General features: G+C 44.3%; 1 protein-coding gene across 4 annotated transcripts; it reads right to left on the bottom strand.

The window, feature by feature from the left end:
• Positions 1–14,003: 14,003 nt before the first annotated feature.
• On the bottom strand, positions 14,004–32,995 carry Wsb1 (WD repeat and SOCS box containing 1). 4 transcript variants are annotated; one of them, XM_013016510.1, is made up of 9 exons: positions 32,638–32,995; positions 26,337–26,505; positions 24,914–25,182; positions 22,646–22,777; positions 20,112–20,212; positions 17,728–17,900; positions 16,768–16,881; positions 15,372–15,479; positions 14,004–15,097 (listed from the first exon to the last, which is right to left on the bottom strand). In XM_013016510.1, exons 1-9 carry the CDS (start codon positions 32,675–32,677, stop codon positions 14,938–14,940), a joined length of 1,266 nt encoding a protein of 421 aa, XP_012871964.1. In that variant the 5' UTR covers positions 32,678–32,995; the 3' UTR covers positions 14,004–14,937. The 4 variants fall into 4 exon arrangements, with proteins under 4 accessions (XP_012871964.1, XP_012871965.1, XP_012871967.1 ...); XM_013016511.1 differs by lacking the exons at positions 20,112–20,212; positions 22,646–22,777; positions 24,914–25,182; positions 26,337–26,505; positions 32,638–32,995 and adding an exon at positions 19,055–19,204; XM_013016513.1 differs by lacking the exons at positions 20,112–20,212; positions 22,646–22,777; positions 24,914–25,182; positions 26,337–26,505; positions 32,638–32,995 and adding an exon at positions 19,067–19,204.
• Between the last annotated feature and the right edge of the window lie 27,956 nt (positions 32,996–60,951).

The following is a 60,951-nucleotide window of genomic DNA, read 5'->3' as shown; positions in this document are numbered from 1 at the left end:
CCCACGACCGACAAAAAAAAAAAAAAGCCGGAAGTGGCACTGTGGCTCAAGTGTTAGAGCGCTAGCCTTGAGCTGAAGAGCTGAGGGACAGCGCCCAGGCCCAGAGTTTAAGCCCCACAACTGGACCCAAAAAAAATTTTTTTTTTAAAAAACAACCAACAAGGTTCCAGGCTTGGAGAGGCTCATGGAAAAGAGACTTGTGAGTCTGGAACAGTTCTGGGAAGCCTCCAGGTTCTGGAACAAATGGCTTTGGGATGTGTCTGGACTGGACTGTGTGGGGGCTGGGAACCAGGAAATGGAAGGGGCCTTGGCACAGGACCAGAACAGCCCCAGAGACAAAGATTTGGAGGCACAAGTTCTGCCCCGTTTGAGAGAACCAAGGAAGCAGTGTATGGCCAGTGGGTATCTGGCACTGGGAGCTGGCACACTGTGCTGCCTGCATCTGAGGTCCTGAGCCAATCCTTCAGGCCTCCACATCTGTCTGCCATTTGCTTCCAGCTTTGGTTTCCTTGGGAGAGATCGGGCCACATTTCTGCAGCGCTGTTGATCACTTCCTCTAGGCAGATGAGCTTCCTGCAGGTACTGATCCTGGTGATGGGAGAGGATGGGAAAGCTGATCTGGAGATCAGAGTCCTGGACCCTCAGCCCAGCCCTCATCAAGGAGATGTGGCCTGACCCAAGGCTTGGCAAAGCAGCTTCCAAGGAGAGGCACTCACACATGGTAAAAAGCAGGAACTGTTTTTTAGGCCTGCTGTTCTCTAGGCTGATTTTCAAGGCCAGCAGAACTTGGGCCTAAGGCTCCTGGAGCAGAGCTGACTTACTGTGTCCTGGGCAGATAGGCAGACACTTCCTTCCTACTAAGTGTGAGTGAGCATGTACACACATGTGCATATGGATGGCTTGTGTACATGAATATATGTGAGTATATATGATATATACACGGTCTATGTGTATATGTGGCATGTGTGTATGTGGACTAAATTTTCAGGAAACACCAAGTTCAGATCTTCATACCTTACATCAAAATCAATTCCAGATGGGTTTAAATGTTAAATGGAGGAGGAAGAGGGGAAAGAAGGGGAGAGAGGAAGGCAAAAAGAGGAGGCAGAGAAAAGAAAAAGAAATGGAGATCTAGAAGGAACAACAATCCTTAACCTGAAAGCAGAGTGCGTGTGGTATATGATAGGGGGTACATGGTGTGGTGTAGGTGTGTTATGTAGGTGTGTTTGGTTTTGCATATGTGGTGTGTGGTGTCTGTCCTAGGAAAGAGATTCTCCCTAGACCTGTGCAGCCAGTAGGACATTTAGCAATTCTAGAAATGTAACTACACCTTCTGAGGCTATTGAAACCCAGGCCAAAGGTTCCATGACCTGCCTGAGGTCATATCACTGAAGAGAGGAAGCGGTCTAGAAATCTGAAATGGCCTCAGAGCCCCCACTGTCACCCTCCCAATCCAGGCCCCTCTTGCCGGGTCATTCTCTCCTGACAGCAAGCCAGTCTAACACTGGTCCCCATTCTGGCCAGGGCTCATGCTTTGTACCTGGCACATGTCATGGCAGCTCGTGGACATTTTAGTCCCCATATCACAGAAGACAAATCAGAAGCCAACATTTAGTATGTTTATGGAGTGATGGTTAGCATTTTCCAGCATTTCTATAGCTAGACCGTGTGTGTGTGTGTGTGTGTGTGTGTGTGTGTGTGTGTGTGCTGTCACTTAAACTCAGGGTTAGGCCCTATTTGCTTTGTTTTGTTTTGCCCAAAGCTGGCACTTTTTGTGCCCTCTTAAATGAACTACTCCCTACCCAGTTCTCACATACCGACACTTCACTCCAAACTGCTTTTCTGAATGTGAATAAATGTCAGGAATGGGCTCAGGAGAGTGCTTGTTTAGTTTGTAGGGGACTAGGTTCTGTCCCCAGTGCCACACACACAATAAGAAATCCACAGCCTTTTGACTGGGTGGGTAAGGGCAGGCGCCTAGCCAAAAACAGGCTCAAGCATTTAGACTGTGACCAAAGGTGTTAGCTATTTCAAACCAATGAGGAAATCCTCTGCTAAACAAAAATGAATGAATTACAGGGTAGTGAGTCATCTCTACCATCAGGTTCCATGGACAGGAAGCATCCACACACAAACCCATTCTGCATGCAACAAATAGCAACTTTTGTCATGATTCTCTGCACAATACAGTGTGGCAGCGCCTTACTCAGCATTTCCATTGTACCGGGTATTATAAATCCTCTAAAGATGAGTTGAAGTATTGGGGCGGGGGTGGGGGGTATGACTAGCTTCTCTGCAAGCACTAAAAAAGTTTTCTAGACAGGATTTGAGCTTTCTTTTGATTCTGGGAGCCACCCAGATTCTGGAACCAATCTCTCTAGGATACTGAGGGAAGATCCCATTTGGGAAATGACAACTATTCAGGAAACACTGAGTTCAGATCTTCATACCTTACATCAAAATCAATTCCAGGTGTATTTAAATGTTAAATGGAGGAAGAAGAGGGGAAAGAAGGGGAGAAAGGAAGGCAAAAAGAGGAGGCATAGAAAGGAAAAAGAAATAATGGAGCTCTAGAAGGAAAGTGGAGGATTGTCTAATACCCATATGAGAACAGTCCTTAACCTGAAAGCAGAGAAGCCACACATCAGTGGCTCACACCTAGCTACTTAGGAGGCTGAGATCTGAGGATAGACGTTTAAGATAGTTGTTGTTTTTGTCAGTCATGGGGTTCGAACTCTGGGCCTGGGCACTGTCCCTCAGCAATTCAGCTCAAGGCAAGTGCTCTACCACTACTCAAGTCTCAGCCTCCTGAGTAGCTAGGATTACAGGCGTGAGCCACGGGTGCCTGGCTGGAAGTTTGAATTTTTTTTTTTGAAGTTTGAATTTTGAAGTCAGCCTGGGTAGATAAATCCAAGACACCTTTATCTTCAATTAAGCAACAAGAAAATACATAAAGCCCTGGCTCTTATTGTAGAGCACTGGCCTTTAGCAAAAAAAGCGAAGGATGGTGCTCAAGCTCTGAGTTCAAGCCTTCAGACCAACACACACGTACACACGTGCACCAAAAAGCAAAAAAATCAAAACTGGAAGTGTGGTTCAAGTGGTAGAGTGCCAACCTTGAGGAATTCCTGAGTTCAAGCCCTATTATCAGCACACAGGCAGAAAGAAATGTATTTGTGACCCATATGAGGTATTTTAAGGGCTTCTATAAATCAGTAAGAGAAAACTAGAAGCTAGAAAAGCAGCAAGAAGATATTAAGCAGCTCATAGATGAAGGATAGATATGATTTCTTTTCCTTTTCTTTCTTTCCTTCTTTCTTTCTTTATTTTATCTATTTTTTATTTGTTGATGTTATGGGGCTTGAACTTGGGGCCTGGGTGCTGTCCATGAGTGTTTTTACTCAAGGCTAGTACTCTACCACTTTTTTTTGTTGTTGTTCCGGTCGTGGGGCCTGAACTCTGGGCCTGGGCGCTGTCCTTCAGCTCTTCAGCTCAAGGCTAGCACTCTACCACTTGAGCCACAGCGCCACTTCCAGCTTTTTTCTTTTTGCTTATGTGGTGCTGAGGAATCGAACCCAGGGCCTCAGGCATGCAAGGCAAGCTCTCTACCACTGAGCCACCTTCCCAGCCCCAGCACTCTACCACTTTGAGCCACAGTATCACTTCTGGTTTTCCGGTGGTTAATTGGAGATCAGAGTCTCACAGACTCTCCTGCCCAGGCTAGCTTTGAACTGCAATCCTCAGATCTCAGCCTCCTGAATAGCCAGGATTACAGATGTGAGCCATAGGCACCCAGCTATTTGCATCTATTTTTAAAGGCAGCACACATGGCCTTGAGGCTGCTGAAGCAGAAGGGTAAAACAAGCTTCCCATAGCCAAGGCTGCAGGGCTAGGGTGGGGAGCAGGGTTCTGGGATGCCTGCATTTGTCCTTTCACACCTTTGAGGGAATGGCAGGGAGGGACTGTCTCGTCCTTTGTCAGTGATTCACCCTGGCAGAATGTCTTAGTCCCTCTAGAAAGTGGAAATTTTGGGTTTCTCAGGCAGGACCCTGGGCTCCAGAGAGCTGCTGCTTTGAGTCATATAGCTAGCTAGCTGTAGGTTGAACGTTGGGGTGCTGTTTCTGGACTGGCTCTCTGAGCTAGCTCTTGGCCAGTGGGGGGCAGTACTGCCCCAAGATGCTAGCTTGGTCCACCCTACCAAGACCCCTTTCTTCTCTACCCCCAGAAGCATCCGGAAAGGGCCAAGCTCCAAGGTGCTGCAGAGAAGCGCCTGAGTCACCCTGATCTGGCCCCTGGACTAGCTGCTTCTCCTGGGGCTTGGCAGGCTCTGCAGGAAAATCTGGGTCAAATACGTGGCCTAGTTTTCTCGTTCACAGCACAGGCCAATGGCAGGCGGTAAGTGGTAAAGGGCACCTTGATTTACAAACTGGCTCCCTCATGTGACAAATACCAGAGGAATCCCTACTAAGTGCCGGGCAGGGGGCCAGGTACTGAGCAGGTGAAGGGACATGCTAACAGCCAGGTTCATGTGAACGCCCAGAGCCTGGGTTATGTGAGTCCAGTCATTTACAAACCTAGGACTGGGCTTGCCTGGGCAGGCTCCCAAGTCATTAGTCTCCCTGTCATGTCTCCAATTCAGCCGCCTAAATTGGAGCACTTCATTCTGGCGCTGGAGTTGTTGCTCAACTGCTGAGACAAATCTCAGTTCTTTAACACTCCATAGCAGCGTCAATAATCACATCAGAGGAAGGATGTTGGAGCAAAAAGACAAGACTTCATTCAGTGGCCAGTGAAGGGTAGGAACCAAGATCTCACATCAGTCCCGCCTGAACCCACACACACAGGTGAACATGGGGCAGGGTTGATCAGGGAAAATGAGGCAAGGGATACAGTAGCCAAGGATTTAGAGATATTTTATTAATGAATTGCTTGGTTAAAAGAACATAAGCATCAGGAGGCAAAGATCTGAGATCATAGATAGTTCAAAGCCAGCATAGGCAAGAAAGTCTGTGATACTCTGATCTCCAATGAACCAGCAAAAGACTGGAAATGGAGCTGTGGCTCAGGTGGTAGAGCACTAGCGTTGAGCAAAAAAAAAAGTTCAGGGATAGAGGCCTGGGCACTGAGTTTAAGCCCCTGACCAGCACATATGCACACATGTTTACTAGCGCTCTCTCTCTCTCTCTCTCTCTCTCTCTCTCACACACACACACACACACACACACACATACACGTGCACACGCACATAAACACTATGTTTTGTTTTAGAGAAAGGAGAGCTTTCATCTTAAGGCGAATTTGAGCCAAATCCCAATTTACCTTTTCTTTTCTTTACCTTTTCGTTTCTTTCTTTTCTTTGTTTTTCTTTTTCTTTCTTTCTTCCTCCCTCCCTTCCTTTCTTTCTTTCTTTCTTTCTTTCTTTCTTTCTTTCTTTCTTTCTTTCTTTCTTTCTTTCTTTCTTTCTTTCTTCTTTTCTTGTCCTGGGGCTTGAACTCAGGGCCTAGGCATTGTCCCTGAGCTTCTTTTTTTGCTCAAGGGTAAGACTCTACCACTTGAGCCACAGCACCATTTCCAGCCTTTTCTGTGTCTGTGGTGCTGAGGAATTGAATCCAGGGTTTCCTGCATGCTAGGCAAGCACTCTACCACCAAGCCACATTCCTAGCTCCCAATATACCTTTTCAATGTAAGTATGGTGATGTTAGATCAGTTATTGCACCTGTTATCAGATGTGTCTACACCCACCTACATCACCTCCAGGTGGTGTACTGTCTAACTTTCCTTTGCTTTATGTCTCTAATGAACTTGAGACAACACTAGCTTGGTACTCAAGAGCCAGAAAGATTCCTCCTCCCTTTTGAATGACAGTGATCACTGATGTGGTAAACAGTGCTCTGGTGACTCTACCAGACAGAGTTCATGGGTTCTGGTAACGAGTGAGGTAATATACTTTCTTAGAATGGGGAGGGCCATATGGATTTATAAATTGGAGAAGTATTTAGGACTTTTCCAGGAATGCACCACAGTCTCCAAGAATTCTGTTTATACAAGACACTATGTTGAAAATGAACTTTATAACTTTGGGGGGGGTAGGAAAGGGATGGTAGGGGAAAAACAAAGGAGGGGGTAACAATGCTCAATAGGAAATTTACTCATTACCTTACTCATGTAACTGTAACCCCTCTGTATAGTATTTTTACAATAAAAACATTATACACACACACACAAACACACACAGAATTAGGGGTATTTGGCCAGTCCTGGGGGATTGTCGTGGAAATTGTAAGCTGCCTTGGTGTAGGTAGGAAATTTACTCTGGAGATACATTACAACAGCTGCCTGGGGTACTTTGTCCACGCAACTTTCAAATAGGCAAAGGGTGGCTTCCTGAGTTGGCAGTACCTAGCCCTTGAGGGCTAAGGGCTCATGAACTAGACTAACAGACCCAGAGGCTTCTTAAACTTACAGCTTCAAACCCTAGAAGTTGGACCCTGGCAGCTGTAAAGTCAGAGGCTTGTTGCTGTGGCCCTGGCTCTAGGGGCCTTCCCTCATGGGCTTGTCACAGCATCTAGCATGGGCAGCAACGGACAATGGCCTGTGTTGTGGCTCTCAGGCTCCGGGTATTGAGAAGCCTTGGCTCTTAATAGCAGCTCCCTAGCTGTGGGTGTCAGGATCCTCTGCTCTCAGGCTTTGGCAGGTCTCCCAAACTCCTTCAGTGACTGGGGCCTGCTATTTCCACAGAATTCTATCTCTTCTTCCACATCTGGTCATTTTCATGCAAGGCTGCTGTGATGGCCACTGCGGCCACCACTTCCTGTTATCTGCTCAGCTCTCGCTTCCTTCCCAGGATAAGTACCGCATGCAAGTAAAGGAAAGCCAGAAGCCTTTGTTCAGGCCCAATATTGCACAGGAGGGTGTCACTGAGCTGGCTCAAAAAGTGAACTGATCAGCAGAAACCACAATTCTGGAAAGGCTGACCTGGCTAGACAAGACTTTCCTGATCATGTGCAGCTTTCATTTGTAGGGCTGAGCTCATGGGAAGTTGAAGTTCAATATCTTCTATGGTGTTTTTGTTTTTGTTTTCCTAACAAACCTGAAAAACACTTCTCTGGGAGTGGGGGACACTAACCAGCTGTCTGGCTTGGTTAGCATCATTCATTCACAGAACATTAAGGGGTGTCTGAAGAATAAAAGCTTCATAGAGAGCTAGGTGCTGGTGACTCATTCCTGTAATCCTAGCTACTCAGGAGGCTGAGATCTGAGGATTATTGTTCCATGCCAGTTAAGACAGGAAAGTTCAGGAGACTTTTATCTTCAAATGGAAGTGGCACTATGGCTCAAAGTGATAGAGCACTAGCTTTGGAAAACCTCAAGGAAAGTGCTCAGACCCCATGATCAAAATAACAACAACAACAAAAAACACCTTATGGAAGGCTTAGCTTTCATTCTCAGTAACTTTAACAGTGTTCATCAGTGCTTAGCTGTGCTTAACCCCGGCCCCAGTACTCCGGGAAGAGCCGGGTCTCTTCATTCAGTCTCAGTAATAAAACAGAACAACCAGCAGTCAGGACAGTGACCACGTTGGTTTGAACTGGCCTGGCCCTGCTGGGTCTAATATCTTGTTTTTCACAGAAACTCACTATCGTGAAGTAACCAGGCATTTTCAGGGCATGTGCTGACCATGCAGGGTGCTTGGTCAGGAAGGCAGGCAAGGGAAAATGGGAGAATGGTGAAAAGAAAAGAAGATTACCCAGTAATCGAACCCTGTGTCAGACCTGTGATGGGCTCTTTTCTCGTGGTCTTCACTCTGTCAGCACCTGCTGCCCCCCCCCCGCTCCCCATTCTGCTGTTTTGTGCCCAGGGTCAGTGTTCCTGGCCAGCCTGGAAAGGTCACCTGCCAGCTGTGCCTGCCCAAACCTACTCTGTCTCCGCTCAGCTTCTACCTCTGTTCTAAAAATGTCTAAGGCTCTATCCTCAAAGTCTCACTTTTTCTAACAAAGAGGCTATTTTTGTCATCTGGCCCAAAGGTGTTGATGAGGCAGGCTAGCTAGATTGAGGGGACAGGGAAATTATATCATTTCTAATGAATATCAAAGGTGTCTATCTTGGGCCTGGGAAGGTGGCTCAGTGGTAGAGTGCTTGTCTTGCATGCCTGAGGCCCTGGGTTTGATTCCTCAGCACCACATAAGCAGAAAAAACCGGAAGTGGTGCTGTGGCTCAAGTAGTAGAGTGCTTAGCCTTGAGCTGAAGAGCTGAGGGACAGCACCCAGGCTCAGAGTTCAGACCCCATGACTAACCAAAAAAAAAAAAAAGAACTTCTATCTTGAGTCTTTAGCTCCCATTGCCTACAAAGGGAAGGGGGGGGGAGGGGCGGGGGAGAGGGAGGGAAGGAGGGAAGGGGAACAACATAAAATGTTTCTCTTTCCCTATTTTGACCCTGTTATCCTAACATAAACCTTTGCGAAAACTTTTCCCCGATGAGGCTCTCCTTTCTGAGATACCTGAAATGATTTTCATGAATGGATCTCAGGAACCTGAGATTTTGCATGGAAGCTGAGAAAAGCTCTCATCTATCTTCCTGTGGCAATGTGCTAGGCCTCAGTGAAGCCCGGTGGGTGCAGCCTGCAGGCACCAGATGTGCACAGCTGGAGATGGCTGGAGAGACTAGGAAGGACCTGGTGGGAGGTGGGAGGTGGAAGAGAGGAATGGGTCCAGAAGAAACAGTCTTCTAAGCCATCTTTCCTGCCTCTTTTCTCCTCAGCTGCCCTTGTGAACTGGACGAGTATCAAAAGGATATTTTGGTGGTATGGAGTTGGATTGCCAGGGTTTCCTTGGGCTGCGTTCTGCTGGCTTTTCACTCTCCTTTCCTACACTTCTGAGAATCTGAAACAGCCTGCATTACAGATGAGCACACTGAGGCTCAGAAGAGCCAAGCATGTGCCAGGAAATATGGCCATCAGGACTCAGGCAGAGAGGTAGAATGGATCACATCTAGGGCCCCAGAGGATGCGGCCAGAACGGATGGGAAAGCAAGTGCTGTGTGTCTTTTCCATTAGAAGCCTCAATTTGTCTTCAGAATTTAAAAGTTTGGTTTTGCCAGGTGCTGGTGGTTCACGCCTGTAGTCCTAGTTACTCAGTTGAGATCTGGGGATCCCAGTTCAAAGCCAGCTGGGGCAGGAAAGTCTGTGAGACTCTTATCTCCAATTAACACTAGAAAACTGGAAGTGGTGTTGTAATTCAAAAAAAAGTTTGCTGCAAAATTTTTAAATAATCCGAGTTTAACTCACACAGCTAAGAGGTATAAATCCATACTGATATAATCACTTTGCAATTTGCTCTGTTCTTTCCCTATGGCTTTATCTTTATTTATTTATTTATTTTTTGTCAGTCATAGGGCTTGAACTCAGGGCCTGGGTTCTGTCCCTGAGCTCTTTTGCTCAAGGCACAGCACCATTACTGTTTCCAGCTTTCTGGTGGTTAATTGATGATAAGTATATCACAGACTTTCCTGCCTGGTCTGGCTTTGAACCACAACCCTCAGATCTCAGCTTCCTTGAGTAGCTAGGATTAAAGGTGTGAGCCAGTAACACCTGGCTTGTTGCTCAGTTGGAATACATTCTGCTTGGTTATCATTGTGGTTGTTTCCAGGAAGAGCTCATAAATGTCCTATCCACTTACCCCATCCTACCTTACAGTTCAATGCTTATTTTTGGCCTCTTTTACTTTTGATATTGAATGTGACCTTTTAGTTATAGGTAAATTTGCTGGTATCTCTCATTTATTAGTACCACTACAGATAATGTACAATCTTAGCCAGCACCACTGAAGAAAAAGATTTTTTTAAGGAGCTGGAGGTGTGGCTCAATGATATTTCACCAGCCTTGCAAGCATGAGACCTTGACCTCAAATCCTAGTACTGCCCAAAAAAGGTTTCTAAACCTTCATTATAAAACATATTCCAGTTTCAGAGATGATCACGTTAGTGAGATTAAAGTATAACTTTAATCAGTGAATATGACAAGAATGACTTGAGCTTTACCCTGCTATGGGCTCTAATATCCAGTCCTGTTAGCTTCTAGAACTTTGACCCAGTGCCAGCCATCCTGGCTGGTATTGTGGCCAGGTCAGCCCCAGTGAGACCAACCTTGTCCTCACAGCTGGAAGAAGGTACTCCATTGGCCAGTGATCCAACTTCTAGTTGAGTTTCAACCCCAGCTACAAAGCCAGCTGACTTGTCACACCTCCAAGGGACTGCTCTGCTACATCCTGCTACAGCTGGTTTGAGTTGGACTTGTCACAAGGGCAATTAAAATGATTTGTTTAAGAACAGTGTGGAGGAAAAGACTAACTTGCAGTGTAATTTTCCCAGGCAATGGGCAGAGAACAGGGCACAATAGTCATTTTGTCTGTGTGTTTTCCAATGATCAAATTATATTTAGAGTCACTCCTGTTAGTTTTTTTAATGAATCAGTGAGAAGTAGGCTGTGCTGGGCAAGAATTAGCCTAACAGCATGGCTGGCCTCAGGGCATTGGCAAAGACTGGCAGGGACTCATTTAGGAGTCTGAGGTTGATCAAGTATTTCCTTTGTAATCTCCAGTGCCCTATGGCCAAGATAGAGAGAAACCAGGGCCCCGAAGAGCCTCCTCTCTGCCTGGAGATTATCATCTTATACCTGTTCACCTACGGGAGTTGAGCTCTCTGTAATTGCCCCAACTACGAAGTGGCTTGTGCTACATCACCATTCCTCTGAAAACCACCAAGGACAGTGGGGAGCATATGGTCAACACTCCACAAATGGAATGACAAATGTCAAGTGCCTAATGCTGTACAGATATGAAGTAAAACCTAAACACTGGGCTTGGAAGAGACATTATGACATTTTTCTACCAAAGCTCCTAATGTTACAAGCCATTAAGCAGCCAAGCCAGCAATCGCCCAGGTCTTTCCTGGGAGTGCAGCCTCAGCTGACACCTCTGCAATGTCCTCTAGGCAGCACTTCCTGACTTGGATCCCAGCCACCTTACTATATGCACACCCACCTGCCTGATGAGAAGTCAGACAGCCAAGCCTAGGCTTGCCTGAGCCCTGTGACTTGGCCTAGGGGAACTGTGCTCTCTCTCTCTCTCCACCCAGTACAAACTGGGAAAGACTCAGCTCAGTGATACCCGCTCACCTGCAGGCCAGGGGCTGATGACCCAAATCCCAGCAAGAGCCCCGTGAGAGAGGCTGTGGATCCCCTCCAGTCTAAGGAATTTGCCTTCTCCAAAAGGCATCAAACTGAAGAATGATTAACTAGCAACAGGACAAGGAAGGGCATGGAAAAGAAGTGTGGTGGAATTTGAGGTGGGGGGAAGAAACCACTTAAGTAATGGGGTCATAAATACAAAATTGGGCATCTCATGAAATAGAGCGAAACAAGTAAAAACTGGTTTGGTGTCATGTAATAGGGAGTGGGGAACAGCCTTTAATTGGAAGGAGGGGTACTGCCTGACACCCTCAAACCCAGAAAGCCCACAGGGATGTTTCATCTCTTCTGAGCTCCACTAACATAATCCAAGAGAAAATTGAAAGCTTTGATTCTTACCAAAGGTTAGGAATTTCAGAGGTGGAGAGGCGAGTGGTATAATAAATGCAAATGGTATCTCTGAGCTCTACTTTAGCAGAGCTTACAGCCAACTTCACTCATTTTAGGGAGGCATTGCTGCTGGTCCTATAGTGTCAGTCTTAAGTATTGTAAACTAGATAGTTTATGAACAAGATTTCTGTTCTGGAGGTTGGAAGTCTGAGATCAGCTGGGTTCTGGTGAGAGCACTCTTCTGCCACTCACCAGTCTGCCACCTTCTTACTGCATCCTTGAAGTGTGCAGAGCTCTCTGGGTAGTCCTTTTATGAAAGTGTTAATCCCACTGAGGCCCCACGTTCAAGAACCTGGTCACCTTTTAGAAGCCCCATCCCCTAAGTCCATACATACAGGATTACACTGGCAGCAAATGGCGACCAACACTCAAGTCTACAACATAGTAGCTTTTTTCTGGCTTTGTCAACAGCTGCTGAGATTATACTTGAGTCACAAACTTTACTAGGATTTCAAAAGGCCAGAACTTAAGTGAAAAAGACTTGATAAATAAAATGCTCTTATAGGGCTAGGATTTAGCTCAGTGGAAGAACACTTCCGAGTTCAGTCCTCAGCTCTGAAAAGGAAAATAAAATGCTTTCACAAATCTTCATTGTGATGGAATACAGATGTTAGGTTCAACATCTGCATTCTGTTTAACATCTGCATTCTGGCTTATGAGCTAGTGTTTTAACTTCATGCTTTGTATCTTATCTATCCTTGTGCTGACAGTCCTGAGTTGTCTCAACCAAGAAGCTGCCTAGCTGGCTGACAGTGGCTCAGACCTATAATCCTAGCTACTCAGGAGGCAGAGATGTGAAGATTGTGGTTCAAAGCCAACCTGGCTGTGAGACTCTTACCTTCAATTAACCACCAGAAAACTAGAAGTGCTGCTGTGGCTCAAAGTGGTAGAATGACAGCCTTGAACAGAAGAGCTGGGGACAAAGCTGGCTAGTTCACCTTTTAGGACTTGCTATCATGAGGGCAGTGCAAACCAGCTGAATCCAACTTTATCTCAGTAACAAGCAGGCAGGGAATTTCAAGGATTATATACTTGATTAACCTAAGATTGTCACAGGTCTCAGAAGTGATTTCACTGTTCAGAGTAGGGAGACATCGTTTGTTTTCCAGTCGATTGTGGGGCCTGAACTCTGAGCCTAGACACTGTCACTCAGCTCTTCAGCTCAAGGCTAGTGCTCTACCACTTGAGCCACAGCCCCACTTCCAGCTTTTTCTTATGTGGTGTCAAGGAATCAAACCCAGGGCCTCATGCATGCCAAGGCAAGCACTCTACCACTTGAGCCACCTTCCCAGCCACTAGGGAGACATTTTAATGTGCACCCTTACAGGGTACTAAAACAGAACTTTAATATACCACCCTGGTTTTCACAAAGGAAGTTTGCCAACTATCATGGCCAACTCTGAAAATGTGCCTCCCAATAAGGACTGACCGGAGGGCTGGGATGTAGCTTGGTGGTAGAGTGCTTGTCTAGCATGCATAGAAACCCTGGGTTTGATTCCTCAGTAGTACATAAACAAAAAAGGAAGTGGTGCTGTGGCTCAAGTGGTAAAGTGCTAGCATTGAGCAAAAGCAGCTCAGGGACAGTGCCCAGGGCCAGATTTCAAGCCCCAGAGCTGGCAAAACAAAAACACTATATTGTTGCACCGGTAAAGAATAAGTAATGGCTTATTTTAAAACTACAAGGCAGATATATTACAAAGTGAAAATTCTGTAAAAATTACAAGATTTAAAGATGCTTTTTGTGTTTCTTTCTGTAAAATATAGACAACCTGCAAATTACTTGGGCAGATTTCCTCCTGGATTTCAAATTTAGAATCACCTCCATATACTTTTTTAAATCCCTTAATCTAACCAACCTGAGAACTTTGAAGTTCTTAGTGGAAACAATCAAGTCTTGAAGATCATACATGGCTAATACAAATTTTGGGGGGGGGGTTGCCCTCAGAAAGGACCCACACCACTTTTCTTACATCTACTTTAACTAGGTTAGTTTTGAGCTGGAGGAACAGCTTAAGTGCTAAATCTATCTAGCAAGTACAAACTATTCAAATATCAGTAACCCTACCTGCCCATCCAAGCCTTTAGAAGAAAAGTTACTAGTTTCCCTATGTGACTATATTTTTTTCTTGGAAGTTACTTTGTTCTATAGTAGTACTAAACCTTACTACAGCAGACTTTTCAGGACATAGCAATATAAAGGCTGTTTGTTGTTCATTCAGTAAACACTGAATGAACTGCTGTTTCTTTATCACAGTTGTGGCTCCATCTACTCAGTATTCCATCACAATGGAGATAAATATACTCATTACCTGTCTTATGTAACTGTAATCCTCTGTATATCACCTTTACAATAAAAAAGAAATCACAATATGGTGGTGCTTACAAGTCTTTAATAAAAAAAATGTAGAATCAAGCATTTTATACAATGCATACATTCTTAATATCTGCAGATATGATAAATAACAGAAGGCAAACATAGCTATTGCTAACATAGGTATTGCTTCTCTTTGGCCAGTTACCAATATCATTTTCTGCAAAAATTCAGTATTACAACAAAACATGTTTTTAAAACAATTGTCCCTTAGTATAAACAAAATATTTAGCAATAATACAGTAGGTATATTCTTCAAATTGTCAAAAAAAATGTGTAATACTTTATACCACAGGGGTAAGGAAGGTAGTAAGATAGCTTTCCAAGATTAAAGCCCACAGTACTGGGGGGCAGGATGGGAGAAATACCCTTTTTCTAGTATAGCTTAGCTTAAAAAAAAAAAGTGGTAACTGAATTCTACTTATGACACACCAATCCTAAGGAAAATAAAGTCCTTTCCCTATATAATAACTGTCTCACACCTGCCAGGTCAGTCTGACCCACCCTCTCCAATCCATTTTATATGAAGCCATTAAGCTTTTTTATGTCAATATTATCATCTCAGTGTCCCAAATTTAAAAAAAAATTCCTTACACTTTACAACAGATAAGATATTTTGGCTCCACTGAAGCAGTATATACAGGTCAGAATTCCAAACTCAAAAAGCAAAAGGGTCTATCAAACACATAGCAGCTTGTGTCTAAATATATACATATATGCATGTTTTCACAGTCTTAAAAAATTACATTTGATATGTCCAGAAATATTTCTATGGTCTATAAATAACATTTTTGAAGTTCAACTAATGAAAATGCAGATGTATCAAATTAAATAAATCTTTTGAATGTTTAACACCAGACACAGAAGTCAGTAAAGCTTGAGGTTTATATAAAATGTATTCTGTCAGTCCCTACAAGTAGGGAAGGCTGTCTTTTAAATACGATAGGAGAGATACTCCAAAACTTTGGAAGGAATTGGCAGTTCCTGAACTTCTTGCGTGGGCATCACTCTGCGGATTGACATGCGACACAAATGCTGAAGGCTAGGGACTTGCTTTGGAGTAGCCCAAAAATACACACTTCCATCTTGTGTTCTAAACAGAAACAAAAAAAAACACAAGCTCAGTCACTCAAGTCCATGCAATATACCCACAGTTGAAGAAAGCATATCCAAGGCTATATGTCAGAATCAAATTCCACCTTAAACTCTAATTAATGAGAACTATCCAATGATGCATTCTATGACAAGGCAGTAACAGACTTTATAAAAGCACTTATGCTAGATTTACTGACAATAAACTACTGGATCCCTCACCTAAAGCCACCTTAACTTGCTCCTTGAAAAAAAAAAGACAAACATTTATTTACCCAGCAGCTAAAACACTGCCATCAGTGGAAAAGGCACAGCAAAGACCATTGTTCAAAGATGCAACATGTACTGGACAATCTTCATCAATCCTCCAGAATCTCACCATTCTGGAAAGGAAATCAAAGTATTTTAATATGTATCTGAGAGTAAAACAAACTTTTTCCCTTTTTTTTGGTCCAGTCGTGGGGCCTGAACTCTGGGCCTGGGCGCTGTCCCTCAGCTCTTCAGCTCAAGGCTAGCGCTCTACCACTTGAGCCACAGTGCCACTTCCGGCTTTTTTCTTTTTGCTTATGTGGTGCTGAGGAATCAAACCCAGGGCCTCAGGCATGCAAGGCAAGCGCTCTACCACTGAGCCACCTTCCCAGCCCTAAAACAAAATTTTAAAAGCAAAAAATGGCACATTCTAAGGCACAAAACACACATTACTCCAACAGGCAATTGTAGTAACCTGATTTATAAAATAGTTTAGACTATACTAGTTGGTAATTTGAATTAAGTCCAAGAAGATATAACTGTCCTTCCTTTTTAGAATCCAGCCTGTATGCAATATGCAAAACTACAAGCATTCACTAACTTCTTACACTGAAAATAGGAGAATCTGTTTTACTCTCTCCTTGTCACACCATCTCCTAAGGTCTTATCTAGAGGAAGACATTTAAACCCAGTTTGCTATATTAAATACAGACTAGGGGGGGCAGGGAAGGTGGCTCAGTGGTAGAGTGCTTGACTTGCATACATGAGACCCTGGGTTCAATTCCTCAGCACCACATAAGCAGAAAAAGCCTAAAGTGGCACTGTGGCTCAAGTGGTAGGGTAGAGTGCTAGCCTTGAGCAAAGGAAGCTCAGGGACAGTGCCCAAGCCCTGAGTTCAAACCCCATCTCCACAAAAAAAAAAAAAAAAAGAGAGAGAGAGAGAGATGAAATGCAATCCTGAAGGTAATAATAAATACTGGGTACTGCAAGTGGCTCACGCTACTCAGGAGGCTGCTATCTGAGGACCACACTTCAATGCCAGGCCAGGCAGAAAAATCTGTAAGATTTTTAACTCCAATTAACCACCAAAAAGCTAGAAGTGGAGGTATGGCTCAGCAAAAAGTTTTAGGGATAGCACCCAGGCCCTGAGTTCAAGCCCTACAACCAGCACATATATACTTACACAAAGTAATAATAAGGGGCTGGGAAGGAGGCTTAGTAGTAGTTTGCCTAGCATGCATAAAGCCCTGGGTTCTATTCCTCAGTACCACATAAACAGACAAAACCAGAAGTGGTGCTGTGGCTTAAGTGGTATAGTGTCAGCCTTGAGAAAAAGAAGATCAAGGACAGTGCCCAAGCCCTGAGTTCAAGCCCCAGGACTAGTAAAAAAGAAAAGAAAGTGAATAAATAATTCATGCTTACTTGTCATCGGCAAGGCTTGCAATATGCAGTCCATCATGACTAAATGATACAGATCGTACCCATCGGTCATTTGCTCCTCCAGCAAATATTGGAGTAGGTGGGGGAAACAGGTGCCTAAAGTCAAATACATGTCTTGACAATCACTTTAAGAAGGAAAACTACCCAGGTACAAAGTACATTTGACTTTGAATAAGATTAATGGCCTTAATTAATGCAACTGAGAAGACTAAGTAGAGCTAACATATCCACACTGAATGCCAGTACTTGGAAAGAACTACTAATGGTGGGTGTTTGTGGCTTATGTCTGTAATCTTAGCTCCTCAGGAGGCTGATATTTGAGCACTGAGGTTCAAGGACAGTAAAGGCAGGAAAGATTCTTATCTCCCAATTAACTAGCAAAAAACTTTGGAAGGGGAGCTGTGGCTCAAGCACTAGCCTTTGAGCAGAAAAGCTCAGGTAATGCATCCAGGCTGAGTTCAAGCCCCAGGACTGGTACACACACAATTAAATCCAACTTGGATTTTAATTATTTTTTTCCCTCAACATGAAACTCTAAAATATAATTATCGTTTCTGCAGAATTGGGTATTATTATTAAATAGCAAACCTGCCTAGGCAGGTCACGCCTGTAATCCTAGCTACTCAGGAGACTTAGTTCTAAGGATCATGGTTCAAAGCCAGCCCAGGCAGGGAAGTCTTTGAGACTCTTATTTCCGATTAACAACTAAAGCACTAGCCTTGAGGGGGGAAAGAGCTCAGGGACAGCACCCAGGTCCTAAGTTCAAGCCCCACAAAGGAAAAAACCCTGTATTATGAGAGCCAAATTTAATTTTCAATAACAAATGTTTAATTATGATCAAGTGTAATTTTAGGTTTCATATGTGATTCTAATGATTCATACTTCTTACAGGCTACAGTGATCCCAATGATATTTCAGATAAACAATTCATGATATACCCACCCGAGTTCCATCAGAATGTCCCCATTATGTGGGTCCCAGATATAAACTCGAGTATCATAAGATGCAGTAGCCAGTAATGCTCCATCAGGAGAAAAGTCACAAGCTACCACATCATGGTAATGTCCTTCTAGTTTTCGTATCATGGTATATTTATCCATATTCCAAAGGAAAACCTGCAATAAAAAGGTAAATGTTATAGCTTCATTTAGACTCACAGAGGACCAAATAGTACATTTAAACTACACTGATAATTAAGATTACATTAAACATAAATTACGAGTTTAAATTAAACGTTTTAAATTATGAGTAATTTAAAGAATATGCTCAGTGTCATAGATTAAATCAATCTTTAAGTTAATTAAAGCAGACATGCAAATTCTACTTCAAATGTTTCTGTTAAATGTTAATTTTAAAAAGGCCTAAATGTAAAGGCAATACAATTTAACCAAAGTTATACTGAAATCCATTTATTCCAAAAACTAATTAACTAAGATATACAGAAACAAATAGGGTTAAGTACTACAAACCCCTTTCTCTTTTTTTCCAGCAACTACCAAATTTTTTTAAAAATATACAGACAGAAAATGTAAGGTTAACAAATTGTTACTCCATTGGCATCTCCTTGTTTACAATACGCTTGGATCACCAACGTGAGCCTAGGAAGAGAAACAGATACTGCAAGCAAAGAGAATTTTCACAGCCAAATGAAATTACTTTGGCAAATAAGGATGTTAAACCACATTATAATATGAAAATGCTAAATTGTTAATATAATTACAACATTTCTGTAAACAAAGATTTACCACTTTTCCCCAAACTGACTACAATCAGTCAAATTTCAATACAAAACAGTTAAATTACTTAAGAACAAGTTCATATACAGTTTCAGAATGGAAACATCAGTAGTTAACTACTGTGCAGAATAGCCCTAACTAGTTTTCTAATGTTTTACTTCAGGCTGGTTATTAAATGTAAGCTTGGAGATGTAGAATTACTCTCCTTGGAGTAAGCAATCCTTTTGCTATTTTTTCTGCACAGACAAAACACATTACTTCCAAAGGAAAACAAGTACAAATTTTAAATTGAGTCAGATTTAAGGTATTTCTAGAATCTTAAAGAACTAAAAAAAAAATAGCATAGAGAAACCATTTGAAAACCAGTAACTTTACATTAAAGTGGTTTCACTGTCAGACTCCTAATTCCATCAAATTGGAATACCAATTTACTTGGGAGTCAATGGGTTTTTACTATGGGGGAAATTATTCTTAAAAAGAAAAAAAAAAAAAAAAGAAAGAAAGAAAAGCAGAAAGTGGACATCGACCAGCACCTGTGTACGTACAGTACACCTTGCAGCCGAATGCAAGGTTACTTCATCCTATGGTAAAGGTCGCCCCCAGCCCGGTAGCCAGAGATGCCACTCTTTCTGCCCAGCTAACACCATTGTGCGCCTGTGTGCGAGTGGTGCCAGCATAACCTCAATCACACCAATATTGCTGCCACCACCTGTGACAGGGAAAGCAAGAAGCATATGGAAAACACACAGCCTAAAATAGCAATGTCAACATCTAGCTTTGTTCTTCTTATAATTTTTAAATTAACTGATTATTCTGTTCTAAAGTTCCAACATTTATTATAACTAACGTATCTCTTGGCAAAACAAAATGCATTTAAACTAGGCTCCACCCCGCCTCCCCACTAACTCAAAGTATATGTATTTGGACCATAAAAATATGAAACTAAGATTCTTTAACCAACACTAAGAGCTAGCAAACAACTACAACAGTTCACTGTAAGCATGACCCTCTTAAGAGTCACTTTAACGTTTCTGGGTATGCTACATAAAACAGACAATACAAAATTTTCATCTATACTTTAGAACATATATGCATGCTACTTCTATTATGTCGTTAAGTTATGTTTTTTCAGTTAAATGTTCAGGAGAAGCTAGGAATCAAAATTCAAAAGCAGCAAACTGGATAAGAAACACCCAAAAAACCCAGAGAAGAAAATTAACAAAGGAATGTCTTAACATATGGACTAGATTTCTTCTATAACACATATATAAGCCTTTCTAGATCTTTCAAAAAGGAATGTCTTAACGTATAGACTAGATTTCTTCTACAACACATATATAAGTCTTTCTAGATCTTACAAAAAGTAAACTTGACATACCCTCAATATACAAATATTATCTTTAAGAGTAATTCGACTTCTCACTTAAGAACATTTAATTTCCTACATGCAAATTGTACCCTATCATGAAATAAAAATTTAAGATATGCATGACACCGAGCAGGCTAAACCGTTACTTAAGATTTAAAATGATTATACACGCATTATTATAATGCAATCCACAACAAATATACAAGAACTTTGACACATACTGCTTTACTGGCCCCCACTGAACACAGCATGGAAGAGTCAGGAGAAAATGCACAGCTGTACACCCAGTTCTGATGTCCCCTCAACACTTTCATCATGTTTCCTAAGAGAAAAGGAGTATTGGGTCAATTTTAGATGCATCGTAAATGATAAACCTTTCGAAATAGCAGTATTTTATAATTAAAAACAATGTATTTGTAAAAGAGGTTGGCAATATATACCAGCTGCCTTTTTTGTTTTTGTTTTTGGTTGATTGTCCTAGGGCTTGAACTCAGGGCCTAGGTGCTGTCCTTGAGCTTTTATACTCAAGGCTCGTACTTTGTACTTTATACTTTAGCCTTGGAGATAAAGAGTCTCCAGGACTTTCCTACCCTGGCTAGCTTTGAACTGTTATCTTTAGTTCTCAGCCTCCTCAGTTGCTAGGATTACACAGCCATGAGCCACCAGCATCTGGCTCTGGCTGCTTTGCTTTTTTTTTTGGGGGGGGGAAGAAGGGGATCCGGTTGTGGGGCCTGAACTCTGGGCCTGGGCGCTGTCCCTCAGCATTTCAGCTCAAGGCTAGCACTCTACCACTTGAGCCACAGCACCACTTCTGGCTTTTTTTCTTTTTGCTTATGTGGTGCTGAGGAATCGAACCCAAGGCCTCAGGCATGCAAGGCAAGTGCTCTACCACTGAGCCATCTTCCCAGCCCATGCTTTGCTTATTTATTTCTTTATTTTATTTTTTTGGGTCCAGTCGTGGGGCCTAAACTCTGGGCCTGGGCGCTGTCCCTCAGCTCTTCAGCTCAAGGCTAGCGCTCTACCACTTGAGCCACAGCGCCACTTCCGGCTTTTTTTTTTTTGCTTATGTGGTGCTGAGGAATTGAACCCAGGGCCTCAGGCATGCAAGGCAAGCACTCTACCACTGAGCCACCTTCCCAGCCCCTGCTTTGCTTATTTTTTTGTAAATAAAATTTTACTACAATACAACCAACCCCATTTTTTATGTTGTACTACTTTGACAAAGAGACAGCATAGTGTACAAACCTAATCAACTGGGCTGGGATGTAGCTCAGTGGAAAAGCGCTTGCCTAGCAAGTGCAACGTCCTGGGTTTGATCCCCAGTACCAAAAAAGAAAAGACAAAAAAATATATATAGTTAAAAAAACCTAATCAACTATTTAACATCTAGCCCTCTATCAAAATGCCTGTGGCTCCTGAAGACAGAATTTAGTTCAATTTTCTTCTTCTACAAATGAAAGATATAACTTGAACATCCCACAACGGGGTTTAGAGAATATAGCTCAATAGAAGAGTACTTGTCTAGCATGAATGAGATCCTGAGAGTATTCCCCAATATTAAAGATCTGAAAATCTTCAAAATTCCTTTTCATCCTAATATTTTGTGTCTTTTTTTTATTTTTTGAGGGTTTGAACTCTGGGCCAGGGCGCTGTCCTCAGCTCTTCAGCTCAAGGCTAGTGCTCTACCACTTTGAGTCACTGCCCTACTTCTGGTTTTCTGGTAGTTATTTGGAAATAAGAGTCCCACAGACTTTCCTACCAAGGCTGGCTTCCAACCACAATTCTCAGATCTGTCTCCAGAGTAGTTAGGATTACAGGTGTGAGCCACCAGCCCCACAGCTATTTTTTTGTGTGTTTGGTCATCGATGCCTGAACTCAGGGTCTTCCTGCTTATAGACTGACCCATACCTCCAGCCTGGATTTTTTTTTTTTTTTGGTCAGTTGTGGGGCCTGAACTCTGGGCTTGGGTACTGTCCCTCAGCTCTTCAGCTCAAGGCTAGTGTTCTACCACTTGAGCCACAGCGCCACTTCCAGCCTTTTCTGTTTATGTGGTGCTGAGGAATCAAACCTAGGGCCTCATGCATGCAAGGCAAGCACTGTACCACTGAGCCACCTTCCTAGCCCTGCAGCCTGGATTTTTGCTGCTTAATTGTAGATGGAATCTCAGACTTTTCTGACCAGGCCGACACTGAACTAGGATCTTGGAATCTCCTGAGTAGCTAGCTCACCTAGCTTAACTCATGTTTATTAGAACTTATTTAAATTCTGATATGCAAATAGTTTCATTAGATTACTAAATTTGTTGCTTCAACATGAACTTAAATTTTCACCAAGGAAATTAATAACCCACCTCACAATAAAGTGAAATAAATGAACACTAACACAGACCAGTTATGTTTAACCCTAAAACTGACCTGGAATTTGTTATCAATTAGATACAAATCTCTCGGGTTAATTTCTTAATAGTATCAGACTGTTGGGCTCTCACTCTGACTATATTTATGTTTTTAATTTGTACAGGGAAGAGGCCAAAGAATTCAACAGAAAAAAGAAAATCTTGATTACATGTCTTATTTTGCTGAGACATAGTCTATGTAGACTAAGCTAGCCTCGAACTTGTGACCTCAGCCTCTTTAGGGCTAGAATCACTAGCACCACACCCAGACCACATGTCATTCTAAAGTCTAATCCCCACACTTCCCACTAGTAATATTAAGAAGCAAATCCCTTTTCACAGTTCAGAATAAAGACATACCATCATCTTTCAGGTCCCATACTCGGAGAGTTTTGTCTCTTGAAGCTGAAACTAGAATCAAGCTTCCATCTGGAGCAAAAGTTAAGTCTCTGACCACTTCAGTATGATCCACCAAATTAAGGAGGAGTTTTCCTAAATATGGGGAAATATAGAGGACAATATTAATATACAATATATTTTACCAAAATTGACTTTTGAAAGCCAGAAATCTAACTACTTTTTAAAAATAAAGAGAAAATCTGGGCACTGTTGGCTCATGTAATCCTTGCTACTCAGGAGGCTGAGATCTGAGGACTGTGCATCAAAGCCAGCCCAGGCAGGAAAGTCTGTGAGACTCTTATCTCCAATAAACCACCAGAAATCTGGAAGTGGCACTATGGCTCAAGTGACTCAACTGGTAGAGTGCTAGCCTTGAGCTGAAGAACTGAGGGACAGCGCCCAGGCCGACTTCAAGCCCCATGACAGACAAAAAACGTTCTTATAGCACATATCGTTTACAATATGATTGGGACTTGAACTCAGGGCCTGAACACTGTCCTCTGTCCTTGAGCCTCTCTATGCTCAAGGCTAGCACTCTACCACTTGAGCCACAGCACTACTTCCAGTTTTTTCTATTTATGTGGTACTGAGGAATCCAACCAGGGCTTCATGCATGCTAGCCAAGCACTCTACTAAACCACATTCCCAGCCCTACAATATGATTTAAAAAAAAAAAAAGGTAAAAAAATTCCCTTTGTATTTCCTTGGCCTTGGATTACTCCTGGACCATCTCCTGTTAAGAGTTTTGTTCAAAGTTGGATGCTGGTGGATTATGCCTGAAATCCTAGCTACTCAGGAAGCTAAGAGCTGAAGATCATGGTTCAAAGCCAGCCTAGGCAAAAAAGTCCATGACCACCAGAAAACTGGAAGTGGAGCTGTGGCTCAAAGTGGTAGAGCACTAGCCTTGAACAAAAGAGCTCAGGGTGTAGTGCCCAGGCCTGAAGGTCAAGCCCCATGATAGGGGAGGTGGGTGGCAGGGAGTATTTCCCCCCACCCCCCGCCCCGGGTCATGAGGCTTGAACTCTGAGCCTGGGCACTGTCCCTCAGCTCTTCAGCTCAAGGCCAGCACTCTACCACTTGAGCCCCAGCACCACTTGTGGCTTTTTCTGCTTATGTGGTGCTGAGGAATCGAACCCAGGGCCTCATGCATGCAAGGTAAGCACTCTACCACTGAGCCATCTTCCCAGCCCTGGCAGGGAGTTTTGTTCACAAGAAAACCCATAATTATTGCCTGGATATTTTCCTCCAACAATCCAACTGTGGCTTATATCTCCGGGCCTGAGTGTTGTCCCTCAGCTCTTCAGCTCAAGGTGAAGGATCTACCACTTGAGCTACAGTGCCACTTCTGGTTTTCTGGTCCTTTATTGGAGATAAGAGTTTCATGGACTTTCCTACCCGGGTTAGCTTTGAACCTGAATCCTCAGATCTCAGCCACCTGAGTAGCTAGGATTACAGGCATGAGCCACCAGCGCCCGGCTTTTTTTTTTTTTTTTGCCAGCTCTGGGGCTTGAACTCAGAGTCTGGGCAATGTCTGAGCTCTTGCTCAAGGCTGGCACTCTACCACTTGGCTTTTTCTGTTTATGTGACACTGAGAAATAGAACCCAAGGCTTTATGCATGCTAGACAAGCAGTCTACCACTAAGCCACACTCCCAGAGACTCAGGGCTTTATGCCTACTAGGCAAGTACTATGCCAAAGAGCTTTATTCCATGTACTTGATCTTCCTCCCGCCCAAGGATCAAACATTCACCACCAGCTTAAAAACTTTCTTTAATTGAACTGTCCAAAGAATTAACTTTCAACTTACCTAGTTAAGATGTTGGTCACTAAAACCTTCTGAAGATTAATGATTCTTTAAACATGATTTACTTCAAAAGACTAAGCTATCATTAAAAAAAGTATATAAGAAGCTACCTTGCTATGATAATCATTAACTCAAATACTACCTTATACATGTACTCATATTAATAGTAGTATGAACTTTATATTGCTTTTCTAAAGTTAGGGGCTGGGAAGGTGGCTCAGTGGTAGAGCGCTTGCCTTGCATGCATGAGGCTGAGGATTCGATTCCTCAGCACCACATAAGCAAAAAGAAAAAAGCCGGAAGTGGCGCTGTGGCTCAAGTGTAGAGCACTAGCCTTGAGCTGAAGAGCTGAGGGACAGTGCCCAGGCCCAGAGTTCAGGCCCCACAGCCGGACCAAAAAAAAAAAAAAAAAACTGAGTTCATACCTGTATATACATCCCATATTTTGATTCGACCATTGTTTAATCCTGTGGCTAGGAGAAGCTGATCTTGTCCAAATCGGAATCGATGCCATTCTATATTTACACAGCGACTCTGTTTTTCTGGAACTGAAGACCCAAAAGCAAGACTCCATACTATGTCTCCACAGTCTATAATATGTTCACGAGGCTTATTTTTCTGACCACCATCACTGTTTTGTCTTGACAATCTTAAACTGCTTGAATTAGTAACATTCTTGGTGCCATGCAAGAGACTAAAAGGAAAAGGTTAAAAGTGAATTTTACTCCAGACTCTTGTAGATATTCTGTTTGTTAAAATAACTTCAGCACATCTTTAATGATACTGAATAAAGAAACAATCGCACAGACAGATGGGAAAGCTGTAATTTGAACTAAGTGGAAACTACTAAATAAATTTAAGTCATTAATACAAATTCTCAGTAGTTAAGATAAAGTTTAATAATTAAAATACACACACACACCTGCAAAACTCCAAAAATGTTAGAAAATTGCTTTTTTTTTTTCCAGTGATGGAGCTTGAACTTTTGGCCTGGGCACTGTCCCTAAGCTCTTCAGCTCAAGGCAAGTGCTCTACCACTTGAGCCACAGCACCACTTCTGATTTTCTGGTGGTTAATTGGAGATAAAAGTCCCACAGACTTTCCTGCCCAGGCTGGCTTTGAACCATGATCCTCAAATCTCAGCCTCCTGAGTAGCTAGGATTACAGGCGTGAGCCATTGGCACCCAATGAACTACTAGAAAACAGGAAGTGACACTGTGGCTCAAGTAGTAGAGCATTCACCTTGAGCGTGCCCAAGCCCAGAGTTCAAGCCCTCTGACTGACAAAAAAAAGGGGGGGAGGGCACACGCCTGGAAGCCTAGCTACTCAAGAAGTTGCGATCTGAGAATCTGTTCAAAACCAGCCCTGAGACTCTTATCTCCAATTCACCACCAAAAATTCCAAAGTGAAGCCGTGGATCAAGTGATCGGGTACTAGCCTTGAAGAAAAAACAAAGGAAAAAAAAACAAAAACCTTAGGATTCTTGGCTGGGAAAAAAAAAAAAGGGCACAGGTGGCTTATGCCTGTAATCCTAGCTATTTTCCAGAGGCTGAGAGTTGAGGATCATGGTTCAAAGCCAGCTCAGGCAGGGAAAGTCTGTGAGCATCTCATCTCCACCAAAAAACCAGAAGTGGAGCTTACAGCTCAAGTAGTAGAGTGCTAGCCTTAAGCAAAAAAGCTAAGGAACAGTGTGTAGGCCTTTAGTTCAAGTTCCTAAACTGGCATAGACAAAGACAATAAAACCCCAATCATCATAATCAGTTTCCCATACATTTAGACCTAAATGACTATGAACATAACATGAAGGTCTGCTAACAATAAAAGTAGGACAATTAAAGTAGGACTTACAAGTTCTTAAGGCACTGGGACCACGGAACAAGCTTTACTGTACGATAGCCTTGTGACCAAGCAAAGTATGAGCCATCTGGAGCAAAAGCAACAGTCCAATTTTCACGACCACATTTCTTGTCAAAAGGAGCTGCTGGAGCTAAAAGTTCCCCTATGGTACGCAATCTCACTAAAAGACAAAAAAATACAAAATATCATATATAACAACAAAAGAGAATGACTTTCTTACTTCAGGATTCACTGGTTTTCCTTTTTCTTCTTTCTTTTCTTTGTGGTGGTACTAGGGGTTGAACACAAAGGCCTGCTCTCACTTGTCTTTTCCATTCAAGGCTGGCACTCTACCAGTTAAGCCACGCCTCTGGTTCTAGCTTTTTACTGATTAATTTGGAGACAAGGCTCCCATGAATTTGTCTGCTGAGGTTGATTTCGACCCTCAGATCTGCCATGGCTCTATTACCTGAGCCATGCTTCCAGTCTTCACTTTTTTCTTTTTGCCAGGCCTGGGGCTTGAACTCAGGGCCTGGGCACTGTCCTTGAGCCTCTCTGTGCTCAAGGCTAGCACTCTACCACTTGAGCCACACACAGCACCACTTCTGGCCTTTTCTGTTTATGTGTAGTGAGGAATCAAAATCCAGGCTTCATGCATGCTAAGCAAGCACTCTACAACTGATCCATGTTTCCAGCCCTTCACTTCCCTTTTTCTTTTTGAGAATGGTCCTTGGTAGGGAAAAACAAAACAAACTTTCCTCATCTCTAGCGAAAGTATTCAGAATGAAAGTCCTCTAAAATAACTATTTTCATGTTTTGGTAAAGGTATTCTCCTAGACAGGCACTGGTGGCTCACATGTATAATCCTAGCTATTCAAGAGGCTGACAACTAAGTGAGAATCAAGGTTCAAAGCCAGACTGGGCAAGAAAATTCACGGTATCTCCAATTAGCTATTAAAAAAGCCAGAAGTAAAGCTGTGGCTCCAGTGGTAGAGCACTAGCCTTGAACATAAAAGCTCAAGGACAGTGCCTAGGACTGGCACACACACAAAGATATTTTCCTAAAATTTCCCTATGCAAGGTTTTTTGTGTGTTTTGGTCAGCTGTGGGACTTAAACTCTGGGCCTGAACGCTGTCCCTCAGCTCTTCCGTTCAAGGCAAGTATTCTACCACTTGAACCACAGCGCCACTTCCAGTTTTCTGGTGGAGATAAGAGTTTTATGAACTTTCCTGCCTGGACTAGCTTTGAACTGCGATCCTCAGATCTTAGCCTCTTAGGCTTATATAGGAGTACATGCATGAGCCACGGGCCCTGCTGGAAAAAAAAAAGGTTTCAAGAAAACTGGGTGTGGGCTGGGAAGGTGGCTCAGCAGTAGAGTGCTTGCCTTGCATGCATGAGGCCCTGGGTTCCATTCCTTAGTACCAAATAAGCAGAAAAAGCCAGAAGTGGTGCTGTGGCTCAAGTGGTAGAGTGCTAGTCTTGAGCTGAAGAGCTGAGGGACAATGCCCAGGCCCAGAGTTTGGCCCCATGAGTGATCAAAAAAACCCATCACCACCATCACCACCACCACCACCACCACCACCACCACCAACAACAACAAAAACTGGGTGTGATGGAGAGGCAGGCAACACCCATTTCCAAAATGTATTCTCTCAGTATCACTTGCAGTTGAATGTATATTCTATCCACAGCTAGTATGGCAATTGCCGTGACACAAGCTCAGTATTTACCAACCAAAGCTCATGTACACAATCCATTCTTACTTTTTTTAGTCAGTCATGGGGCCTGAACTCGGCCTGGGTGCTGTCCCTCAGCTCTTCAGCTCAAGGCTAGCGCTCTACCACTTAAAACCACAGCGTCACTTCTGGCTTTTTCGGTTTATGTGGTGCTGAGGAATCGAACCCAGAGCCTCATGCATGCAAGGCAAGCGCTCTACCACTCAGCCACTTTCCCAGCCCTCACATTCCATTCTTAAATGACTTATTTTATGTTCCTTGGTCAATTTTTTTTTTTTTTGCCAGTCAGTCCTGGAGCTTGAACTCAGGGCCTGGGCACTGTTGGAGTTTATTTTGCTCAAGGCTAACACTATACCACTTGAGCCACAGCACTACTTCGGGCCTTTTCTGTTTATGTGGTTCTGAAGAATCGAACCCAGGGATTCATCCAGCTAGGCAAGCACTCTATCACTAAGCCACATTCCTAGCCCTTGCTCAATTTTTGATATATTAACAGATGAGTATAGCTCTAAAAAAAACGAAGACTAAAAACTTAAAACATAAAAACTTCTCTATGACATTCATAAATAAGACCTATTTTAATACAGCTAAAATTATCAGAAATTACTTTTTAATGGCATAAAAGCTTCCTCCCACCCCTTCAGTCCTGATTCCATTGAGAATAAAACTAATAATCCTGCTTTATATGATACACACTTATATGGAAAGCAGCCATGACATCAGCAACAGATTCTTTTTGCCAGGCTAAACTATTTCTAGTCATTCCTTTGATCGTAGAATCAAGTCCATTCTCCAGCTTAATCTCACCATACTTTACTGGATAAATTCCACTTAATTATGGACTTCATCAAAGTGGCATCCACTCTATATGTCAACTTAACATTAATTTTTCTGGTAGTCACGTGACTTTCAAGACAAAACTCACATCTGGTGAACCTCAGATGGTTGCAGGATGATTTTTAAATACACAAATGACTTCAGAAAGCGTATGTTGTTCCAGGTTTCTTTATACTTTTCCAAGCTCACTGTCATATGCATGGTCATTTCACTAGTTACTATTGTTTTTGGTGCCAGTACTGACTTAATGACTTGGGTAAGTGAAAGACTGCTTGCCTTGGGAAATGGACCCCATGACACAATAGCAGACAGTATGAGCTCCATAGTTAACCTATGAGTCACCGAACATGAGAACCAAACAAACCAGATCCAGCTCCTTCACATTTTTTCATGCAATTTCATACAAAGGGAGGAACTGTGGCAGTGCTTTGTGAAAGTGTAGTAGCTCAATGCAGTTGTCTTTTTATATAGAATTATTTAACCATACATGGAATCTCGCCTCTACTTCCAGTAAGTAGTTGAGAAGCCAAATTCTGCAAGGCAACAATTAATGCTAAGAAAAAGGAAAGTCCTTATTCATAGAGAGTTACATAAAGCAATAAATGTTCAACCTTGTATCCAAATGATACTTCAAAAACAAAGAAACAAAACACTGGGGTTTAAAAAAAAAAAAAGCTGGGCACCTGTGACTCATGCCTATAATCCTAGCTACTCAGGAGGCTGAGATCTGAGGATGGCCAATTCAAAGCCAGCTCCGGCAGGAAAGTCTGTGAGACTCTGATCTCCAATAAACCACTCAGAAAACTGGAAGTGCCACAGTAGCTCAAGTGGTAGAGCTCTAGCCTTGAGCTGAAGAGCTGAGGGACAGTGCTCAGGCCCAGAGTTCAAGGCCCATGACAGACCCCCCCCCCAAAAAAAAAAGCTTAGAAAAGGACAAATTTACAGACATTTGGCTTCAACTAGTAACTTTTTGCCTTATATTATTACCCAGGAAGTAAGAAGACAGCACATCAAATGCAAAAAAAAAAAAGTTTTGTTTATTCTTTTTAAATTATGCTTAATGGATGGTTCTACCTTAGGCAGGTATGCTAAGCTCTACCACCCCTTAGAAAAGATAGGTTTATCATAATGAAGTAAAAATACAAAACAAAGTTGAGTGCTGCTGGCTCTCGCCTGTAATCCTAGCTACTCAGGAGGCTGAGATCTGAGGATCATGGTTCAAAGCCAGCCAGGGCAGGAAAAGTCTGTGAGACACTTATCTCCAATAAACCACTCAGAAAATAGAAGTGGCACTGTGGCTCAAGCACTAGAGTGCTACCCTTGAGCTGAAGGGCTCAGGGGCAGTGTCCAGGTCCATAGTTCAAGCCCCAGTAGCAACAACAACAACAAAAAAAAGAGAAAACAATGTCACTTGCAAGGAAATGTATGGAACTAGAACCAATCATGTTAAGTGAGGTAAGCCAAGCTTAGAAAAACAAACAGCAGCCGGGCGCTGGTGGCTCACGCCTGTAATCCTAGCTACTCAGGAGGCTGAGATCTGAGGATCGCGGTTCAAAGCCAGCCCGGGCAGGAGAGACCGTGAGACTCCTATCTCCAATAAACCACCAGAAAACCAGAAGTGGCGCTATAGCTCAAATGGTAGAGCGCTCGCCTTGAGCTGAGGGACAGCACCCAGGCCCAGAGTTCAAGCCCCACGACCGACAAAAAAAAAAAAAAAAGAAAAACAAACAGTGGGAAGGTGGCTCAGTGGTAGAGCGCTCGCCATGCATGCCTGAGACCCTGGTTTCGATTCCTCAGCACCACATAAGCAAAAAGAAAAAAGCCGGAAGTGACGCTGTGGCTCAAGTGGTAGAGTGCTAGCCTTGAGCTGAAGAGCTGAGGGACAGCGCCCACGCCCAGAGTTCAGGCCCCACAACCGGACCCCCCCCAAAAAAAAAAGACAAACAGCAACCCAAAAAGCACATGTTCTAATATGCAGAAGCTAGATCTAGAATGTACTGGGATATGAAAAATTATATAGGATTCTAGATACATACACAGTGAGACCCAAAGAGAATACTCTTAGGAAACAAAGACACAAATGCCAAAGTGCCTCTTCATATTTATATAAAATATACATACTGAAATCAACTCCAAGTTATGCAAAAAAGTCCTTTTTTGGGGGGGGAGGTCATGGGGCCTGGGCGCTATCCCTCAGCTAGAAGAGCCACAGCACCACTTCCTGTTTTCTGGTGGTTAATAGGAGATAAGAATCTTACAGACTTTCCTGCCCTGGCTGGCTTTGAACCATGATCTTCAGATCTCAGTCTCCTGAGAAGCTAGGAATACAGGGGTGAGCCCCTGGAACCCAGCTATTTTTTTATTTTATGATTATGTCTTCTTTACCTTACTATGTGTATTTACATATATATCTTTGGGAAGGGGGGAGGGTACAGAACTCCAGGGAAAAACAGTGAGAAAGTGCTGCTCCCGGGGACATTGATGAAATTACAACTCAAGGGTGGAGACAGGAGGGAGGGACCAGGAGAGAATGAGGGAATAGAAGAACTGCAAGAAAGGAAATGTGGTCATTACCTGATTCATGTAATTGTAATCCCTCCATACATCACCTCTATAGTAACAATGAAGTAAATAATAAAGTTATTAAAACAAAGGTCAAAGTCACCTAATAATCATACATTGAACCTTGTCCTTAAAAGAACAAAAGTCCAAAATTCGGCTCGGATTTACCTGCCTACAAGACAAACCCTTTTGTCTACTTCCAGAAACACCAGCTCCTCCAAGTATTTTTGGTAAAAGTAGCATCCATAAACTTGAAGATCAGGCAAGGTTCTCTGGCTCAGTGTCCTCTGCCAACTTTTATTTAACCCAGTCTAGTGACATCAGCGTGTACTAAGCATGTCGGTCAAAGCACTGCACCAACAAATTTTGGAGGGCTTAATTACTGTAAGGTGTTAAAACTGTCCCCGGGCAGATCTGGACCATAACCTGGAACCCCCATCGCCTGCTCTTTCTTTGGGCGTGTTGCGTGGCAGGGCTGGCCATCAGTCCGGTTAGGAGAAAGCCTTTCCAGACTTTGCTCTTGGGTACTAGGGCCTTACTTGTGTCCCCTCCATCCAATCATCTCCTCCTCCCGTAGGTACTGGGAAAGATCATTCTGAAATTTTCCTCCCTAAAACCTTTGGCTTTTTTTCTCTTTAACGTCCTGGTCTCTCTTTTGTTGCTGTTCAAATATGACGTGTTTTCCAGGCGTTCTCGTAAAAGAGCTTGACCTAGAGGAGAAGCCCCGGCTTCCAACTGCAGTTCCGAACACACGAGTTGTACTTTCCTTCCCACCCTTCCTCCTCCGCCCCGCACATCATCATCATCATAAACTTGCGGGGCATCCGACTCCCCCCCCCCACGCTCGGAGCTGGGATCTCCAGGAAACCCCAGGATAAAGGACGTGCGCCGGTCACGGTGGATAACTCCGGGGTACCGGGGGCGGGGAGGTGGGAGGAAGGAAGAAGGAGCGAGGCCGGGTCTGGGTGGGCGCCCGGCTCGCCCCACACCCGGGTCCGCACGCGCCCAGGTCCCACACGACGCTCCCCGGGCGCCCAGCGCGCGGCACACCGGGCTGCATCCACGCGGGACCGCGTCCCCCCGCTCAGCAGAGGCCCCACGCGACGCCCCCCGACTCTGGGGCGCTTCCCCTCCCCGCCACCCCGCGCGCACTCGCCCACCGCCCCACTCTCCTCACCGATCTCATTCTCGTTGACCCTCGGGGGAAAGCTGGCCATCTATGGGGCACCGTCTGATTCCGGAGACGCGACGAGGACGCAACGACTAAGGGGAGAGGTGTGGGGGGAGCTGAGGGGCGTGACCGAGCTCGATCCCTCCGGGACCCTGAGACGGAAGGGAGGGGTGGGGCGGCCCTCTCGGCTTCTGCTGGCTGCCTCCGGAAAGCTCCGGAAGGTCACGGACCAAACTAGGGCGTCAAACACAGACAAAAGAACCGGGGTTCGCGGCGTCCCGACCACGGACCAGCACAACGTTCCAAGACCGTCGACCGCCAGCGAGACACTGAGACAAGATGGCGGGCGGCACGAAGGATAGCTGAGCGCTGGGGGCGTGGCCGCTGACGTCAGGGGCTGTAGCCCAGCCCCCCGGACGCACGGGACGTGCGTGCCCAAGCCCGCGCTCCGGGCCTCGTCCCGAGGTGGGGGCGTTGGCCGAGGTGGAAGCGAGCCGGGCGGAGAAGCCCGACGGCTGTGGAGCGACCTCCCGACTGGCTGACTGTACACTCAACCTGCCCTTTGCGAATCGACGGGTCCTTGTAAAGGACAGGCTGGGAATTGCGTAATCTAGATTAGACCACAGCTGGAAGAGTGTGTGGGATTTAAACTAGCTGGACTGAAAAGAAGAAAAGATGCACGATTTGTAACTGGACGTGACCAGTTCCCTACCCATCCCTTGCCCCCCAGTGCTGGGGAGCTGGAGATCACACGGATGAAAGAGATGGGATGTGAATTAGCATCCTTGGGCACCACACATCCTGGATCAGCCGGATCTTGGAAGGGCAGAGGTGACCTGAAATGATCATACCCGACTGTGGGCTGCCCTCGATCTACCTGGCCCCTGCAACTAGGCCTGGACAGAGGTGGTGATGTGCTGTGCATCCCAAGGTCAGCTCAAGACTCTCCTTTGCTCCACAGAATGTCATAGAGCCTCACTCAACCGAACTGAGGAGCCACTGGCCTGATAGGTTCTCAACAGGTAATTCATTGGAGAGGAAGCCGCATCGCTTGTCTTGAAGGATCTCAAAAGACAACACTTTGTCCAAACCTAAACCATTAACACAGTTCTCTGAAGCCCAAAAGGCAACAATCTATGTAGTTTTCTGAAGATTCAGATAAAGCACTAAATAAGTTTTAAATGAGGAAGGAATCCTACAGGATCTTGTTTCTGAACCTACATCTTGATAAGAGAGGGTAGTGAATATCATCTCCCTGAACTAAAGGGAAGTGATGTTTACTTAAAGCTACAACCAACCACAAATAAGACCAAATGCTAATGAATTGTTCTACAAGGGTTTGGTGCCCTACTCACCACCATCAACAACACTAACACACACCAAAACAAATATGCCAGTTATTTTACTGTTGTTCCCTATGCTTGTTAAATCTCAAAAGATGAAAAAGATTGCCACAGTTTGATAAACAAGGTTAACAATCTGAGAAACAGGCTCCTTGAGCCTTGTTTTTGCTTTTTGGGCCTCTAATGTTGTTACAATAGCTCCTCAAGGCTAAACCTAAGATTTCATCTAAAATTAAAGTTTCAAATTAGAAGACTTGTGATGATAACTCTGAGATTTTAGAGTTAAAGCTTATGAATTTGTGTGTGTGAGAGAGACACCGAGAGAAAGAGAGACAGAAAGACAGAGAAAAAGAGACAGAGAAAGAGAGTTTACTTGCTCAAGGCTAGCATAGCACTTGAGCCATAGCTCCACTTTTGGCTTTTTTTTTTTTTTTGGTACTTAATTGGAGATAAAAAAAATCTCACAGACTTTTCTGTCAAGGCTGGACTCAAACCAAGACCTTCAGACTCAGCCTTCTGAGTAGCTAGGCTCACAGGCATGAGCCACTGGTACCTAGCTATTTTATCTTCAAGTAGTTGTGCCAATGGGTTTAAATTCAACATCAGTTTATGAATGCAAGGCACCTTGATCAATGTCACCCCTACCATCATTCTTCTCATCTGATCCACTCCCACCCATAGGAAAATTCTTTTGGCCATCGCAGTGTTGCTAAGAATCAACTACCTAACAGTGCGACTGTCATATTTTATCCCATCTTCTTTTCTACTTTTTCTCCTGACTTTGAATTTTGTGTGTGTGATGTTTCAGCACTTTTAAAGGAAGGAACAGAACATTAGAATTAAGTCCTCAGAGACATAATTTGATCTTAACTTACAACCCTACCCAAAAGGACTCACGGTGTAAACCATGGAGGGCTTCTAGATGTTTCTGCATTTCTGTCTGGGCAGCCTGCTCTTGGCAGCTCACAGGAAATTGCATCCATATGAGTAAGCTGCGGTCATGTGTTTGATAGGATTTCCTCTGTTCACTGATGAGCTAACACAGCTCCATCTCCGTCTTCTCCATTCCCTCAAACTGTACAATTGCTCACAAGCTGTCTTTAACTTAGTTCTCCACTTTCAGGAGAAATCTTGGTAAAATGGAATATTCCATGATATGTTAGGGATTTTCCTGCTCCCAACCATTTTCCTCTTCCTCTGATAAGATTTTTACTGTTTTGTTTTTCTGAATATTTCTGCCTTGTAACCATTCTATAGATATTGTAAGGAAAACAATCCTTTTCCAACTGCTTAAAAACCAAGGATTTTTCTGACTTGAGGCCATAATGGACATAAGCCTACAAAAACTCATATTGTGTGCCCTTGCTTGTTAGTTTCACATGGAAAAATAAATGGGTTGAAGGGATCATCTCCAATATTTATCTAGATTTAAAAAAAATTCTGGGTATAAAACATTCTCACACATACTAGGCACACAATGCTGTAATTCTGCCACTAAGCTACATCCTCAGCACTTAGGAGTTGCTGTTTTGTGGTTGATCTTTCTCCTCCTCCTCTACTTTCTCTGCCTGCTCATCCTTCTTCCATGTTACTGGAGTTTGAACTCAGGGTCCTCTGCTTGTTAGATAGGTACACTACTACTTGACCCCCTCTGCCTACCCTCTTTTGTGCTTTCATTGTTTTTCAGATAAGGATCCTCCTACTTACAGCTTCTACTGTAATTGGGATGACCTGTATATGTCACCACATTCAGCTGATGGTTTGGGATCAGGAGAGAATCTCACTAACTTTTCTCCCAGGGTGTTCCTGAACTATGATCCTCCTGATCTCTGCCTCCTGAGTAGCTGATATTACAGGTATGAGCCACTATACCAAGCTCTTTTACAGATGATGAAACTGCTGTCCTCTTTTGCAAATGACTCTCTCACATTCACATAAATAGTGAAAAAAGGAAGATGACTGATAGTTTTTCTTATAGAAACTCGGAAGCTGATGTAGGAGGATCTTCAGTTTGAGACAGGCCTGATTTGTATTACATTGTCGCCAGGGAAGAAAAGTGAAAGAAAAATATCTGGTAGTTTTTCCTGTGCACTGAACTTGGTGTACATGTCATCTCAAGACAGATACAAGTTTGTGGAAGATACAGGTCATGCTGGGCACCAGTGGATCATACCTCTAATCCCAGCTACTCCGAGGCTGAGATCTGAAGATTGTGGTTCAAAGCCAGTCAGGAAAGTCTTTGACACTCTTATCTCTACTAAACTTTTTTTCTTTTTGGCTGTGGGGCCTGAACTTTGGGCCTAGGTGCTGTCCCTCCACTCTTCAGTTCAAGGCTAGTGCTCTACCACTTGAGCTACAGCGCCACTTCTGGCATTTTTCTTTTTGCTTATGTGTGCTGAGGAATTGAATCCAGGGCCTCATGCATGCAAAGCAAGCACTCTACCACTGAGCCATCTTCCCAGCCCCACTATTTTTTTTAATGCCAGAAGTAGAGCTTAGGCTCAAATGGCACAGCAACTAGCCTTGAGCAAAAGAAGTTCAGGGACAGTATCCAGATCCCTAATTCAAGTCTCAGGACCAACATGCATGTGCTTGACCACTAACATGTGTGTGCATGCTCACGTGCACGTGTGTACACATACAAACCGAGGGGCTGGGAATGTGGCTTAGTGGTGGAATGCTTGCCTAGCATACATGAAGCCCTGGTGTCCATTCTTCAGTTCCACATAAACAGAAAAAGCCAGAAATGGCACTGTGGCTCAAGTGGTACAATGCTAGCCTTGAGCAAAAGAAGCTCAGAGACAGTGTCCAGGTCCTGAATTCAAGCCCCAGGAGACACACACACACACACACACACACACACACACATACATCATGTCTTTTCAATCTTCATCTAAATGAAAGATAAAAAAAGAATGAGCCAGGTGCCAGTGGCTCAGGCCTATAATGCTAGCTACTCAGGAGACTGAGATCTGAGGATGGCAGTTTGAAGCCAGCCTGGGTAGGAAAGTCCGTGTGACTCATTTTTTTTTTTTTGGGTCGGGTCGTGGGGCCTGAACTCTGGGCCTGGGCGCTGTCCCTCAGCTCTTCAGCTCAAGGCTGGCGCTCTACCACTTGAGCACAGCGCCACTTCCAGCTTTTTTTTTTCTTTTTGCTTATGTGATGCTGAGGAATTGAACCCAGGGCCTCAGGCATGCAAGGCAAGCGCTCTACCACTGAACCACCTTCCCAGTCCCAGTCCATGTGACTCTTATCTCTAATTAACCCAGAAAACTGGAAATGAAGTATGAAGCTTTGGCTCAAAGTAGTAGAGCACTAGCCTTGAATAATAAAGCTCAGGGGCAGTGTCCAGGCCCTGAGTTCAAGGCCCAAAACTGACAAAAAAAAAAAAACAAAAACATTTTTTTTTAATTCTGGGAAAGGAGAATGTGATAAAGGGGTGAGATTGATTGTAATACAATGTAAACATGGGATACAGGTGTAAATATGTAATAGAGTACAAACATGAGGAAAATGTAATGATGTAATATAACCTTTAAAAATAAAAACCTAATGTGTAGCCAATATGGCTGTCAAGCAGTAGGTGCTTAATCAACTTCTCTTCAATTAAATTCTTCCCTGATAAAGTCTGATTCTGTTTGACTTCAAGGAAAGTCATGTGTTGTCATGTGCCAAGAACCAAGTCAGGGTCAAATTAGATTTTGTTGTTGTTGTTTTTGGCCCTAGGGCCTGAACTCTGGGCCTGGGCATTGTCCCTCAGCCCTTCAGCTCAGGGCTAGCACTCTACAACTTGAGCAATAGCACCATTTCCGGCTTTTTCTGTTTATGTGGTGCTAAGGAATGGAACTCATGGCCTCATGCATGCAAGGGAAGCACTCTACCACTGAGCCACCTCAAAATTAGATTTAAAATGAAGATCTCACCAGGTGCTGGTAGCTTACGCCTGTAATCCTAGCTACACAGGAGGATGAGATCTCAGGATTGTGGTTCAGAGCTAGCCCAGGCAGGAAAGTATGTAAGACTCTTATCTCCAATTAGCCACCAGAAACCCGGAAGTGGTGCTGTGGCTCCAGTGGTAGAGCACTCACCTTGAGCTGAAGAGCTCAAGGACAGAGTCCAGGCCCAGAGTTAAAGCTCCATGATCTCCTTTCAGCTTTGGTTCAACATGAAAATATCACTGGAGTTAAAGGTATAGTTTCAATCTCCAACACAAACACAAGAAGGAAGGAAAAAGAAGGAAAGAAGGAAAAAAGGAAGGGAAGGAAACTATTGTCAGTATTAAATATCTCAATTAGAAAATAAAGGATGTTGTAAGGTCCGCTCTTGGATGGCTAGCAGACTCCACCCTCCTCCCAGCAAAGTCTCCACCCAGTACCTGTGTTACCTAGGCAACTGGGACACCTGGAAGAGGTCACATCTGCACCTGCTGAGGTCACTTCTGAATTTGATGTGGCCACACCTTGCTCTGCCCATACCCTAGATAAGGCCTAGCGCAGGCCCAGATGCCCTCTCTCTGCTCTTTTCTAGCTCTTTCTCAGCTCTTTCTCTTCTCTTTCCCAGCTCTCTCTGCTCTTTCCTAGCTCTTTCTCAGCTCTTTCCTTCTCTTCTCTTTCCCAGCTCCCTTCTCTTTCCTAGCTCTCTCTTTCACACCTTTCCCAGATGCTCTCTTTTCTAGCTCTTTTTCTCATTCTTTTCTCTCTCCCAGCTCTCTCTCTTTCCCAGCTCTCTTTCTCAGGCCTTTCCCACCGCGTGGAGGACCAAGATGGCCTGGTGCCAGCCAGAACGATGAATAAAATCTACCTCTTACCTGAATACCACGTGTATGGTGCTGTTCTTACTCGGCTACCTCTTTTTAAAAACCTAACATATGTGACTTTCCAGCTGATCCATTTCCTTTATATTTTACTGATATTATTAATATTATATATATTTTTTTCAGTGCCGGAGATTGAGTTCAGGGCCTCAAGCATCTCAAGCATGCTAAGGCAAGGGCTCTACCCCTAAACTATACCCCCAACCAAGTCCTACTCTCTATTATATCTATCTATCTATCTTATGGTGGTACTGTGGCTTGAACTCTGGAGCTTTTTATCACTACGCCACGCTTCTAGCCCTGTTTTGTACTGGTTAATTGCAAGCTAGGGTCTTTCTCCCTGTCCAGACATGCTCTTGGGCTAGTATCTGCCTACTTTAGGCTTCCCATTATAGGTAAAATAATGAGGATGTATTATTGTGCCCAGATCTGGCCTGATAGCTGTCATTTTCAGACTCAAGTAGTCAAGATTATAAGCATGAGCCATCAGTGCCTGGAGCACCTCCTCTTCCCCCTCCCCCCACCTAGTTTGAACCCAGAGCTCAGTCTCCAAGCCTTCTTAGCTTGCTTGCCAGGTGGGCACTTACCACTTGAGCCACACCTCCAGCTTTCTATACTTTTATTTAAAGAGAGGAATTAGCAAGTGCTAGAAACTTAGAGGAGAAACTAAAAATACAATTGAAAAAGAAATCACTTTCTGGATATTGAAATGTCATTTTATACTAAAGCTGTTTTCCACTTAAAATTACTGTGTTCTACCATCAATTCATCATTCAAAATTGGAAGAGATGGTTCTAGACTAAATAGTAGAATTACTTACATCCTCATTGGGTAGCTTGGTATGTTATACACATTCATTAGCTGTTATCTAAACTTGTGTCTTCAGGGCTTTGAATTGCTATTTCCTTATCTCACAGAAGACTGCATTGAATTCCAGAGAGGTTTAGAGACTGATCCTAGCCCAAGACCAGAGTGTGAGGAGGCCAAGGCAAATAAACTAGGAGCTGAAATTCCTGATAAGGATTTGGCTACCTCCCTTCCCTGTTGGGATTGGGATGTGAGGTTAACACAATTCTTCAGTTCCTCTCTAGCCAGCAATAAAGAGCCAAGGAGGTGGGCAGGCTACCCTTCTGTAAATTCTGGCCCTTTACCAATTTAGCTTCCTTAATCTTCCCAGGGAACTCATCTTTATCCCGTAAATAAGGAAATAGTTCCAAAGTGTTTAATTCTTGCAAATTCTCATATGTCTGGGAAGAAGCAGATTCAAATCATTCTTTTGACTCCCCAGCTCCTGTACTTCATGTACTCCAGTGGTTTGACCTTTTGCTTGCGGTCACAAGTGGATTCAACCAGTAGGCCTCCTGAAGGCCCTGCTTAAGTGCCACTCATTTGGCAATCATTTTACATTGCATAATCCTGTTACATTAGACCAATGGCAAAGTGTGAGAAATTAGACTCATTATCACTCCTCTTCTTCTCCTTCTTCTCCTTTTTTGTCAGTCATGGGGCCTGAACTCTGGGCCTGGGCACTGTCCCTTACTTCTTCAGCTCAAGGCTAGCGCTCTACTACTTGAGCCATATGTGGTGTTGAGGAAATGAACCCAAGGGCCTCATGCATGCAAGGCAAGTGCTCTACCACTGAGCCACCTTCCCAGCCATTCCTTAACTTCATACTGTTATATTTCTTCTTAATCTTTTTTATTTCCTTTTCTTAAAACTTTCATTCATCTACTTTTTTTTTGAGGTATTGGGATTTGAACTCAGGGCCATATGCTTGCTAGGCAAATGCTCTATCATTCATCTACTTTTTGGGATGATATTGTTGAAGTATTTACTAAGCTTTTCTCACCTTGGCCTTGATTTAAATTAGTACTGACTTTACATTTTCTTTCTTTCTTTCTTCCTTCCTTTTTTTTTAACCAGTCCTGAGGCTTGAACTCAGGGCCTGAGCACTGTTCCTGAGCTTCTTTTGCTCAAGACTACCACTCTACCACTTGAGCCACAGTGGTACTGAGGAATTTATGTGGTACTGAGGAATCAAACCCAGGGTTTCATGAATGCTAGGCAAGCACCTCTACCACTAAGCAACCTTCCCAGCCCTAGTACTGACTTTTCTGTCTTGTTTCTATATTCAAAATGTGGAAGGGGGCTGGGAAGGTGGCTCAGTGGTAGAGTATTTGCCTTACATGCATGAGGCCCTGGGTTCAATTCCTCAGTACCACATAAGCAGAAAAAGCCGGAAGGGGTGTTGTGGCTTGATTGGTAGAGTGCTAGCCTTGAGCTGAAGAGCTGAGGGATAGCGCCCAGGCCCAGAGTTCAGGCCCATGACTGACAAAAATAAATAAATAAAAATGTGGAAGATCTCTGGGCACCTGTGGCTCATGCCTGTAATCCTAACAACTCAGGAGGCAGAGATCTGAGGATCACAGTTCAAAGCCAGGCTGGGCAACAAAGTCTGTGAGACTCTTTATCTCCAATTAAACACCAGAAAACCAGAAGTGGTGCTGTGGCTCAAGTGGTAGAGTGCTTGCCTTGAGCTGAAGAACTGAGGGACAGTGCCCAGGCCAAGAGTTCAAGCCCCATGACCAATCTCTCCCTCTCCCCCCCACACACAAAAAATGTGGAAGATAACCATAAAGTAAGGGAAAGTTCAAGTGGGGCTGTAGAAGAATTGGCAAAGAGCTGAAATCCAAATGACTGAATCACAAGAGGAATGACATGACTGCAGCTAGATTATAATCAAGCCTTGTAAGGAATTCAATGTTTTTCTTAAGAGGAAATTATTTTTTATGGCCATTGCTCTACAAGTTGTGAAACTCAAGACACCTAGAGCCCATGAAACAGATCTGTGAAAGAAGTTGCTTCAATGTATCATCTTGTTTGAATAACTTCTTAAACATAGATACATTTAGTAAACTAGAGATAAGAGAAAGGAGACTTGGAAAGAGAAGGAAGAAGTTGAGACTATTTTGCCAGATCTTTGAAGTAACAAATGACTCTTAAAGAGAGAAGGAGGCCTTATTCTTTTGTCCTTTTCTTTTTCCTTTCCTTTTCTTTCTTTTTTTTTCTCTCTCTCTGTAGGTTGTGGGGCTTGATCTTAGGACCTGGGTGCTGTGCCTGATCCTGTTTGTGCTCAAAACTGGTGGTCTACCACTTGAGCTACAGCACCACTTCTGGGTTTTTTGTTTGTTTGTTTTTGTTTTGTTGTTTTTGCTGGTCATGGGGCCTGAACTCTGGCCTGGGTGCTGTCCCTCAGCTCTTTAGCTCAAGGCTAGCACCCTACCACTTGAGCCACAGCACCACTTTTGGCTTTTCTGCTTATGTTGTTCTGAGGAATTGAGCCCAGGGCCTCATGCATGCAAGGCAAGCACTCTACCACTGAGCCACCCTCCCAGCCCCGTGTTTTTTGAGTGGTTAATTAGAGATAAGAATCTCACAGGGACTGTTCTGCCAAGGCTGTCTTTTAACTGGGATCCTCAAATCTCAGCCTCCTGAGTAGCTAGGATTATAGGTGTGAGCCACTGGCATCCAGCTGCTTTGGTCTTTGTCCCAATTTTTTTTCTTTTGTTGGTCATAGGGCTTGAACTCTGGGCCTGAGCGCTGTCCCTCAGCTCTTCAGCTCACAGATAGCACTCTACCAATCGAGCCACAGAACCCCTTCTGGCTTGTTCTGCTTATGTGGTGCTGAGGAACTGAACCCAGGGCCTCATGCATGCAAGGCAGGGACTTTACCACTAAGCCACCTTCCCAGCCCTTCTTTTGTCCTTTTCAATCTCCAATCTTACCAGCCTTAACATTTACCCTGCTCTTTTTTTTTTTTTTTTTGGTCTGTCATGGGGCTTGAACTCCGGGCCTAGGTGCTCTCCCTCAGCTCTTTAGCTCAAGGCTAGCGCTCTACCACTTGAGCTACAGCACCACTTCCGGGCTTCTGAGTGGTTTATTGGAGATGAGTCTCATGGACTTTGCTGCCCAGGCTGTCTTTGAACCATGATCCTCAGATCTTGGCCTCCTGAGTAGCTAGGGTTATAGGCGTGAGTCACTGGTGCCCCGCTTTCCCCTGTTCTTGAGGTCAGCCAGCACATAAAAAAATCTGTGGTTTCATTGTAGCCCTTCAAATATGTACATGATGTTTCTTATGGCCCACCTTAGCCAGAAATAAGCAGGGAAAGACTCTGGGAAAGCTCACACTACATTGTAAAACTTCCACTATCTGGGCTGGAAAGGTGGCTCAGTGGTAGAGCTCTTGCCTTGCATGCATGAGGCCCTGGGTTCGATTCCTCAGTACCACATAAGCAAAAAGAAAAGCCAGAAGTGGCGCTGTGGCTCAAATGGTAGAGCACTAGCCTTGAGCTAAAGAGCTGAGGGACATCGCCCAGGCCCAGAGTTCAGGCTCTTTGCCCAGACCCCCCCCAAAAAAACAAAAAAAAAAACCTTGCACTACCTACCACTTCTCAAGGTAGTGTCCAAATTTTACCCATACTTAATCTTCAAATAAAGACTACAATGAAGTCAAGTTTCTGCCAAACATGACACAAGTGTATCATATACCACCTGCCCACCCCCCCCCACACACAAACTCTTTTTCCTTTATGTTCCTTCTTTTTCTAGCTGATTCACACTCTCCCTTTGATGTCTACTATTTCAGACCAGGACCTAACTAGAAAATAATCAGACTTTGCTCCCCCTTGCTTTAAAAGTTATGTTTAGCATTAAAAATGTTTAAGTTAAAAAAATCCTTGTTGATTGCAGAAAATTAAAGATTTTGATAAGTAAAAATAATATTTTTAAACATCCACAATCCTGCCACCCAGAGATAACCATAATTAACCTCTCACTGTGTATCTTTCCAGCCAAATAAATTCACAAGTAGGTTTTTCCACCTTTGTTTTGATAACTAAGAGATCAAGAGGGTACCTGCCCTGTCACGAGTGGAGGCCTGCCCACAGGCTGCAGGCTGATATCCAGAAGGTAGGCTGGGCCAAGGCAGGAAGCTTTGGAAGGGTATGTGTGTACTGTGCATGCTGGTTTTGGGGTTTGAACTCAGGGACTGGGCTCTCCCTTAGCTTTTTTTGCTCAACACTGGGATTCTACCACTTGAGCCATACATCCAGTTCTGGCTTTTTGCTGGTGAATTGGAGATAAGAGTCTCGTGGATTTTTCTTTGCCAGGGCTGGCTTTGAACCTCAGTTTTCATGTCTCAGTCACCTGAGTAACTAGAATTACAGGCATAAGCCACCAATGCCCCACTAAGAGTTAAGAGTTGGAACATTAAGAGAAGGTTGCTGCCTGTTGCCAGATTTGTTGAGAAGTTTAGAATTGCCAATGCTTGGGCTCAAGGAACTTGCTTTGAGTAGCAAGAGATTATAGAAGTAACATTCTCTGTTTGTCTGTCTGTCAGTCTCTGTGTCTATCTCTGTCTCTGTCTCTGTGTCTCTGTCTCTATCTCTCTCTGTCTCTTTGTCTCTGTCTCTGTCAGCTGATCCTGGGCTTGAACTCAGGGCCTGGGCACTGTCTCTGAGTTTTTTCAGCTCATGGCTAGTGCTCTATCACTTGAGCCACAGCTCAACGTCCAGCTATTTGGTGGTTAATTGGAGATAGACTCACAAACTCTCCTGCCCAGGCTGGCTTCAATCTGAGAGCCTCAGATCTCAGCCTCCTAAGAAGTTAAGATTACAAGCATGAGCTACCAGCACCTGGCTATTTTCCATCTCTTATGATACTAACTCGTTTATGTTCTTAACAGTTTGTTCTTTTTAGCTATATGCAGTGACATGAGCCTAAAATCCTAGCAAATGTGATACCAAAGGGTATTTGAGGGTAGCCTAAACTACAATTCTAAAATAATCAACACTGTCAAATATAATTAAGAGGCAGGGCATGCACTGTAAAATCAGACACCAAATGAAATTATTAATTATCAGAAATATAGCCAAATGTTAAAGGCAAAACTGCAAAACCCCTCTGTAGAGAGAAACTCCAGGTCAAATGACCAGTAGTTAGCCTAAGTCCATACTAGCTAAAAATGCAAAAAGAGGGGCTAGGAAGGTGGCTCAGTGGTAGAGTGCTTGCCTTGCATGCAAGAGGCCCTGGGTTCAATTCCTTAGCACCATATAAGCAGAAAAAGCCAGAAGTGGCATTGTGGCTCAAATGGTAGAGCGCTAGCCTTGAGCTGAAGAGCTGAGGGACAGTGCCCAGGCCCAGAGCTCAGGCCCCACAACTGACCAAAAAAAAAAAAAAAGCAAAGGACATCTCTTCCTCACTCAAGTTTCCCAGGCTGGCAGCTTTGCAGTTTACCACAAATTTTGTTGAAGGCTACTGACAACCTTGAGGGTTTTTTTTTTTGGCGGGAGGGGGGGGGTCCGGTCGTGGAGCCTGAACTCTGGGCCTGGGCACTGTCCCTCAGCTCTTCAGCTCAAAGGTAGCGCTCTACCACTTGAGCCACAGCGCCACTTCCGACTTTTTTCTTTTGGCTTATGTGGTACTGAGGAATCGAACCCAGGGCCTCATGCATGCAAGGCAAGCGCTCTACCACTGAGCCACCTTCCCAGCCCATGTCTTTTTGCCTACAGTCTTAATTTTTTTTTTTGTTGGTCTTGGGACTTGAACTCTGGGCATGGGCGCTGTCCCTGCGCTCTTCAGCTCAAGGCAAGTGCTCTGACCTTGAGGTTTATTACCAGCTGTACTGAGTTCTTGTATTAGCCAAGAGCTTATAATAAAAATCATTTCTGTAAAGAAAATGTCAGTGTACCCTCAACCATGGGAATTAATTCCAACATGGGACTGAGTTTCAACCATGGGAATGAGTTTCTAATGTTTTGATATTTAAAAATATACTACCCCTACTCAAGGCTATGTTTTGCTTCTGCTTCTGCAGCTGAAGGCTATGTTTTGCTTCTGAAAATCTGCTTGCTTGCTTTGACAAACACCACCTGTGTGTGGTTTTTTCCCTTTAAAGGACCCTGCTGGGAAAAAAGACCTCCCTGCATCCTACTACCCAAATAGTGCTGTGTAGTCACTACAGGGGCCCTGTTTAACTGAGTCAATAGCCTTATTTCCAGATTGGGGATTCTTCAGTACAACTGAGTATTGAGACATTTTGGATTTAACTCAATGACTTGAGCTTGCTAAGCAGAGACTCTACCACTTGAGCCATGCCTCTAGCCCTGAGGATAAAAGGCATGTGCCATGTCCAGACTGCTAGAGTTGGAGCCTTATTGCCCAGAGGGATCTCAAATGAAGATCCCTTAATCTCTGGAGATCCCTTAATCTCTGCCACCCAAGTAGCTATAATCACTTTACTCCTTTGATCCACCACACACAGCTGAATTTGATTTTTTAAATAAATAAATATAGTTAGTTATTGTCAGTTGTGGGACTTGAACTCTAGGCCCCAAGCTCTTCAGTTCAAGGCAAGTGCTCTACCACTTGAGCCATAGCACCACTTCAATTTTCTGGTCGGTTATTGGTGATAAGATTCTCACAGGCTTTCTTTCAAAGCCATCCAAAGCTGGCTTTGAACTGCAATCCTCAGATATCAGCCTCCAGAGTAAGTAGGATTACAGGAGTGAACCATTGCACGGCTGAGTGTGAAACTTTTTAATTCAGGTTATTAAAGTAGCGGAAATACTTAAGCTTTTGAAAACATAACTAAATCTTGTTAGCTATCTTTATTTAAAAATCTTTGGGGCTGGGAAGGTGACTCAGTCAGTGGTAGAGTTCTTGCCTTGCATGCATGAGGCCCTGGGTTTGATTCCTTAGCACCACATAAGCAGAAAAAGCCAGATGTGGTACTGTGGCTCAAGTGGTAGAATGCTAGCCTTGAGCTGAAGAGCTAAGGGACAGCACTCAGGCCAAGAATTCAGGCCCCATGACCAACCAAAAAAATATATATATATATATTTGTACCAGCAGTGCTAGTTCATGCTTGTAATCCTAGTTACTCAGGAGACTGAGGATTGACATTTCAAAGCAAGCCTAGGCAGAAAAGTCTATGAGACTCTTAGATTCAATTAACTACCAAAACGCAGGAAGTAGAGCTGTGGCTCAAGTGATAGAAGGCCAGCCTTGAGCAGGGGAAAAAGCCAAGTGGCCAGAGTATGAGGCCTGAGCCCAAGCTGGCAATTTCACTGTGGCTTAGTGGTAGAGTGCTTGCCTAGAATGCATTAAGCCGTAGGTTTGATTCCTCAGTACCAGACAAACAGAAAAAGCCAGAAGTAGCACTGTGGCTTTAGTGGTCAAATGCTAGCTTTGAGCAAAAGAAGCTCAGGGATTTCACAATAAAAATTAAAATTTAAATTAAAAAAAAAGAAGCTCAGGGACAGTGTCCAGGCACTGAGTTCAAGCCCAGGACTGGCAAAAAAAAAAAAAAAATCACTAGGCTGGGGATGTTGCTCAGAAACTTGCATAGCATAAGGTCTTTGGTTTGAGGCCTAGCACCTTAAATGAAAGGGAAAATGAATTCAGTGCCTATGCAGCAGCCTTTGCAAGTAAGCACAATTACATTTTGTGTACACACAACGGTTACTGAAGCATCATAATGTTGTAAAATGCTTTCTAGTCAACACATATACATGTTTTGAATACTTGTTCATTTGTACTTCCAGGACCACAAATAGGAACACAAAGAGAGAGAGAGAAAAAAAAGAAGGCCTCAGAAAGCAAGAGTGGATTGCCTTCATTTCATCAGAGGGGAAGGATAAACAAAAGAATCAACTGAACAAATGAAGCTCTTAACGTAAAAATTCTCCCTGCACTCTAGGCAGCATCTGGCTGTAAAGCCTGCTGTTCGGGGCTGGGAAGGTGGCTCAGTGGTAGAATGCTTGCTTTGCAAGCCAGAGGCCCTGGATTTGATTCCTCAGCACCACATAAGCAAAAAGATAAAAGCCGGAAGTGGCACTGTGGCTCAAGTGGTAGAGCGCTAGCCTTGAGCTGAAGAGCTGAGGGACAGCACCCAGGCCCAGAGTTTCAGGCCCATGACTGGACCCCCCCCAAAAAAAAAAGAAAGAAAAACAAAAACAAAAATGGAAGAAATATAACTGGAAATAGCCAGGTACTGGTGGCTCATGCTTATAATCCTAGCTACTCTGGTGGCTGAGATCTGAGGATCGCGGTTCAAAGCCAGCCCAGGCAGTAGAGACCGTGAGACTCCTATCTCCAGTAAACCACCAGAAAACCGGAAGTGGCGCTGTAGCTCAAGTGGTAGAGCACTTGCCTTGAGCTGAAGAGCTGAGGGACAGCGCCCAGGCCCAGAGTTCAAGCCCCACGACTGACAAAAAAAAAAAAAAAAAGAAAGTCTGTCAGACTCTTATCTCAATTAATCACAGAAAAAGTTAGAAGTGGGGTTGTGGCTCAAGTGATGCTCCTTGAGCAAAAGGCGCTTAGGGATAGTGCCCAGACCCAGAATTCAAGGTCCAGGACCAGCAAAAAAACAGAAACAAACTGGAAATGGAGGTGTGATTCAAGTGCTGGAATACCACACTTAAGCAAAAACCCAAGCAAAAGCATGAGGCTCTGAGTTCAAGCCCCAATATGGGTACAATATCTTTTTTAAATCTTTTTTTTAGATTGTGGGAGCATAAGACTTCAATGATTTGGGGCTGGGAAGGTGGCTCAGTGGTAGAGCGCTTGCCTTGCATGCATGAGGCCCTGGGTTCGATTCCTCAGCACCACATAAGCAAAAAGAAAAAAGCCAGAAGTGGCGCGGTGGCTCAAGTGGTAGAGTGCTAGCCTTGAGCTGAAGAGCTGAGGGACAGCACCCAGGCCCAGAGATCAGGCTCCACAACCGGACCCAAAAAAAAAAAAAAAAAAGACTTCAATGATTTTATTTTAGATTCATGTAGACCAGCTATGCCAGACCAGCTATACCATAAATCCCAGGGAGACACTATTCTTTTGATGGGCTTTTAATAGAGGTATCTTGGATCTATATTCTAGACCCTCAATTATTCATCCTAACTGAGCTTTGATCAGTTCGATGACCAGCGCTCACAATTCCAACTTCAGCTTCAGCTGAGCAGTCAACTAAAGCAGTAAGTATCCTATGCTATGCTTAAGCTTTGTGCCTGAGGCTCACATCTGTAATTCTAACTACTGCGGGCTAAAGTCAGGAAACTGAGATCTGAGGGTCTTGGTTCAATGTAAAACCAGTTCAGCAGAAATGTTTGAGAGACTCTTACCTTTAATTATCCATGAAAAGGCTGAGCAAGAGGCATACCTCAAGTGGTAAAATCTCAACTGTGAGTGGAAAAGCTAAGTGAAAGTGCAAGGTCCTGAAATCAAGTCTCAGTACTAAGATACACACACACACACACACACACACACACACACACACAAAAGAAATTGTGTGCTATGGACAATAATATCAGAACAAGGGGGACAAGTCAAGGAACAAAACACATAGGGTTAAGAGAAAGTGTTGGAAAAGACCATAAAGAAAGATAAGAAAGCTGGGGCTGGGAATGTGGCTTAGTGGTAGAGTGCTTGCCTAGCATGCATGAAGCCCTGGGTTTAATTCCTCAGTACCACATAAACAGAAAAAGCCAGAAGTGGTGCTTTGGATCAAGTAGTAGAGTGTTAGCCTTGAGCAAAAAAAGAAGCTCAGGGACAGTTCCCAGGCCCTGAGTTCAAGCCCCAGGACTGGCAAAAAAAAAAACAAGGGGGGAAGAGGAAAAAAAAAAGGAAGGGCTGGGAATGTGGCTTAGTGGTAGAATGCTTGCCTAGCATGCATGAAGCCCTAGGCTCAATTCCTCAGTACCATATAAAACAGAAAAGGCCAGATGTGACACTGTGGTTCAGGTGGTAAAGCGCTAGCCTAGAGCAAAAGAAGCTCAGGGATAGTACACAGGCCCTGAGTTCAAGCCCCATGAGTAGCCAAAAAAAAAAAAAAAGAAAGAAAGAAAAGAAAAGCCAGGAAATGGTGGCTCATACCTATAATCCTAGCTACTCAGGAGGCTGAGATCTGAGGATCACAATTCAAAGCCAGCCCAGGCAGGAAAGGCCAGGAGACTCTTATCTTCAATAAACCACTCAGAAAACCAGAAGTGGTAGAACACTAGCTTTGAGCTGAAGGGCTGAGGGATAGTGTCCAGGCCCAGAGTTCAAGCCCCATGATCAACCAAAAAAAAGAAAGAAAGAAAGAAATGGGGATGTAGCTCAGTGCTAGTGTGCTTGCCTACCTCACACAAGGCCCTGGGTTCAATCCTAGTAGTTAGAAGAAGAAAAGCATGTGTAGTATATAGCATTTTTGTGAGCCAAGTGGAAGCTCAGTAAACTCTCATATTAGTGCTGGGGAGAGAAATCAACTTAGAGGAATCTGAACACTTCCCAAAAATAACACCCAGCTGAAAAGTCTTTTTGGTATGGTGCTCTCAGGAAGCAGAGCAAGCTTTTTCCATTTCCTAGCAGACCCCTTAAAGGTCAAGGGAACAGGGAATGTTTGTAAGGGCACCTTGTGCTTTTGGTTCTCACCAACCCACACATCCCCTGAGAACACCAGACTAATAAACAAAATAAGCTCAGGAGCAAAGAAACAGCAGGTACCTTACAGGCAGGATGTGCTTCAGCTGGAACAAGTCCATCTGGCTGTGCATCAGATGACTGCTTGAAATGTATAAAAGTCTGTCATCGTCTTACCCAAAAGTACCAATACCATCTTCCTTTCTCTTTCCTTTTTAACCTATAGAAGCTCTTTAAATTGAAGTCAGCTATCTATAACATATCCAGTTTGGAGTACATCTGGAGGAAGGATCTACATAAATACACCATCAGAGCGTCCTTCATTCTAACTGAAAGGAACCAAATACTTGTGATACAAGTATTATACTGGATGCTGGTGGCTCACACCTGTAATCCTAGCTACTACTCCAGAGAGTGAGATCTGAGGATCCAGCTTCAAAGTCAGCCCTGGAAAAAAAGTCAGTGAGACCTTTTTTTTTTTTTTTTGCCAGTCCTGGAGCTTGAACTCAGGGCCTGGGCACTGTCCCTGAGCTTCTTTTTTTTTGCTCAAGACTAGCATGCTACCACTAAGCACTACTAAGCCACATTCCCAGCCCACTTGGATGCTCATGCAACTTTTTCAGAGTTTGTTTTAGGAAGAAAAACAAGGACTCTTCTTGTTGTTCTTGGTGGTGGTAGTGGTGGTTTGGTGGTTGAGTATCAAGCCTTGTGCATGCTGGACAAGGGTCCTACCTCTGAGTTACACCCTCATTTATTTATTTTCGATTTTTATATCTGAAGGTATCAAAGAAAATTTGTGCCATCAAAGTTTCTATTTTTGATTTTTAATCCTGTTTGGAGATCCCAGTCATTGTTTGGTGGTGAGCTTGGTTTCTGGAGCACAAAGCCAAAATATTTTCTCAAATCCCTCCCTGCCTGCTCCCAACCCCAGTTATGTCTCCAGAATGTCAAGAAGCTTCTTTTTCTCTTCTCTTTGTATCTCTCTTACACTCCATCTCTCCTTCCCTCCCTCCCTCCCCATCCCTCATCTCTCAGTAGTACTCGGATTTAACTCAGGCTTTGCACTTAACTCAGGCTTTGCACTTGCTAGGCAGGTGCTATGCCACTTGAGCCATGCCTCTAGCCATTTTGTTTTTAATCTATTTATTTAATTTTGTTGGTTGTGGGGCTTGAACTCTAGGCCTGGACACTATCCCTCAGCTCTTCAGCTCAAGGCCAGAGCTCTACCACTTGAACCATAACACCACTTCTGGTTTTCTAATGGTTTATTGGTGGTTTGCTGCCCAGGCTGGCTTTGAACCTTGATCCTCAGATCTCGGCCTCCTGAGTAGCTAGGATTATAGGAATGAGCCACCAATGCTCAGTTTCCTGAGCTCTTTTGCACACAGCTAGTGCTCTACCACTTTGAGCCATAGTGCCACTTCAGGTTTGCTGATGGTTAATTGGAGATAAAAATCTCACGGACTGGGCTGGGAAGCTGGCTCAGTGGTAGAGCGCTTGCCTTGCATGCTTAAGGCCCTGGGTTCGATTCCTCAGCACCACATAAGCAGAAAAAAAAAGCCGGAAGTGGCGCTGTGGCTCAAGTGGTAGAGTGCTAGCCTTGAGCTGAAGAGCTGAGGGACAGCACCCAGGCCCAGAGTTTCAGGCCCATGACTGGACCCCCCCCAAAAAAAAAAGAAAGAAAAACAAAAACAAAAATGGAAGAAATATAACTGGAAATAGCCAGGTACTGGTGGCTCATGCTTATAATCCTAGCTACTCTGGTGGCTGAGATCTGAGGATCGCGGTTCAAAGCCAGCCCAGGCAGTAGAGACCGTGAGACTCCTATCTCCAATAAACCACCAGAAAACCGGAAGTGGCGCTGTAGCTCAAGTGGTAGAGCGCTCGCCTTGAGCTGAAGAGCTGAGGGACGGCGCCCAGGCCCAGAGTTCAAGCCCCACTACCGACAAAAAAAGAAAGAAAAGAAAAGAAAAGAGCAGAGAGAGGGTGGCTGGGCCTGGGCTAGGCCTTATCTAGGATATGGGCAGAGCAAGGTGTGGCCACATCAAATTCAGATGTGACCTCAGCGGATGCAGATGTGACCTCTTCCAGGTGTGCCAGTTGCCTAGGTAACACAGGTACTGGGCAGAGACTTTGCTGGGAGGAGGGTGGAGTCTGCTAGCCATCCAGGAGTGGACCTTACACGCACATCTTTTATACTCATTCAACATTTTTAAGGATGGAATGAGAAGAAAAGAACTGATCTTTTCATGGGCCGTGATGGCACTGTGATTGTCCCCTAAACCTCTTCCCTGCCAGCACCTGCACACTCCATTTGCCTATGGTGTGATCTTCAGTTTTGTTTCCCTCTCTCCAAAGAAGACTGAAAAAAGCCAAGGAGGTTTATTTTTTGGTGCTAGAGGTCGAACCTAGAGCCTTGTGCCTTTTTTTTTTGTTTGCTTGGTTGGTTGTGAGCTTGAACTCTGGGCCTGGGCACTGTCCCTCAGCTCTTCAACTCAAGGCTAGCACTCTACCACTTGAGCCACAGCACCACTTCTGGTTTTCTGGTGGTAAATTGGACATAAGAATCTCACAGACTTTCCTGCCCTGGCTGGCTCTGAACCGTGATCCTCAGATCTCAGCCTCCTGAGTAGCTAGGATTACAGGTGTGAGTCACCGGTGCTCTGCTTGAGCTTGTGCCTTTTAAACACTGTTGAACTATACCCCTGGCCCCTCAGTTTAATAAGTTTAAACCAGTGAATTATATGGTACGTGAATTGTATATAGTAAATCTGTTTTGTAAAATAATAATAAACTCCCAACAGCCCTAGTGCTCTTCTTGTTTCCACACAGCAGGGAGTGCTCCCATTTCTTTCAATCAATTCATCTTCCTGTGGACTAGAATTCATGCTCCCAGCAAACTTGGATTTTCTCTGTGGCTCTATCCCTAGGATGCTCCAGGCCCTGGCCTGACATCTCTCCACCATCCTTGCCAACTAGGTCAGTGTCAGGCAGGGCAAAGAGCCCAGGCTGGCCTGGCAGACAGCACCAGGTCAGGAGAAGCAACTGCACAGGCTCCTCCAGGAAGTTCCCTGCAGCCTTTCTTCAGAGTGAAAACTTCCCATTCCTGGTCCAGGAAGTGCACATAGTAGGGCTGAAAATAGGAAAGCACTTTCTCAGGACATTGATGGGACCTGAAAAGTCCCAAGTGGAAACAGAGCAGGCATGCAACTCCTAGAGCAGAGACCCAGCAAGACTCTGCCCCCTGGCTTCAGGTACTTATCACTTAATCCTCTAATCAACTGTGAAGTGCAAGGATGACCTTTACTGTGCTCTTACTATTTCTGTTTTACAAATGATGGAATTCAAGTTCAGAGAGGTTAAGTAATCTGCTTAAAGGTCCTAAACTAGTAAAGTTTATCCTTTTACCTCACCTCTCTCTCTCTCTCTCTCTCTCTCTCTCTTTCTCTGTGTGTGTGTGTGTGTGTGTGTTGTGTGTGCTGATACTGGAGCTGGAACTTAGGGCATTGCACTCTTCCTTGACTTTTTTGCTCAAGGCTACTGTTCTACCATTTGAGCCACTGCTCTGCTTCTGCTTCTAGCTTGTGTGTGTGTGTGTGTGTGTGTGTTTTACAATACTGGGGTTTGTACTCAGGCCCTGGTTGCTGTCCCAGAGTGTTTGTTTTTCCCAGTCCTGGGGCTTGAACTCAGGTCCTGGGAACTGTCCCTGAGCCTCTTTGTGCACAAGGCTAGAACTCTACCACTTGAGTCACATCATCACTTCCAGCTTTTTCTGTTTATGTGGTGCTGAGGAATGGAACTCCGGGCTTCATGCATGCTAGGCAAGCACTCTACCACTGAGCCACCTTCCTAGCCCCCTTAATTCCTTTTGCTCATGACTAGTGCTCTACCACTTGAACATAGCTGTACTTGTGGCATTTTGTTAATTTATTGGAGATAAGGATCTCATGGACTTTATTACCTGGATTGGCTTTGAACTGTGATCCTCAGATTTCAGCATTAGAATTATAGGCACGAGCCACCAGTGCCTGGATCACTTCTGGTTTTTTTGCTGGTTAATTGGATTTAAGAGTCTAGTCAATTTGTCTGCCTGGACTGATTTAAACTGTGATCCTCAGGGCTGGGAAGGTAGCTCAGCGGTAGAGTGTATGCCTTGCATGCATGAGGCCCTGGGTTCAATTCCTCAGCACCACATAAACAGAAAAAGCCGGAAGTGGCACTGTGGCTCCAGTGGTAGAGTGCTAGTCTTGAGCTGAAGAGCTGAGGGACAGCGCCCAGGCCCAGAATTCAGGCCCCACGACCAGCAAAAATAAATAAATAAAATAAACTGTGATCCTCAGATATTGAATAGCTCTCTTGCTCTCTCCCCCCTCCTCCACTCTCTCTCTCTCTTTTGCCAGTCATGGGGCTTGAACTCTGGACCTGGGTGCTGTTCCTCAGCTTTTCAGCTCAAGACAAGCACTCTACCACTCGAGCCACAGCCCCACTTCTGGTTGTCTGGTGGTTAATTGGAGATAAGAGTCTCACAAACTTGCCTGCCCAGGCTGACTCAAAACCAAGATCCTTAGATCTCAGCCTCCTGAGTAGGTAGCTAGGATTATAGGTATGAGCCACCCGTGCCCAGCAAGTAGCTCTCTTAAGTAGCTCAGACTATAGGCATGAGCCACTGGCACCCAGTTTCCCTCAACTATTGTGCGTGAGGATGACATGATCTCAGTCTCAACCAGGGTAACCTTCTGCACTTCCTTCTTCCATATAGGCCTTCTTTTTTTTTTTGGGTCCAGTCATGGGGCCTGAACTCTGGACCTGGGCGCCGTCCCTCAGCTCTTCAGCTCAAGGCTATCACTCTACCACTTGAGCCACGGTGCCATTCCAGCTTTTTTCTTTTTTCTTATGTGGTGCTGAGGAATCGAACCCAGGGCCTCATGCATGCAAGGCAAGCTCTCTACCACTGAGCCACCTTCCCAGTCCCAGCGCCTTCTATTTTTATTTTGTTGTCTTTACTCATCCAACAGGAGTTCTTAGATTTTTATCATTTCATAAAAGAAAAGAAAATTTAAACACCAACCTTCTCTTTTATTATTTTTTTTGTAAGTCTTGTGGCTTGAACTCTGGGCCTGGGCATGGTGTCTGAGCTCTTCAGCTCAAGGCAAGCGCTCTACCACTTGAGCCACAACACCACTCCCGGTTTTCTGACCACCCATATCCTTTTAATCTTGCAATTTAGGAGGGAAGAGGAATTTATCTGCCCCTTTGACTTTTGTCGAAAAGAATATAATTTCCCTATCTCCTGTTTCAGGATTTCAGGCGTGACCCTGGGGCACCTGACTCACTTTATAGTTTTATGGGAAGGAGGTTCTACTAGAAAAAAATAGAAGGGTTCTATTTTCTACAGCCTGGGCCATCAGGGGGCCTGTGTCAGCCTTGGGAAGGGAAACAGGGCTGCCCCCTGCTGATGGCAGAAATGCAACAGATCTGAATTCTGATGACACAGCAGAGGCAGGATGGCTGGCTGTGGCACAGCCAGGTTCCATTGCAGTTGTGGTTGCTACCTGGGTCACTCTGAACCTAAGGCTTTGGGTCTTGTGATGGTTCTGAGCTGCCCATTTACTTCTGGATACCTTGTCTGTTGAATTCAGAGTCCACATCTGTGGGTTGGAATTAGAGCCTGTGATGCAGGCAGCACCATTGAAGTCCTATGTGGCTCTCATCTGGTCTCACTAGGAATAAGCGAAGCTATCAAGAGAACACAGGTCCAGCTCAGGAGTGCGGTGAGGTAGACATTTGTGCTGTCTTCCCCTCTGTATGGGTTAGGCAGTATTGGGGAGCATGCTAAGCCCAAACTGTGAGGTCTGCACAGGGACACCTCCCTCCCTCTTGGCTAAGTCTCCACCCAGTATCTTTAGGTAGGTAACTGGCAGACTGGGAAGCAGTCACCTTCCCCTCCAGCTAGGTCACAGCCTGGGCCACCTCTGATCACATGCCTCCCATCTGACCTTAGGAGGGTCCCAGACCCCGAGATCACAACCAGATCCAGTGAGGCCACACCCTTCTCCCACCTGGCCACACCTCTTCCTGTCCTTGGCCTAGATAAGTCCTGGCCCAGGAGTGGGTTGCTCCTTTACCCGCCCCCACCTTTCCTTTTTGGCCATGTTTCTCCACCATGCATGGCAGGGGCAGCAGTTTGGTAAATAAACTTTTTCCTGCCTGAATTGGTGTTTTCTTCATCGGCTACCTAAGGAAACCTTATTTAATATACCTTACACAAACAGAGATCATAAACTTTAGTCTTTCTCTGGTCAAAACCAAACCAGTTACTGGGCACCAGTGGGTCAGTCCTCTAATCCTAGCTTTTCAGGAGCCTTGAGTTCTGAGGACCCGAGGCAAGAAACTCCATGACTCCAAGACTCTTGTCTCCATTAACAACAACAAAAAGCTAGAAGCACAATTGTGGTTCAAGTGGTAGAACACCTACCTTGAGTGAAAAGGCCCTGAGTTCAAGACCCAGGACCAGAACATACACACACACACACACACACACACACACACACACACACACATACACACTGAAGCAACCATTAGGCCAGTCCCCTTTCATCTCTCCCTTGTTCTCATTTGTCACATGCTCTACGTGGTAAAGAATTGAGTCAGCCTTATTCCCCAGGGTCAAGCAAAGCACCAGGTATGTGCTTACAAGCTTGTCCACAGGCAGGTCATTCTGACCTTGGCCCCCAGAAGACAATAGCTCCCACACCCAGCATTCCACTGTGGGCTTGGCCAAGGACATCACCCTTGATTCCAAGGAGACCATAGACCATTTTTTTTATTCTCTGTTTCCTTGTTAAGCCCTATATAATCCCACCCCAAAATCTAATCCCTTGCACAACCTCCAAACCTGTGGGAAGGCCTGTGCCCTGGCTGTTCCTCAATCAACAGTCCTGGTCTGTTGATGATCTAGTCTGGCCTATTTCTTTTCTGTTCTCTTCCATTTTCCCAACAGATGGAGATGCTAGGAAGGAAAGTGCCACAATTTCAACATCAGCTCTGCGCTTACAGCCAAATTTACTTTCTTTGCTTCAGTTTAATGGAGTGTTTTGTTTGTCTATCCTGTAATAACCTGGGGTAACTATAGTTCAAGCAAGAACGCTTGATGGTGTTAGGTAAATTAAATTGGCAGCCAAGGAAAGAGAGCAGCATGTGGTATTCATTCAGACAAGGGAAAGGTTTATTTGGGGGCCACCTCTGGTCAAGTTGGAAACCCATGCAGCAGGAATAAAAAGGGTCGACCCACAGCCAGGCCACGACTTATCAAGGCCAGGGGCAGAAGGTATGGCCACACCAGATGCAGATATGACCTGGGAGGGAAGGAGGTGACTCCCTCCAAGTGTGTCAGTTACCTAGGTGACACAGGTACTGGGCAGAGACATAACCAAGAGGAGGGAGGAGTTTGTTCCGCCTTCCCAGAGTGGACTTTACAGATGGACTATTAACTTTATTGTACCATCAGTCCTTATTTCCAAACCCAGACTCAGATAGGACGTCTTTAAAAGCCCAGGAGCTGGAAATCTGTAACAGAGGATTAAAGTATATATGTTCAAGCTATCCAGAGGGACTGGGGTTTGGAAATTATATTTCCACTCTACTTATGGTCCATATACTCTTTACTTATGGTAAGTGAAAGGCTTGATGGATACTAGAGCTTGAAATCAGGGTCTGGGCATTGTTCTTTAGCTTTTTGGCTCAAGATTAGGGCTCTACCACTTGAGCCACACCACCACTTTCAGCATTTTGCTAGTTAATTGGAGATTTTTTTTTTTCATTTTGGTGCCAGTGCTGGGGCTTAAACTTAGGTAGGATCTCCTGCTTTTGCTTGGCTTTTCCCACTCAAGGCTGACAGTCTACCACTTAAGCCAGACCTCCACCTCCCTACATGGCCTTGAGTAAATGACCATATTCAGGGTTGATACTGCTAGCTCATGGACTGGTGCTGATTTACTCTGCCAAAATAGCTATGCAGTTCTCAGGAGCAGAGGCCATGTCCAAAATGCATTTCATCCTCCTTAACTCTAACCTCTGTTACCTCTACAGTTATATACTTATATGTAGATAGAGTATCTCTAGAAGAACCACTCAAAAACTGACAATGTAGGGAGGGAAGGGACTCCTAATGTTAAGAGGACCCAAAACTGACTCCATCTTTAAAGCACTAGGAGTTTGCCCTGCCCCTGAGAATCAAAATACCGGTTTCCCACAAATACCTCAGGGTCAGGAAATACGCTTTTGCCTACCAAAATGTAAACTCTGCCTTTTGCCTGCCAAATTCGTGCACCAATTTAAACCAAAATGATAGGTTAGTTTAAACAGCTACTATAAGGCAGACTGTAACTCCATTGGCACCTGCATGTGGCCTGACATGAATACAAACCCATTGGTCACGTGCATGTGGGCAGACCTGACTGCATGGATTTTGCCTTTAAAATCCCCAGCTTGAGGACTGCTCAGGGTTGCAGTTTCAGCTCCCGAGTCTAGTGTTTCCCTGGCTGGTCAGCTATCCATTTTCCCAATAAAGTCATCTTTTTGCATGAGGCTGTTTCTTTTTTTTTGGGGGGGGTCCGGTTGTGGGGCCTGAACTCTGGGCCTGAGCGCTGTCCCTCAGCTCTTCAGCTCAAGGCTAGTGTTCTACCACTTGAGCCACAGCACGACTAGTGGCTTTTTCTGCTTATGTGGTGCTGAGGAATCAAACCCAGGGCCTCATGTATGCAAGGCAAACACTCAACCACTAAGCTACCTTCCCAGCCCCATCATATATTTTAAATATCTTACTATGGATATAATATTTTAGGGATTGATTGATTTGATTAAAATGGGATCTTGCTATGATACCTAGGCTAGTCTTAAATTCCTCCCAGGTAGGTAGGGGTACAGATTGTCTCAACATATTTAGCTAATATTAGCTTTTAAACTGTGTAATAATGAAATGAGAAAATAGATGTCTCAGGCTGGGTATGTAGGTCCTTATGGGTACCTACCATGTGTGAAGTCCTGGGTTTGATCCCCAGCACAGAGGAAAAACAAGAGACAAAATAAAAAAGTAGCCAGGCACCGGTGGCTCATGTCTGTTATCCTAGCTACTCAGGAGGCTGAGATCTGAGGATCATGGTTCAAAGCCAGCCCAGGCAGGAAAGTCCATGAGACTCTTATCTCCAATAAGCCACTAGAGAACCGAAAGTGACACTGTGGCTCAAGTGGTAGAGCACTTGCCTTGAGCTGAAGAGTGCAGGCACGGCGCCAAAGCCCAGAGTTCAAACCCCATGACCGACCAAAAAAAAAAAAAAAGGAAAGGAAAGAAAAGGAGGAATAATCAGGCTTTTTTTTGTGTGCCAGTCCTGGAGGGTGAACTCAGGTCCTGGGCATTGTCCCTGAGCCTCTCTGTGCTCAAGGCTAGCACTCTACCATGAGCCACAGCACCACTTCTGGCCTTTTCTGTTTATGTGGTACTGAGGAATCGAACCCAGGGCTTCATGCATGCTTGGCAAGCACTCTACTATTAAGCCACATTCCCAGCCAGCCTTTTTTTTTTTTTTCAATTTTTTAAATACAATTTCTAGTAGGTAGGAGATGTCAACTCAGCTTGTCTCCAACTGAGGAGGACCTCCCAGAGGAAAAAATCTCCAGCAGATGTGTAGGAGTTTCCTAAGGGAGGGGATGAGAGTAAATAGTATCCCACCGACACAGACGGAGCACAAGGAATGAAGGTGGGAGGTGAGAGTATGGCTCTTGTGAGCAGTGGTAGAGTTAAGGCTAAGGGCCAGGAAGGTCACTTAGGGCTCTTGCAGCATACTAGAGACTTGAATATTGGACTTGATCCCAAACACAATTTAGAACCTGTTAGGTTTTTAAAAAGAGGTAGGCGAGTAAGAACAGCACCACGCACATGGTATTCAGGTAAGGGGTAGGTTCATTCATCGTTCTGGCTGGCACCAAGCCACCTTGGCCCTCCACGCAGTTGGGAAAGGCCTGGAAAAAAGGTGGGAAAGAGCTGAGAAAGAGCTAGAAAAAGAACTAGAAAAGAGAAGAGAGAGGGGGGAGGGGGGAGGCTGGGAAGGGATGTGAAGGGTAAACCAAAGGAGGAGGCTGCAATGCTTGGTAAGAAATATACGCATTATCCTGCCCATGTAATTGTAACCCCTCTGTACAGTATGCTCACAAATAAAATAAAATTAAATTAAAAAAAAAAAGAAGAGAGAGCTGGGAGAGAGAGGTGGGAAGAGAGCTGGGAAAGAGGGCATCTGGGCCTGGGCTAGGCCTTATCTAGGGTATGGGTGGAGAAAGGTGTGGCCACATCAAATTCAGATGTGACCTCAGCGGATGCAGATGTGACCTCTTCCAGGTGTGCCAGTTGCCCAGGTAATGCAGGTACTGGGTGGAGACTTTGCTGGGAGGAGGGTGGAGTCTGCTGGAGGAGGGTAGAGTCTGCTTGCCATCCAGGAGCAGACCTTACAGAACCATTGAAAGGATTTTAGGTTGGTGAGTAGACTAAGCAATGGTGCAAATGAGCAATCTGGTCCAATCAATGTAGTATAGACATGAAGCCATCTAATAAGCAAAGTTCCTGAGACCAGAGTTATTGACCTAGATGTCCTTTTGAGTGATGTTACTGCAGAATACCTGGGATTTGGTCAGATTCTCAGAGATGGGGACTTTTTTTTG

The sequence above is a fragment of the Dipodomys ordii genome, unplaced genomic scaffold, assembly GCF_000151885.1.
Source record: "Dipodomys ordii isolate 6190 unplaced genomic scaffold, Dord_2.0 Scaffold31, whole genome shotgun sequence".
Taxonomy (NCBI): domain Eukaryota; kingdom Metazoa; phylum Chordata; class Mammalia; order Rodentia; family Heteromyidae; genus Dipodomys; species Dipodomys ordii.
Note: the sequence above shows the minus strand (reverse complement) of the source record. Positions and strands in the feature narration are given on the sequence as shown.

Bases quoted from the DNA above. Each gene is read 5' to 3' on its own strand.
- Wsb1 (XM_013016510.1), bottom strand. From the start codon at position 32,677: ATGGCCAGCTTTCCCCCGAGGGTCAACGAGAATGAGATCG. The intron at 26,506-32,637 runs GTGAGGAGAGTG...TTTGTCTTTTAG, and splicing joins GGTCAACGAGAATGAGATCG to TGAGATTGCGTACCATAGGG. The intron at 25,183-26,336 runs GTAAGTCCTACT...TTTTCCTTTTAG, and splicing joins TCCCAGTGCCTTAAGAACTT to TCTCTTGCATGGCACCAAGA.